Source organism: Mytilus trossulus, unplaced genomic scaffold (genome assembly GCF_036588685.1).
Source record: "Mytilus trossulus isolate FHL-02 unplaced genomic scaffold, PNRI_Mtr1.1.1.hap1 h1tg000234l__unscaffolded, whole genome shotgun sequence".
Classification (NCBI taxonomy): domain Eukaryota; kingdom Metazoa; phylum Mollusca; class Bivalvia; order Mytilida; family Mytilidae; genus Mytilus; species Mytilus trossulus.
In genome coordinates, this window is record NW_026963315.1 from 2,461,306 (window position 1) to 2,533,394 (window position 72,089).

At 31.0% G+C, this 72,089-nt stretch overlaps 1 protein-coding gene across 3 annotated transcripts; it reads right to left on the reverse strand.

The window, feature by feature from the left end:
- Nucleotides 1-2,079: 2,079 nt before the first annotated feature.
- Nucleotides 2,080-51,294, reverse strand: LOC134701286 (uncharacterized). 3 transcript variants are annotated; one of them, XM_063562418.1, is made up of 6 exons: nt 51,253-51,289; nt 34,047-34,134; nt 19,986-20,059; nt 17,702-17,980; nt 16,083-16,190; nt 2,080-2,546 (listed from the first exon to the last, which is right to left on the reverse strand). In XM_063562418.1, exons 2-6 carry the CDS (start codon nt 34,071-34,073, stop codon nt 2,381-2,383), a joined length of 654 nt encoding a protein of 217 aa, XP_063418488.1. In that variant the 5' UTR covers nt 34,074-34,134; nt 51,253-51,289; the 3' UTR covers nt 2,080-2,380. The 3 variants fall into 3 exon arrangements, with proteins under 3 accessions (XP_063418488.1, XP_063418487.1, XP_063418486.1); XM_063562417.1 differs by lacking the exon at nt 2,080-2,546 and adding an exon at nt 6,055-6,393 and having other exon boundaries at nt 51,253-51,294; XM_063562416.1 differs by lacking the exon at nt 2,080-2,546 and adding an exon at nt 13,743-14,364 and having other exon boundaries at nt 51,253-51,274.
- Between the last annotated feature and the right edge of the window lie 20,795 nt (nt 51,295-72,089).

The following is a 72,089-nucleotide window of genomic DNA, read 5'->3' on the forward strand; positions in this document are numbered from 1 at the left end:
TGTTTGACTTTAAAACTATTTTTATATGAGCGTCACTGATGAGACTTATGTAGACGAAACGCGTGTCTGGCGTACTAAATTATAATTCTAGTACCTTTGATAACTATTAACCTCTTTAGTACATTGGCATGGCGGATAATGCATGCATGACAATTGACTTTTCATCCTGTTGTCGTTCTTAAAAAAAAATCTTCATTTGGAGAGTTCATGCAATTTCTGCTATGCGATTTGTTTGTTTCTTAATTTGTATCTTTTGAATCGATTTTCGATTTCATGGTAAAGTGCTGATGCTTTAATATACTCTTGTGTTTTATTCTGCCTTTCCCGAGTTAGAAAGATAGTTATTTGTCTTAAGTATTTCATGGTTTGTAGTTTAAAGAAATTGATATCAATCATTGTAATGGTATATATTTTGTTTTCCCTTTGCTATCTATACTTTCTCTATAGATAAACTTCGGCATGCTTTGCTTTGTATTTGGTATAAAAATTTGTGAACTTTTTTTTTTTTTTTTTTTTTTAAATATAGATGCGTTGGTGTGTTTTCGATCTATAAAGAATATAACAGTTATCTGATTTAAGCCCATGATATAGTCTGTTAAATTAAACTTATCATTGATACATGTCATAAATTCTAGAACAATAATTGTTGTTTGATATTTTCAGGGCTGGATCAAATGCTGTTGGGCGGTCGGGGACAAATTAGTTCATTTACTGTTCTTTTGTAATCTTTCACTTATTTATTGGAATATCCCAAAAGCGTTCCTCATTGAATTATTTTCTACAAACAAATTCGTCAAGACTTATTTTAACTTATACTGCTACAATAACTGATAACTTTAAAGCCACTATTATTGAAGAAAAGTTCAATGTCAAGGTCATTCATTCAATCTGCTCTTGTTCAGGTAAAAGGTAAAACATGCGATTCAACTTGTACTTTATTTGTCAATTTTAACTACTTTTTATTCGAACGTCTCTGAAGAGTCATCTGCATATAAACGCCGTCACGAGTTGGTTGACCGTTATGGAATGACCGTTTCACAAATGATATCGGATATGTTCCTTACGTCGAAACTACAATCCTCTTCCCTTTCATGAATGTGACCTACCGAATAAGACTATTTACCGGATTTGTTATCACATAAGCAACACGACGGGTGCCACATGTGGAGCAGGATCTGCTTACCCTTCCGGAGCACCTGAGATCACCCATAGCTTTTGGTGGGGTTCGTGTTGTTTATTCTTTTGTTTTCTATGTTGTGTCATGTGTACTATTGTTTTTCTGTTTGTCTTTTTCATTTTTAGCCATGGCGTTATCAGTTTGTTTAAAATTTATGAGTGTGATTGTTACTTTGGTATCTTTTGTCCCTCTTTCCTCTCTCTTGCATATGAAACGCACATCTAGCGCAAATACAAAATTCAAATCCTTGTATTTATGATGAGTTTATTTGCATGCATGTTACTGTTTTGCCTTATCCGTGATTCGCATATTTTTTTTCAATCTTAGATTGTTTATGCTCTTCGACATTATATATAATTTGATCTTCGAAAATATTTGATTCTAGCGCAACTGGTGAGCTTTCTAAAACAAACTCGTACCTTGGGTTCCGAATAATATGTCTGGTATATTTGTTGAATTATTATTGCCTAATTATAATAATATTTGTTGTTGAAATCAATATGGTTCTTAACAAATTATGTTTTGTTTATTTCACGCATTCAAACAAATCATACGGTACAAAGAAAATAACACATAAATCATATAAATTATAGATATTTAAACAGTATATTTGAAAAAAATCCAATTCAAAATTTGCTTTAGAGCAATAAATAGTTAAAAGGCTAATACTAAAATGTACTCTCAACAAACGGGGACTGACGATGTACATGTAGTATTTGATTTTCATAGTCTATTTTTACGTTTTTATTTATGTCAGAGAAAATATACTAAAATTGATGATTTCCTAGCTAAGAAACACATGATTTTATCTATGAACCAAATAGTTGGTTTCTGGTACATGAGTTATTAAAACAACATATACACAGAGACAAACTTGTCATCTTAAAATCGTGCAAAGAAGAAGACAAAGGTAGGTAAAGGACTCAAATCAAAATTTTTGAACTCAATATCATAAAGATCGAATTAAACTATGATGAGGTTGTACCATCACTACAGATATTCACATGAACAAACAAATTGGTACAGGCTTATAACATAGAGCATCATCCATTTTTTTTATAACGTGATCAAATGAAGGAAAGGAAACTAGCCAACATTTACAGACTATGCCTTCTTTTAAAAAACAAATATGTCTGTAAAGTCAGTTTTATCACATTTTCAATTTTCAACATCTTGCTTCCGAATCTAAAACACAAACATTTATCATCCTCTATTTTCACATTTACAACAACCATCAAAATAGAAAAGTTCAATTTCAAGGTCATCAATTTCGTCCGCTAAAGATGGTGGAATTGGCTGTTTGATAACGACAGCGGATTGTAGTGCTTGCTCGTGCATACAACGACATCCGGTACAACCACTAGCTTGACTGAAATGATAAAAAAAAGGAAAGTGATATATTTGTCTACACATGCTGATTTTGGTTTATGGTGGATATCATTGCTAGATAGTCAATCCACGGCTAACATAACGGTAATGACGTTATAAAAAAATGTTGTTCAGGTAAAGAGTTGATACACACCATGTATGTGTATATCTCTAAGAACGAAAACAATGTGTTTGTTGTCTGTAACGTGAGTGCGGTGTTCGTATAGGAAGCCCTTAGAAGTTTTAAAATGAAAAGGTTTACTGAGATCCTTATTTGAAAAGTCACGCAAGTACGTAATATTTTTTTTTTAATTAGAATTTTTATATCAAAGTATATTTTAAAGTTTTGGTTTTTCCAAAACCATACACATGTGAGATTTTACAACTGGTATATAAGTAAATTTTTAAGTTTTACAACAAATTAAAACAATTACATAGTTTTCATGAAAGGATGCTGTTGAACGGCAATTTGTACTTATAAAAAAGAAGATGTTGCATGGTTTCCAATGAAATAACTCCTCACAAGAGATCAAATGATACCAATTAACAACTGATCCTACAAAACACGTGTTAATGTCAGTCTCTCTGGAAGGGAAAGCGGATAAGTCTCCACATGTTGCACTAGCCTATTTGCTCAAATAAATACAGCTTTGGTAAGCAGAGATGGGATTGATCTGACGACAATTGTAAGGTCATATTTAAAACATTTGTTTTATATCTAGATACGTTTAAACACCCTTAGCTATTTACACATCTTTTATATTTCATTAAGGTTTGTATACGATCAAATCCTTGACTCCCAAAAGACCGTTATAATGGACATTCTTAGCTACTGCTGTTTTTAAACCTTGAAACTTAACATAACATTTACACATTGTTTTATATCAGGTAAAACGTTGTTTGACCAAATACAAAAAAGAAGGACGTTTGCACCTCCTTGTTTTTATTTTTTTTGCCAATATTCAGATTCATCTTGTTTTATTCATGTTAAATCTTTGCTCCGTAAACTCTACATTTCTCACTTCAATTTGATAAGATAAAGCATGTATAGTTTAAAATCCTATCTTTGAAAATATCATAAAACCCCTGATATTTTTCATCGTTTTTGAAAGAAAAAAAGGTATCAATGTTGAATACATACAAAAATCTAGAGATAACTTTTTCCCGCCAAATCTTCAATGGCTTATATCTTTCATTTTTTTTGCAATTTTAGTCTTATTAATAGACTATCAAATAATAACAGTCTTTTGAAGAGCTTGTTATTTTCAAATGTTGTAATGAATATCAGTAAGATGTTTAAAGGGCATTGTTTTTTTTTAAATATAATACACTTAAATCAGAAAAAACATTGCAGTTTAATATGCTTTAATATAACGAAAAGTAGAGGCAATCGAATATTATAAGTTGAAGAGAAAGAGACAAGATGATTGGGATAAATTCGAAAAGGCAAAAACAAAGTTCATATCTCCGCAAGAAAAAAAACTGATTATGGTACAGCATGTCAATTAAAGTTCAATGACAATATTCAGGTAATTTTTTACATTTTTTTTATAGACAGTTTTAAAACATCCTTGGCTATTTTAAAATCTTAATGTCAATATTCCAGGTTAAAGATACGAGAAAATCCTTGACTTTCAAAAAGATCGAAATAATGGACGTTCATTGCAACTGATGTTCACAAATCTCAAATACTAAAAGACAAAAACGTATTTCATCGAATTCAGCAGGAAAAATATGATAATCGTGCAACAAAAACTCTATCAAATACAGTGGGGAGAACTAGGTATTTTACTAATAACATACATCGTGTAACTTACCTTGCAATGTATTAGAATATGCACAACACAATACTAGTATACAAAGTATACTCCTTATAATAACATTTAACACGAGTACTAAGGCAAAATATTTGAAAGACAACATATTTGTCTGCGATCAAATGAAATCATAAATTGTATTATAATAAAAGATAAAAGATACCCCACTTTCTGATCAAGTAATGTAAAAAGTTAACACATCAAACGGAACAATTTTGTTGAGGAATCGAAATTGTTTCCTAGAAACCCTATACTTGTTTCGAGGTATTCTGCATACAGGAGGCTTTTGTTCCTCAAACATATCACTAGTAAATTTTATAAGTGCGCTGATGCTCGCTCTTTTTCTTCCGGAAAGCTAAACAAGAACATAAATAATTGCCTTTAGTCGTTTTGGTAAAATTACAATACGCTGATTTATTGCTTTGCCTTCGCTGTATTTTCAAATCGTTAGTTTTGTTCATGCGACCCATAGCACTGATCATTATCCATTTTGATATGTTTTACATAACATTAGTTGGGATTATCGCCTTGGTCATCCTTCTAACATTGTGAAACTTGGTATTTTACTTGATGATCAGCTAGCTTTAAAACCATGTTTAATCTACCATTATACTAAACAAAACCTGATACCAAGCCAGGAATATGATAGTTGTTTCCCATTCGTTTGATGTGGATGAGCTTTTTATTTTGTCAATTGTAAAGGAACTCTCCATTTTGAATTTTAGCTGAATTTTTGTATTTTTGTTATTTACTTTTTGCTAAAAAAAAACACCAACTTTACGTATCAATCATTTAATCATGTCTCAATTGCGGGCATACACTTGTATCAATACGAATGCTTCAATAAAATCAATCAACAATCGATGATAAATAATTGCATTCGTTGCTGCCTGCCATATTTTATTACACTAACTCTTGATCTCGATCTCGATTCATTGACTGATAAATTGACATCAAACCAAATAATAAGTATTTATCTTTTATTTATTTGGTGTAGTAAGCATTCATTTATAACATGTGAATGTTTGAAATACATTTTTGTAATTTTCATTATTAAATTTAGAAGAATCCTTTTAATTCAAAATACAAATCAATTCATATATAACCACATATTTATAACCGAACACCTGTGTATGCGATATTGTCATTTTGTCACATTTGTTATAAGATTATATATTTTATATAAGTTTATTAAAAAAAGAATAATAGGGTTAAAAAAACATGATCAATAAATCATATACATTATGAATAGTTCAACATTAGATTTGAAAAAAAAGACGGCTGTAGCTTTCTCTTTCCAATTTGATATTTCCATCAAAACAATAAATAATATGATGCTCAAACCTAATACTAAAATGTACACGCTGCAAGCTGGGACTGCCGTGGTAGTATTTGATTTTCGTTGCTAATTACTACGTTTTACATATAAAATTTGCAGAAATGCATTAATCTGAACTTATTAAAACGCAAATGTTATCTATGAAGCCAATAGTTAGTTGCTTGAGTTGTTTCAAAATAACATGAGCGTACATCTTCAAATCATGTGACGGAGAAACCTCTAAATGTTAGACAAAAGTGAGAAGAACTTGGATCCTTAGTTTGAACCTCAATTGTTCCTTAACATAAAATAGACTATGGGAAGGTTTTATCATCATTAAATATAATCGCATGAATTAATAAATTGTCACCGGCCAATTACAAAGATTGTTTTTTAATTTTCTCTGACAACGTGATCAAATGCGTTTGAAAAAGCTAACCAATATTTGCAGGCCTTGTTTAGATAAATTGTTTTGCCTGTCCAATTAAATTTATCGCAATTTGTCTTTAAAAATATCTTGCTTCTTATTGTAAAACACAAAAAATTATCATCCATTATTAACACATTTGCAACAACCACTGAAATAGAACAGTTCAATTTCCAGGTCATCAATTTCATCTGCTAAAGATGGTGGTATTGGCTTTTTGATAACGACTGCGGATGCTAGTGCTTGCTCGTGCATACAGCGACATCCAGTACAACCTACAGCTTGACTGAAATGATAAAAGAAGCACGTGAAAAGTAAAATCACAAAAATGCTAAACTCCGAGAAAAAATCAAAAGCTGATGGTCCCTTATCATATGGAAAATCAAAACCACAAAGGAATCAAACGAATTGACAACAACTGTTATATTCGGGATAAGCTACAGGCATTATTCTATGTAGGTTAAAAACTATCAAAACAAACAAATATGCAACAGGGAAGCACAAAAAGGCATTTAGACGACGCACATTAGCAAGAATGAAAGACCAGAAATTCAAAATTTAATATGGCTGATAGCACAATCATGGGATACATAAGTACAGAGCCACATCATATGTAACAAAGAAACACAAACAAGGCAAATAGACAAAGTATATTCACAAAAATTGATGGAAATGAATACAAAAACTATAACCGAAAAAAAAACCGGAATGACAGGTATGTAAGTCCATAGCCTCATCAAGTATAAATCACAAAAAACAGACTAAACAGTATAATTAAAACTTAATAGGACGACATATGCTTATTTTAGTTTATGGTAGGTTTTTTGAATAGATAGTCAACCCACGGCTGACAGAAAGGAAATGACGTTAAAGTACAATTTTGTTCAGGTAAAAAAGCGTCTTTTTATATCAATGTCTTTTTTTAATACCTCGATTTTGTTTTTTGTCCATGGATTTATTAGTTTTGAACAGCGGTATACTACTGTTGTCTTTATTTAATAAGAACGAAAATTGCTTGTAGCGTATGTGTGATATTCCTATATGAACCCCTTATAGGTTTATGTGGAACCCCATGGGGTTTATAAATTGAAAAGTTGCACAATAACGTGATATGTTGACTTATAAGAATGTTTGTTTCAAAGTCTATTCTAAAGTTTTCCTCTGTCAAAAACTATAAATTTACAGTATTTCTGAAATTTATAATGTTTTACAAAAATGACAATAACTGCATAGTTTCATGCAGAGATGGTGCATCGAAAAAATATTAATGAAATATGTTGAGATAAACATCGCTTTGAATAACTTAGTTTGTACGTTCATATGATATTTTATCCACTGAAAAAGCGTAGAAGAGATACCTTTGCAGCGTTTGCTGTGATCTCATGGTTTTTAAAACTACCAGTTGGATTTTTAAATATCTAAATGTAAACATAAGTTTAAAGATCAAAATTATGCCACCTAGAATATAATACCTATAGGTTTGATTTACATTATGAATTATCGCCATTTAGTTTTATAAAACATAATATCCAAATACAAAATCTGCATGCGTATGCCGACATTCTTATAACAAAAAAGAGCAATACAGAATAACCGTTAATTTTTAATATTTATACTATACATAATGGATGTTATGAGAAAACAGTGTACATTGAAAGATTATTGTGTGCTTATGCACACTGACATGATCAGATACATTAGCCCTTGAACGAGGTTCGGAAGATACCATATGATATACAAACTCATACGTCGAATACAAAATTGAAACGCAATATAACACAATTTTACCAACGCCAAACATGAGTCTACAAATACAACTTAGAAAACTTAATATTTATCACAAATGATCTCACATGAACCGCGCTGATCTCAGCTTCTCTGGTAGATATAGCCGATGTGTCTCGACATGTGACATCAGTCTATTTGCGCAAGGAAATATAACTTCTGTGAACAGAACATGTGATTGTGCTGACAACACTTGTTAGGACATTTTTCATTTTTAACACAAATATAATTTTTTTTCAATATTTCTTACAATCATCCTAGGCTATTCACACATCTTTGATATTTATACATCTGTAATGTTAATATTTTCGGATTATATATTCTTGAAAATCCTTGACTTTTGAAAAGAGTATGATTCTAGACGTTCCTAGAAATGTTTTAAATCTCCAATAGGCAATAAGATAAGATCATGAAGATTATAACATTTGTTTTTATCAGATAAATACGTTGTATTATATAACCGGATGCGTTAAGGATGATTAGGCATTTTTACACAATTATATTTTTTTTTCTCAATAAATAGATATTTTTAAAACATCCTTGGCTATTGACGCATCTTTGATATTTATATATCACTAATGCCAAAATTATTCCGGGTTTATATATGAGAAAATCTTTGACGCTCAGAAAAGAGCGTAATTACAGACTTTCATAGCAACTGATGCTTAAAAATCTTAAATAATCAATAAGATAAGATTATTACATTGTTTATTTCAGATAGAAAGATTGTATGAACACGTGCATAAATGCTGTTTAGATGTATTTCTTATAAAAAAAAAGGAGGTAGAGAACGTTTTTAGAGAGACATTCAATCTCATCCATCGAAAACAAACTAACAACGCCTTGGTAACAAAGGAATAAAAGACAAACAGACAAATAGTAATACACAATATTGAAAACTAAATTCTTATAAGCACCACAAACCCTACCAAAAACTAGGAATGATCACATGTGCTCCGGCAGTGTAAGCAGATCCTGCCCCACATGTGGCACCCGTCGTGTTGCTTATGTTGTAACAAACCCGGTTAATCGTCTAATTCGGTAGGACATATTCTTGAAAGGGGATCGGGATTGCAGTTACGACATACAGAACATATCCGATATCATCTGTAAACCAGATATTCAGTAACGATGAACAAAGTCAGGATGGCGTTCGTAAAATTTACGAAGGGATGATTTCAACGTCACCATTTGGAAATCTTGGTTCAATAGTTCATTTGATAGCAACAATCTTTTATAACATTCGGACATTACAGTTTAATATTTGTATATAAAAAATGTAGACGCAATCGAATATTATAAGTTAAATTGAAAGAGACTACATCATCAGAATAAATAAAACAAGAGAAACATGCAGTTCATAAATCTCTGCAGGAATAAAACTGATCATCTTCCAATATATAAAAACAAACTTCGGTGAAAAGACACCCTTGTGCTGACGGCAATTGTAAGGTCATTTTAAGCGCAACTTGAATTTTTGTATGTATAAATTACTTTTCAAACATCCTTGGCTATTTACACATTATTGATATGTATAAAACTTTAATGTTGACATTCTGGGTTAAGTATACGAGAAAATCATTGAATTTCAAAAAAAGAGCGTAATTATAGATGTTCATACAACTTATGCTTACAAAGCCTTAATGTATAAAAGGAGATAATTGCATTTTTTTATGTTGAGATAAAAACGTTGTATGACAACATGTATTCATTAATATAAGATGTCTAAAATGCGTTTCTAAGAAATATAATAGTCTACCATGATTTTTTGTATGAATAAAGCAAGGACACATCGACAAATTATTCAAAAACACAAACACAGTTTATGAAACTCTGCAGGAAAATAAAGGATCATTGTGCAACACAAATCATCAAATACCGTGGGGAAAGTGAGATATTTCACTTTTGATATTCATCGTGAAACGTATGTTGAAATATGGAAAATTTGAGTATTTTAGATTAAAACAAAATATTTCATAAAGGTTTCATGTAAGTATATATCAGATCAGTACACTCATATTTTCTACTTCCCATTCTTTTTGGTATATCGGTCCAGGTATCATCCCGCGACCGAAGATTATATGGGTAGAGGGATGATATCCTTCCAGTTATGGAAAATGAAATGATTATATTTATATTTTTATCATATACTTTAGACATATTGTTTGCATTTTAGGCCAAATACAAATGAAAATTTTATTTTGAGACAACCTATGATTATTTTTTATATACTGTAAATCTTTCAAACGATATAGAGACCTCGGTGGCCGAGTTGTCTAAATAGTTACTACAGTACTCTAATTCGCTAGACAGTCAACAATGGGATCGAACCCTGCTAGTGCGGATGCACTAGGCTCCAACTTGAAATAACTAGGATTGTCAATTTTCCTTTTGAAGGTCGTTGGGTTTTTTTCGGGTACTCCGACTTCCTCTACCAATGGAAACTGGCCGCCACGTAATGCCATAAAGTCGGGGCTAAAACACGTTCAAAAATCAAAATAAAATCAAAAACAAAACGAAATTTCGAATTAAAAACTTTTTTTTTTCGTTTGCAAAGGACAACGTTAAATTCCGCAAACTTGTATTCTGTACTGAAGTCGGAAACAAAACTTACGAACACTTTGTCAATATTCCAATGTCCTAAATAAAGCGATACACGGCTGTATGATATATCTAGACAAACAGTCAATTTAATTTGACTTCTTTAATTGTACAGTTGCAAATTAAAAATCCGATCAACGTCTGCCATGCCTTTGGTTAGTAAATAGCAGATGTAAACAGACGGCGCTGGAAAGGCCGGAAGTATCTCGTGATTTAAATTCTCAAGTCAGGATGATGTCTGTAAAATATTAAAGAGACGAACACCTTGTTTGTAGCCCATTTCACTGCATATATCTTTTTTCAATTCAAACAATGGAGATGATAATCTCATGTTAAATAAATCGAGTGAAGTCCTCATCAAAAAAATAAAATTGTGTTAAAAACTCGAAAAACAAGTTGGGGTGTAGTACAGTTTTTTTTAAAATATTCAACAGTATTCCCTATTTGGCGTCTGCGAAACACGAATTCTTAAATAAAACGGTGAGACAGCTGCATCCTCGTTTAATATATGAATGCCAATTCCTCTTATTATAATTACAAATTGTTATGTCAGTCAAAATATAATTAGTTTTTTTTATAAAACGCAGATGGATTTTTGTTCAAAACAAACATCTGGTGGTGGTTTTTTTTGTTGTATTTTTTTCTCAACGTATATTTGTATTACATTTGGCATTCCTTTTCGTCTTTATTTACGTAAATCCTACTAAATATTGATCAATATATTCTGTCTGATCGAGTCTTATTTAGACGGCTATTAAAAACTTAATATTTGTTTCTACACTATGGATGTTCTTTTTTACTTCATTTGAACATCAATGATGAGTCTTATGCTGAAGTTACATCATTCCTGAACCGTAAAATGAAAACCTTCTCTCTTTTTATATAACTAGGGGTTAAAGATTTGCGCTAATTTGTAGGTCAAGCAAACATTGCCGGATACTAGCCATAGTCTACAACTTTCTTAATAGATTTGTATATCTTTCAAAATATTGGTACTCAACAATGAAAAACTATGATGAGAGAAAAAAGTAAAATAACACAAATATCGAGTTCTGATGAATAGTCGGCTGGTGCTTATAGTAATTAAGTAAGCATACAACTTTCAATGTCTATTAAAATTATATTTATTTTAAAAGTATTTGTTATTTTAAATTTAATGTCAAGATTATTCACTCTTAATTGACCGTTTTTACAATCTAAACTAAACAATACATTTTTTAAGTTGCATGCATAAGAATGACAACTTTATAAATATGATAAATTAATGTTTAAATATATTCAAAACGATATATATTCAACAAAAACATATGAATATATACAAAATTTGATGACAGGTTATAGTATATGTTTTTATAAGAATAATATTGTTTTTACTTCCAAAACTTTTCTTCTTCATCTTATTACTGGTGACGTTTGTTTTTGTGTGACACTTGACACTAATATAAAGCTGACTTAGTGACTGGTCCCTCCTCGATTGTTTTTTTTTGCGATTATGTTTAAAAAAATCAATCGTTCAAGTTGATGAAATTTTATTAAAACTATGTTGGTAATATGTTCAAGGGAAAATTGTAGTTTTAAAGAATTGAATATATTTATTCAACTTTATATCTTCAAAAGCGAAACGATATTCTTTATCAGACTGTAAAATTTTCAAATGTCGTTTGATAGTAACGAACATTTTACAAACATTGTGTGGAATTGTGTGAAAGTGACACTAGGGAAGATCATAGTACATTATGTACTTTAAAAATAAAAGAATTGCATAACCATTATGTTATTAGTTGCATTATTCGGACATGTTGCAATACCTCGTTCATACACAGACAAGCATACATTTGCAACAGAATGTGATTATAAGAAGGATAAAAGTGTCTGATGAAAACAAAAAAAACGAAAATACATAACAGATAATACATAACAGATAATACATAACAAATAATACAAACATTGACAACACATTCATTCACGAATAACAGAGGTCTGCACTGATATCTGATAAAAATGACCTGCTCCCATCGGCTTTTTTATGCTTACTTTCAATTTAGCATGATGCTTGTCATCAACTGATATTCGTTTACATTTCTTCTGCACTGATCACAAGTTGAATTTTTATTTTTATTCCCTATAACTTTTCTTTGAGGGAATGAAAGAGAACTTGGTGGTAGTGGAAACTATAATGGTTACACATGCTACGAATATAGTTCTAAAATATCAAATGCAAAAATTATGTTTTGCAAAGAGACAACAAATTGTTGCAGAATATAACTTTGCATTTAATTACGTTTGATATTTCAGAATAACTTGTGTGCATCACCTCATTTGGTCGGAGGTTACTTTTACTTGTCTTAAAAGTATTCAAATTGCAATTTTTATTTTTTTTATAGATACAAATGAAAACGTTTTTGTCAGTGATACACGTATATTCAAAATATAAATGTAGCTAATTGATTTGCAGGAAAATATATATCAGAAAAAATATTTGATTGAGAGGGTATTCTTACAAAACAAACATACCAAATATGTTGACTTAAGGAGTTAAAACCTTTTTTCAATCATTTTCAAAATTTATAAACAATTTTTTCAAGAAAGGTCATATTTGCCTTAAAAAAAAATTCTTCTCAATACTTTTTATCAACTTTTCACTAGCATACAATACTCTTTTTTTCGTGAACAAGGCACATGCCGCAGTTGTGTTTCAATACAATGCGTGTGTGTTTCAAAACAATGCGTGTGTGTTTCAATATAATGCGTGTAAATATGAATATATCTATATACTGTGGATGTGTACATATAAGCAATATACCGTTTGGTCATAACATAAAGGTTTGATTCCATATTTGTATGTTACATCTTGGTTTTAATTTTAACAAATCATAATTAAAGAATAAAATTTCATTTCTATGGGTTGCAATGGACGTTGATGTCCCTGTTCTATTTGAAATTCTATTTGGATATATATGGATTCCTGAGTTAATTGTGCGTTTAAAAAACACAGAAATTCTGAGAAACATCTTTTTGCAATTGTATTTAAAATAATGTCTACTTTGTAATTCAATTCTATAAAACTATGAGACAATGCTGAGAATTGTCGCATTGAAGAAGTGTTTAAGAAAACGTACGTTCAACGTTTCAATTCATTCAAATATAAAATATATTGAGATATATGTGAATGAAATTTATGACCAAAGGTATATATGTGTTGATATTGTATATGCAGTGCAAACTATCTATGCTATATATAAGTGAATATAAGAGATTTAAGTTTTATTTATATACTTAGATTTCCATAAATAATTTGTTCATGAAATTTAGATTATGTTAAATAAAACGCAAGTCCACATGACTTTTCAAAATGATTGTTTTAAGCATTGTGGTATTTTTTACCACGAAGGATTTTCAATGAAAAAGTAAAACGCACTCACAAACTTATCAAATTGATTTACCAAATAAAGTTATTAAGAATGAAGTAGTTTCTCTTTTGGGCAGAAATCAAATCCACGACTTCATATTTATACAATGTAGCTTTGAAAATTAATAAATTGTGCTACTTCATTGATAGGTGATATCCATAATTATTTCTTCTATGAAATTTTTGTTGGATGAATACTGTTCAAAATGTTAAATTATTTACACATTGTTTTAAGAACAAGTTGAGTGAAGTCGAACAACCAAAAAACGTTAAAATGGCATCACATCAAATATCCCTTAACCGTAGTTGACGCATTTGCAACAACCATTAAAATAAAATAAGTCAATTTCCAAATCGTCCATTTGATCTGCTAAAGAAGGTGGAATGTGCTGTTTAATAACCACTGCTGAAGCTAAAGCCTGTTCATGCATACATCTGCAACCGGTACACCCAACAGCTTGACTGAAATACAGTAACATAAGATTATTAATAAATAATAAATGAATATTTCCAATATGGAACACCCATCTTGTAAATTGATAGAAAAAAACGATGTTATTTCATTTTTGTAATTTTCAAAAATTCATACATTTAGATTATTCAATTGGAAGAAAAGTTCAAAGTTCAAAGCTTTAAATTGTTTTGTGATTTGAACTTGTTTTTATTTGATTTCTTTTTACATATATGTTTATTCTGATAAATTAGTAAACGAAGTATTACAAGCTGCAGTTATCATGGTTATTGTAAGTTGTCAAATTCTAATTGTTTTTCTTGAAGTCTAAAATATTGATTGACTTAAGAACTTATTTTAACCAAAATTTGTATTACAAAATATAAGAGTATCACAGTTTGTTCTACATAATGAAATATTCTTTGTGTCATTTTTTCGTGATAAGATATATATTTGATCTATTCATATAAGGCATTCGGTGGTCGATTGGTCATAGTTGTTCAAATACTGTTCCACTAGCCGGTCAACATTGATGTTAAAGTTCGAGCCTCGCACGATGCAGGGGCTACGACTCAAACCTAAATTGACTTTGATTTCCAGTTGCCTACCGAAAATTGGTAGGTTTTCTCAAGGCACCTTAAATTCCCTTACCAATTCACACTGACCGCCACCAAATAAATAGCCATTTGTGCTTATAGTGGCGTTAAACATCACATTTCAATCATCAATTGTCAGTTTTTACACAAATATTGACGATTAATGTGAAGAACAATACAAAGCATCTAGCACTATAAACCATACCAAGCAAAGCGTGAAATAAAAATAATTCAGTCACTAGCGGTTGATTTAACAATATGTTCTTGTTTATTTTTATTACACGTGTTATTATTATCATTTTAAATTTCATTTTAGATATATAAAAACAAAATTAAAAAAAACCCTCTGATTTCAATGGACATTGTATTGAAAATAAATAATCACAAACATAAGTCTCGAAAATGACATGTTTTAGACATCATGATTGATCAATTAGAAAATATTACCGACTTTTGGTTAGTTAGATGTACGTAATTTTAATGCTATTTTTCTAAAACATTTTTTTTTTTAAAATAATGATCATTATCTTTATCATGTTTATGATTATTATTATAATTATAATCATATATAAATTGTCCCAATTTTCAAAATGTCTTCAGAATGAGGAGGGACCGTACAAGTAATCAATGATAGACTACCAAAACAAATTCCAATACTTAACGATTTAGAGAATTTCAAATTCTTCCAATGTCATCGGTGTTAATCCTGAATATGACATTTCAAATTTGAGTTATCTCCCTTCAATCCATAGCTATGACACTATTTTCCCTCTTTTAATGAATATTACGTTTCAGATTTTTAAAGCAACCCAATTTCTGCATTTTATCAGTATATTTTTTCTCGTCATTAATACATGTGATATTTTAGAGTTGAGTTATTTACCTTTAACCCATAGCTTTGACATTATTTGTCTTGTAGTTAACAATGTTTAGATAAATATTTCATATTAGATTGATAAAACAACCCAATTCTTGCATTTTAACAGTCCTTTCGTTCTCATTGTTTATATGCATGAATATAAAATATAAAATCTAGTTATTCCCCCTTTTATTCATAGCTGAGAAATTACTTCCCTGTGGTTGTCGTAATTTTAATAAATAATTCATAGCACTATTATACCCGTTGTACCTACCTGCAATTTTCTACTTTGAAAACCTGTCTCATTCCAGGTAGATGGAGTAAATTTCTATTATCACCGTTCACACTGGGTTTTAGATCTGGTGTTTCGAAGAAAACATTTCTGAAATATTAATTTTACAATATTGAAACGCGCAAATTAACAAACGGATTAAGACAATAACAATCAAAACCAAGGAGTAAACAAAGACTCATAAAATCAAAGGAAATGTACATCAACAGTTATAAATAATAATTTAGAAACAACACGAACTCCACTAAAAACAGGGATTGAAATCAGGTGCTCCGAAAGGGTAAGCATTTCATGCACCGTATACGGCACCCATCGTGTGTTTTCTTTTGTACAGTTCGTTAATGATGGAAGGTTATTTTGACTGAGGAAGAATATCAGATTTTGTCATAATGGCCAATCATCTCATGATGGCGACCATAAAATTCTTGAGTGATGACCTTAATTTGATTGATTAATAGCCCTGTCTTAAATGTCACATTGCATTGTATAAATTATTAAGATATGAAACGATATTTCAAAGAGTTAATGAAGAAAGAGGCGAACGATACCAAGAAACACAGGGATATCGAAGTTCGTAAAGCACTGTATAGAAAAGTTAAGACTGGCCAACATGAACCCAATACAAAAAGCGCAGGTATAAATCGTCATACATAATGCAGTTATAAAGTTTAATAAATTTCCTTTGCAAATTATTTTATGTACCAAACATGTTAAAAACAGTCACGATTGAAAAACATACAGTAAATATAGGTGGATCATGCGATACTTACATCATATACAAAACAGATAATGAGTTTTAAGTGTTGATAAAACAAAAGGACATCGGACGACCTTAAACTATAAGCTACTGTCATCGAGGGTATTCATAACACATGTGAATCAATTCAATAGAGAAAATGACTAAACCATGAATGTGACAGTTTTTTCATTTCGTTTCGTCAGGGTTTACGAACATCTGCCTTTTCAATTTTTTTTTTTATTTTTTTTGTGAATACTTTTAACCTCAGACAATTGCCAAAAGCAACAAAGAGGCAACAGATATGACAGATAGCAGAGACAACCTGAACGCGTGTATTTGCAAAACATAAACAAATAATTAATATCAGTTAGACATATTAGAAAAGACCAATTCCTTATATTTGAGGGAAGCAAAGGTACTATATAAGAGAGCTCATAGATACATGTACTTTTTATTACTTCAAATCACTTTAACCAAAAATTAACCATGGTACAGGATTTCAAACACAAATAAAACTATGTTTAATACTCATTGGTCTAAATTTAAAACAAACAAAGGCTCGCAATACAGTCTTTGTACTATTAATTTGTATACACCATCCTGAGTCCATTGCTATCTGTAAGATAGTTGTGTCATTGTCAACCAAACACAATCAACCTTTTATAAAAAAATTGAAGTAAACATTTATTAATAATATGAAAAAAAATAGTTGAAATTTGACTATGTGCATCAATTATGGTAAAATATAGCATTCCTGACATAATTTTCTAAAAACAGTAAAAGCAAAGGACAGAAAAACAGGTAACTTACATGTAATTAGTCGGATAGTTATTAGAATTCTTTCTTGATAGGCATTACTTACGTTACACAACATGCGTGCATAAAATCATCGTTATTTCCTGAACCTGTTCTGGCTTGTCGTTTAAATCTCATGTTATGAAATGGTCCATATCTACGCCGACAGTCTACATTACAATGGTAATTATAAGGTGCCATACTTTGTGTTGACACTGGTATTTTATTTTTTGACCCATATAAGATCAGTCTTTCATATTCTAATTGTTCTGATGGTGTTCGAAAATATCCTGGAAAATATTTTTGTAAATTGTCTGGTGTAATTGTTGTAAATTTACGGCTTGTTCTGAAATAGAAAACATAACATAGAAATAGAGAGAACATCAGTATCAAAACAAATGAAATTGCATGAATTTTATACCTAGTCATATGATTCACATGATACATCCATTTATAATAACATATATGGAACTACTTTTATTAAAAATAATAAATTAATCTCTGACGATACAATTAAACGTGCGTGACGCCACAGTGCAAAACATATTGCTGTATGGCGTCAAATTCTTCTGTTAAATTTCACAGATACTGAATAAACAATACGGTATATATAATACCATGCTGAAGCCATTCACATTTTGTATGAATTTAATTAAAAGTGTCTCAGCGATTTTAACGTTACAGATGGTATAGACTAATGAGCAATTTGGTCATCTCATTGGCATTTTTCTCCTTATCAAAATGTTATATAAAGTAAATGAAAACATTAAAAGAACTGTGCCATTGCAACCGTTAAACATATAAGTCCATTTTAGTTGAAAAGTACTCTGCGTATACATGTATGTATCATTATATAAAAATCCTTTATAGCAATATTTGTCATTCGTCACAAGGAAATACCACAGCTCGATTATGCCCTATAAACCTGGTGAACTTTTCTGCAGGAAAACACGAAAAATAGAATTTATTTATGAATTACAGGGTGAAAAATGTACATTTATTAAACACGCATTTCATTATAATTGGATACTTAAAGTTCACATTTCTGTGTCATTACTTTAAACCCTTGATGCGCGGAAAGAGTGCAGTTTTCAATAGTACAATCTAAAATTAGCCATACATTTATAAGTATTAATATTTTGTTCATCAAAATATGTGGGTGTCGCATTAGACAAAATGTTTCAAATAGAACAATTCAGATTTTAAATCATTTTGCATTGTCTTGAGCTTGAGGTTTTAATGTTTGCATTTGCTTTACGTCTGATGTTTAGTTCCTAACACACCTGGTAAAAAACATTGTGTTGATGCGTAACATTCTTTAATATATAGATGTTTACTCTATTCCGAGTTTTAAGGTAACGTTGTAACATTACCTTACCGTTAATTGACGTTGTTGCAACCTAGAGTGTGAACAAATCATTTATGGAGATTTCAAAGTACGAGAGATACATTTGACATCAAATTTGACAGCATACTAACAATTGCTAGTTCTGTCATAGTCGTCTGATTCAAAGGTCAATCGTTTCGAATACATTGAAATATCTCAAGCACTCAATAAATATTTAAACAAATAATTCAATGTGTACACACAGCTATAAGAAACTTACAAAAACCCAAAATATACAACAATTTTTTATCTTGTTGGCGTGTTTCCTTAGATAGCAAAGGTTGTGGATCTGGTCTCCTAAATGTTTGGCGTAATACTTTATAATCATTGCATCTTTTCTCCTAAGTTTAAGGTGTAACAGTTTTTAATCATTAAAATTGAGAATGGAAATGGGGAATGTGTCAAAGAGACAACAACCCGAACATGGAAAAGACAACAGCAGAAGGTCACCAACAGGTCTTCAATGCAGCGAGAAATTCCCGCACCCTGAGGCGTCCTTCAGCTGGACCCTGAACAAATATATACTAGTTCAGTGATAATGAACGCCGTACTTAACTCCAAATTGTACACAAGAAACTAAAATATTTTTTTTTTTTTTTATCTTTAATGATTTTTAAACAAACATCACTGAAATCAGTATATTAATGTTTTTTTAAAGGCTATGGCCTTAGAAATGTTGGCAGCAAAGATCCAAAATAAAATGTCGTATTTAATCTGACTACGGCGTCGTTTGACGTAATGGAAATAATTTTTGTTCGCGACATTGTACTACTCGCAATAGTTGAGAGAAAAAAACTAGTCTACATGTTAGAACTTTGCTTTTAAATGTTACTTTCCAATAAGAGTTGTTCATTTTTCCAAAACACTGTGGGATTCAAACTCATTTTACCATTCAATATACGTATTAAGCTTTTTGTATACCTGCCAAAACAATTATTTCATACAATATATAAAAAGAACTTACAATAATTTTTTCCACATTTGATTAAAATGAGTTACAGCTTGAGTCGATAATACTAATACTAATGTGATTGTCACCTGAAATAAACAAAAACACAGCTTTAATACAAATACTACAGAAAAGTTTTTTTTTTCATCTATACATATATATATAAAAAAAATCAACATTTTCTTTCCGTTAGATTTCTTACAAGAATATTATATCAAAATCTCTAGAAAGAGTACAAAGCACAAAGACATTTTTTAAGTGTCAACAATATGTTTTATTATACTTTATATTAAATCAAAATGTCTTATTCGTATCAAATACATATAAATGTAAAAACAGTCAATATCACTTAAAACCTAAAGCCATTAGGGAATCAGAAATTAGATCGGTGTTTCGACAAGGTCGGCAGTTGACCATCCTCAAATTATTGCTCCTTTTAAGTAACAGATTGAATTTCGTTGAAACAAATAAATGTAGCCCTTAACAATTGGTACATTGATTTGTAATTTCAGAACCATTAGATGATAAAAAAAGACAATAATAAACTAAAATACAAACAATTACCAATACATTTTACTTTCCCGTTCATCTAAATCATTATTAAAACCTTGAATCATAGATATTAGTGCAGACAGGTTTCTAATAATGAAAAATTTATTAGCAATTCGGCTGTCAAACACATCCAAAACGTACATAATATCTGCTTTAGAATGACATATTATAATATCATGTATTATTTAGGTTAAACTAGGTCAATTACTTGTAGAACAAATTTGGATTACTGCAATGATTAAATATCCGTTTTGCATAAAGGCTACAAATATGGAACATAGTATGCAAAAATTGTGTTCTCCAACTGGGTCGTGTTTTTCAATTGGCCACCGGGAAGTCCCGAGTCGAACAAACGGGTGCTTGCATTACAAAATACCAATATCATTCATGAATTATTAGCATGCATCAAAAGTCTTTTAAAATATTCCAGTCAGCAAAAAACTTCTATACGATGTGGAAATAGTTATCAAAGGTACCAGGATTATAATTTAATACCCAAGACGTGCGTTTCGTCTACATAAGACTCATCAGTGACGCCCACATCAAAATAGTTATACAGCCAAAAAGTATAAAGTTGAGAGCATTGAGGAGCCAAAATTCAAAAAAGTCCTCCTTGGATATGAAAATCCTTAGTTTTTCGAAATATTCCAACTTTTGTAACAAGAAATTCATAAAACCATCTTTTTCTTTTTAAAGCTTAAATCATAGTTTTCGCTAATATTTGGAAAGACATTTGGGGAATATGGGGGAGACCTTACAACAACAAAGAGTTCTAAATTGTGAAGTTGAAATCATCCCTACATAAATTGTACGGACCGTTATTAGATATTCGGTCCACATATCTTCCTTATTTCGTAACTACAAACCCGTTTCCTTCAAAATAACGTGACCTACCGAATAAGACTTATTACCGGGTTGTATTAACATGATCAACTCGACGGGTGCCATATGTGGAGCAAAATATGCTCACCCTTCCAGAGCAGCTTAGATCATTCCCGGTTTTTGTTTTGTTTTGTTGTTTAGCCTTCATATTTCAATGTTGTGCTATGTGTTTTATTTTTTGTCTGTTTTTCTTTTTCCTTTTTTCCCATGGTGTTGTCAGATTATTTTTGATCGATTTGTGAGTTTGAATATCCCTCTGGTATCATTCGCCCTTGTTTGAATGTCTTTTGATTTTAAGATGGATAGAAAAAGAGATGATTTAAAAACAAATTTAAATTTGAAATGCTAACACATACGTGTTCTTAGTTGAAAATGTATGGGACAAAAACTTAATGAAAAACTATCTGAAACTAAAACTTCAAATTAATATGGGACGTACAAATGACTATATGAATAGACCATACCTTTCTATGGTAGCGTAGTATCAAGGCAATTAAATTTCAGATTGTGTGCATTATGTCAGTATTGGCAATACTTGTCACAACATTGTTCGTTTGAATTAAGTCATTAAAAACCACCAAAGAGCATTTTATAGAGAATTACTGAATGCAATCAATGATATGGCAATTAAAAGATGAAAAATAATTCGAACGGTTAGTAGACCACCCTTCAAGCATTGAACCGTTATTGTAATAAAATATTAGTAAAATTTTAAAACTGCATCAGACGTCCAATCGAAAGTTTTCTATCAAATAACATTACTAATAGCATTAGTTAACGGAATAAACGCTTTATACATTTCGAGCTTTGAAATTCTTTTACTGAATAACATTTACCATGAATCTTTTAACTTAAATAGTTGATAGAAAGGGGTGTACCAATACGTATATAAGTTTGTAGCTTTATTCGAAAAACGATCTTGACAGGATAGCCAAATTCATCTTAAGGTGGTATGGGTGTCTTCCTTCATTTTGGATTGTACGCAAAACAGAGAACCAAAGGTCAAGATTTTCTGTCAAATTAGCAAAATGTGATGCAGGAATGTATTTATTTAATAAGAATTTTCATTTAAAAGAACACATTTATAAGAATATAACTTATAAATATTAACATTTTTGCAAATGTTAATTATTATTGTTTGTTTTAAAAAAAAATCAAATTGGCATTTGAATGGGAGGTAATTCTAAAACAGTACATTTTCTGAAGGATTCTACATGGAATTTTCCTATTTCGTATTTAAGCCGGAAAAAACGTACGATGACCCTATCTTTTCTTTTGATATTCTTATAGCATTGTCTGAAAGCTATCTTTTCCTTAAGTATTTAACAATTCTATCATTTTGTTTCGTTTCTAATCACAAAATGGTGTTTTTTCCTGTATAATCCATCCAAAATGTGTCATTTTGTCACATCCTGTAGCTTAAGAAAATGCGCGGTGACCTATCATTTTTATTATATTTTTCAACATATACCAACAGATAATTCGTTTTGGCAAAGTATGAACAAAAGTATGAACAAATTCTATCATTTTTATTTCAGACCCCCATACCGCCTTGAGTTCACTTTGCATGAGGGACTTGAAATCTTAGTTTGTTTATATCATTTTATTCTTTCATTTGACATTGTTATCTTTGTACGTTATACATCATGGCAGTACAACCTTAAAGGTAACCATCATGTGCTATTAATTGATATGAAAAAATAATAGGCATTCTGTATAAATGTGCCTGTCCTAAGTCAGGAGCCTGCAATTCAGTAGTTGTCTTTTGTTATGTGTTACATATTTGTTTTTCGTTATTTTTTTATACAGACATTATGCCGTTAGTTTTCTCGTTTGAATTGTTTTACATTGTCATTTCGGGGCCTTTTATATCTGCGGTATGGGCTTTGATCATTGCTCATTGTTGAAGGCCGTACGGTGACCTATTGTTGTTAATTTCTGTGTCACTTTGGTCTCTTGTGGAGAGTTGTCTCATTGGCAATCATACCACATCATCTATTTTTTTATATAAATCCGAAGTGATTTTTTTGGTCTACATTCATTCGGAATGCTAAAACCGATAAATTTGCCGTAGCAAACATTTTTTTATCGAACCTCTTTTTGTAATTTATGATAAGTACAATTCTATTTTGATATATGTGCCAAATAAACGCTATAATTGAACTCGAACGCCTCTTTAATTATTGAACATGACAAGTAAACAATACAAATATAGAATGGTGTATCAAACCGTTTCTCTGCATGAATATAAATGTTCAGTTTCTAATTTTAGCACATACAAATGCTATATATCACAAGTATATAAATACAAAGTAATTAAACAAATGTCAATTTAAACATGTTCGTCCAGGTACAGATTACGTTGTTGGAATGTATACACTTGTAATCGCATGAACTCGAAACGAAATAAGCCAAGTGCTTCGAAGAAATTATAATCGCCTACTACACATGCGTTCTTATGATTGTTTGATGTTATAATTATCAATCATAATTTAGTAATGCTAGCATTGGTTTTTTTTTTTAATTTACGGTTCAAATTACGACTCCTCATTTTAGTGGTTTTTCTTGGTATATTTTCATCAATATCGCATATACGGCAATATGTCAAAGCCCAAAATGTATAAATTTTTTAAATGTTCAGGAAGTGTTATGACTAAAAGGAACATAAAACGTACAGCTTAATTCATCAAAGGGTAACTGCGCTTGCTAGGATGTAAAACCCCGTCACATTATTTATGAATGTGCCTGTCCCAAGTAAGGAGCCTGTTATTCAGTGGTTGTCGTTTGTTAATGTGTGACATATTTGTTTTTTGTTCATTCTTTTATATAAATAAGACCGTTAGTTTTCTCGTTTGAATTGTTTTACATTGTCATATCGGGGCCTTTTATAGCTGACTATGCGGTATGGGCTTTGGTCATTGTTGAAGGCCGTACGGTTACCTTTAGTTGTTAATGTCTGTGTCATTTTGGTCTGAGTGGACAGTTGTCTCATTGGCAATCATACAACATCTTCTTTTTTATATTGAGATAGTTAGAACCTTTGTTTGTTTTTGTTTTTGTTCTTTTTTAATTTCTTCAACAGGAAAAAGTTACTTAAAAACCAAATAAAGAAAAGAGTCTCGTCCCTAACAAGAACCACAACTATGAAAGACTCTTCTCATTTTGTAGTAAAAGAAGTAAACATAAAAAAATTTGGAATATGCCTGTTGTTATCCTTTCGTTTGATGTGTTTGAACTTTTGATTTTGCAATTTGATTTTGGACTGTCCTTTTTTGAATTTTCCTCGGAGTTCAGTATTTTTGTGTTTTTTATTTTTACAAACCATGAGAACAGTAATAAGGCAGTAATCTTTTATATCGTTATCATAATTAAGGAATTGTATGCGGCTGTCATTCAAATGATATAACCATGTTTAATCCTCCATTTTTTTACATAAGAAAATGCATGTACCAAGTCAGAAATATGACAGGTGTTAACCATTCTTTTGATGCGATTGAACTTGTTATTTTGTCATTTTATTTCTAACTTTCCGTTTTGAATTTTCCTCGCAGTTCGATGTATTTTTTATTTTTATTTTATTATTTCATTAAAGAGAATGCATCACCACCAAAAACGGACTAAATTTGGGGCTTATTAAGTAGTCTATTTATTTGACCCTATCATTTTTTAAAGCAGGGATATTTGTGTGCAATAAACTTTAGTAATAGACATTTGACTTTCAAACTACGTTTTCTTTTTTAATAATAAGTAAATGAAAAATAAAATCTATCATTCAACAAGGTTAAGAATGTTTGTTCCTCTACTTTTTGAATTTTTGCCAGATTTTAAGAATCCTTTGGTTTTGTCCATGTATTAACATTTTTAAAAAATGCCCACTAACCCCTACTTTTCTTTTCATATTTTTATTACAAATTATTTAAAAAGCCATATTTCAAAATCTAATGAAATCCTTGTTATTTTTCCATAGTTTTTTAAACCAAAAAGGTGTCAATGTTAAGTGAAAGACAAATCTAGAGAGAATTATTTGCCGCCATATTTGCATCGGCTTATATCTCGAAAACAAGCACACGGACCCTCCATTTTTTCTTCTATTTTAGTTTCTTTATTTATATACTTTCAATTTATAACAGTCTTTAAAAAAAAAGCTTGTTTTTTTAAACAGAGTAGCGAACATCCTTAAAGAAAGAAGAATCATTGCTGAACAAAACGGTCAATATTAAATTACCAGACATATATTAAAACTTATTATATATAAGACTTGATGCCATATAAATTGAAATAAGAAAACTAATTAAATAAGCTATTTTGGTATCGTCCTTATTTAGATGTGTGATGTGATAACTATTTGTTTTTTTCCAGGGCGGGTTCAGATATTGTCAAATATATTGATATATTGATCAATTCAGTAAAGCTAGGTGTGGAAAGCATTACCATTCAAAGCCTTGATTAATTAATTACAAATGTCTGAGATTTTTAATGATTGCTGTTTGCATATGGAAGTAAAAGTCATGAAAGGTATTAAGACATACAAATGTATGTAATGGTTCTTTTGTTAACTAAAACATATGTGGGTCAAGTATATGAGAATAAATCGAAAAGACTACAATTTTTACAAACATGTCTTAAAAAAATGTCTTTCATGATTTTGATAAAACATGTATTTCGAATTGAGCTATTTTACAGTAGTATTATATCAGAACTGAAAAGTTAGGGATTTGTCTAATTTTTTTTTATTTGCATTAATATACTTATTGATAAAAGTTGTAAATATACAGTTGTTGTTCCATCGCTGCATTTTGTCATTACCATTACGTTATTTTTTTTATGAAAATAAGGATATGTGATATGATTGCCAATGATACAACCATCCTGTTGAAGATCGCATAGTGACCCTTACATTTGATTGATTTGTCGCTGTGTTGCAGTTTACTTGGCGTTCTTCCGACTAAAATTGGATCAAAATTTTCTATATGTACCTTCTTTTCTGTCAAATTTTAGTTTCTGGTGCATTGCATAAGTTGTAATGGTCTGTTTATCATTTTAAAGCAAAACAATGTTACACTGAGTTTAAGATTGGCAACATTTCAGTTTGTTCAGTTTCTTTTTGATCATAATGACAATGTTCACAAAAGACATCACCTAAATGTAAATATCATCTCAACCATAATCTACTAATCCTGTTCGCTATAAAAAGATTGGCAGAGTGAAAAGAATTTGTAAATTGTGTTGTTTGAATCTAATTGAAGATGAAATTCATCTTCTGATGGCAAATCAAACAATCGAAGAACAACTATGCAATTATCCCACATATTCAGGTAAAACAAATAGATTCATTTGGCTTCTTTTGTGTGAACATGCAATAAAATTACTATTTCACAATAACTGGGGCTTTGATTTGTTTTGAATAAAAATCCAGGTTACTATACGTAAATGTAATAGGCCCTTCATTTTGGCATGTAATTGATATGATACACTATTCGTAGACGTTTTACTCTCATTTATTACAAGAAATATATTAAATTTTCTATTTAAGCTGACATTATCTTATAAACCACTAAAATTAAGTTGGCTTAGGAGTTCGCTCGTTTTGAATTTTTTTTAATTTTGTCAGATATTCGGAATGCTGTGCTTTTATACATTTAGTGCTAATAAATATTTTTGTCAGTTAACCCCTACTTTTCTTTTCATAAATGTATTGCAAACAGTTTGGAAAGCTATATGTGAAAATCTTATAAAATCCCTGTTATTTTGTCAAAGTGCAATTTGGATAAATCTAGAGAAAGTCGATGGCATATATCTTGAAAAAAAGTAAAATCACAAAAATACTGAACTCAGAGGAAAATCAATTCGGAAAGTCCATAATCACATGGCAAAATCAAATAACAAAACGCATCCAAAACGAATAGACAAGAACTGTCATATTCCTGACTTTGTACAGGCATTTTCAAATGTAGAAAATGGTGGATTAAACCTGGTTCTATAGCGCTAACCCTCTATCTTTAAGAACAGTTTCATCAAATTCCGTTATATTTACATGTACATGGACTTTTGCATTTTATTTTCTATTTTTAGTTCCTTATTTCATATAATTTCGGTTTATAGCAGTATTTTAAAAGCTTGTTTATTTTAAAACAGAAACATCATTAATTCAAAACCATATACAAAACGTAGGTCAAACTCGAGTGACCTGAGGTATAGAATGATAAATTTATAATCAAGGGGAAAATCGAACAGGTGAAAAAACAAATTACTTTTATGGGTTATTCATGTCATATATATTTTTACGTTTGTCGAAACTTCTGTTATCTTGTCAGGTGTTGATTCGATGTAGGTATGTTCTACGTGAGGATCTACATGAGCCCTTTCACAGAACTTGTATCGATAAATCATTTACTGATGTCTCTGTACAAACATAATATATCTGAATTTCCGTTTACATTTAAAGGAATGTGTTTCTACACTTGAAAATACTGCTAATTTTTCCTGTGTCCTTTTACCCTAATTATAGACATTTTTACTTATTACCTATTTCTCTTTTTCTAGGTCACATATTGTTGGCAATATAATGGAATTTTATGCAACTGTCGTACAAGTGAGAGATTCAGCTAGCCATAAAACAGGCTTCTGATTTTACACTGTGATAAGGGACTTTTCGCTTAGAATTTTCCTATTTTCTAGTTTGGTCTGTTTGTTAATTTACAGTTTAAGTACTTTGACTTTCCTTATTATTAAAATCTTACATGGGACTTTTCTTATTGTTGAAGGCCGTACTATGACCTAGCTATACGTGAGTTATTAATTTGACCAATGGATAGTAGTTATATTTGGCAATCACGTCAATTATATTTAATTTTATACTTAGGTGGTAGTACTGATACAATACATTTAACTATATATCAATTATAAAAGTACAATAATTTTACAATAGACATATATAAGTCATGTGAATAGAAAATATTTAGAAGTAGATTTTTAAAAAAATGTTATTATTTTGTTTTTGACAAAGATAAGTCTGTGTACTTGTTTGTGATTAAGAAAGAAACAATTTTGTTGCGGGAATTTTAATATAAAGTGTAATTGAAATATATCAATGATAATATGTAACATTAACAAAGAAAATCAAAATATTTCACAAAATTGAATGTCTATAAAATGGATATGAAAAAAGAGAAATGTATTGCTATTATATGTAAATGGATAGAAAAAAGAGCAGTTCTCTTTTATAAATGTATTTTTTTAATTCCAGAATAAATTGTAAAACTGAGTGTTATATTGTGGATAATCAGACGAGTATGTTTGTTAGAGTGAAAAGGGTTTGAATTTATGTAGTATTTTGCTCAATCACTTTGTAAATATATTATACATGATAAATGTATGAAATAAATGATTACTTAAAATAAATTGGCAAAACATATATATTTAGGAATATCAGCAGAACGACAAGAATACGTAACTTATATGACATTTATGAAGTTCTGTTGTAAGTCAAATAAATGATTAATTAAACGAAATTTGTCAATAGAGATAGAAATATTTCAATATTTTCAAATACTAGAAAGGTTAATGTAAATTGGTCCTATAAAAAGGAAATTAGATTCGAAAATCTTAAATACTATTACAAAAAATCAAATCATCATTCTTCAAAGGAAGGCAAAAAAAATATGTACTCTAGTGTAGTATTTAATAGTCCAAATGATAAGTACGCATACAACGAAATAATAACAGATGAATTAGGTTCATTTAACTTCCTTTTAAAGATAAATATAAATTAAAGCGACAGAAGTTTATCCATGTTCAAATCTTATAGATCGACAAAGGAGGCAATTTAATGTAACAACCAAAACATAAGGGAATCACAAAAGGAGAGATACTAGTTGCATCGTCTACTTCTTCGCATGCACCACCAGTCATGTAAATCAGCAGTTTGTGAAAATGTCACCATAGGGAATTAGACACAATAAGTTTAATTCAAAATGTCTTATTAAATATAAACAAACATGCAAACATAAAATACATCTCCTTTTGTTTCAAATTTTTTACCAGAACATAAAACAAACATTTTTATGTGGCTAGATACATAAAAGCTCCATACCGATATTCAAAATAAGCATAGAGTGGGGTGCTCATTTTCGCCATATCTTTCCATGTTTTCTTCAGTTTATATTTAGGTCTTTATGTTTTTGAAGTATACTGATATTTCTATATGAAGATAACTTCAAATGCAAAATATTCCTAGCTTGAAAACGTGTTTGTTTTGAGTAAAATCATCTGAAAAGTTGGATTAAAGGGTGTTTGAAATTTCCTAATTTTTTGTCAACGGGGGACACATATTCGCCGTATTTACATGTCTTTTTAAAACCAAATAACTGCATCTTTAAACAATATTTATTAAATAAATTTCATTATAGACGAATAGCAGACATTTGAAAGGTGTAAAATAAACTGAAATTTAGGGCAATCAGTCAAAGAATTACTAAGGAATGCTTCTTTGAAATCGTTTTTGTCATTCAGAAAATTGGCTGAAAATCGTTCTCCAATTTTCTGTCCTTTTTCGTAAGTGCGGAAATTTAGTCTCATTTTCAAAAATAATCATATTTGTTATAAAAATATAATTTAACGGCATATTTCTTCCATTTCAACCATCCTTTGACGATTTTACACCTCAAAATCACAAAATAGCGAAAATGTGTCCACGGCGAATATGAGCGCCCCACTCAGTTTAAAAAAAATACATAAAAAAACGAACTCCGGGGGAAATTCAACACGGAACTAGCTAACTAACCCTCTCACTTGTATGACAGTCGCATCAGATTCCATAGTATTGACCACGTTGTTTGATCAAAACAAACCGACATAATAGGTAAAAATGTCAATAATTGGGATAAAACGGTCAACGTGTTATATTCCTAACCACTATCAAAACATAAAAAAGATACACTAATGGGCATATAGACAAAGAAAATTATCAAAAATGATAGACTAGAATACAAAAAATAACCACAGCACAAAGGAATACACATATGAAGAGAGAAAAGACACAGGTCTCATTTGTACTTCAAACACATCGGAAGGGGATGCATGGCAATAGTAAACATGTCTTGGAATTTTTATATGAAGTGTAAGGGACAAATGCTTGATAATCTGTATCATTTAAAAAAATTCAAAACCAATGCCAGTAAGCATGAATCTATAAACCAAAGAACCATGGGAATAACCAAGCATTTACATTTGTAAACATATTTCAATGGATAATTTATACTGAAGCATGTTATCCTTTTTTATAAACTTTTCTACCTCGTTGTTCTCTACGAAACAAAGCAGTTGTTAAATATAAGTTATACACAGGTGTTAATAATCATAAAATACTTTTGTAGAATAGATAATCGTACTGTTCTTTAAATTTTGTTTTAAATATCAATAAATTGTTTAAATCATGACGTTTACGGTAAAAGTCATCGATCATTTAACAGTAAAATGTAAATAATTAAAAATTTAATTAAGCCATATTTTTTTTTAAATTTAAATTAATATAAGTATAAAGTTTATGTGTTTTAAAATGTTGAAATCATGTTGTCAATTGTTTCTTAAAGAATCTGTTGATCAATCGAAGAGTTATCCTCCGACTGATTTGACCGTACATGAGTGTTGCTATACCTGATATAGATATAACATTATAAGAATATGTGATAGTCGCGCCAATGATCAGTATTTGTTGCATAAAGAAAAAAACATCGTACAAACCGCCAAGTCATATTATTTACCAAAAAACTGCCACTATTCATTTTAATATATGAACAACAATAAGCCATGTAATATTTGTCAGATGTTCATATCTTTAATGATGAATTACGTGTGTGGGATCAGTAAGAAATAAACAAACAAAAAGTGTTTTTATTCATTACTATAACGTTTAACACTTTCGTTTTGTACTTACATAAATATGACATCTCAAATCGCGATCAACGACTTTTGTGGTATAAATATGTATATGTTATATATGATAAATGTAACCGCATAGTTATTACATGCACGTTTTATTGCCAGACTAAAATAAAGTCTATGTAATATCCTAAAAGGTATTATGTTTCATTTGTTTGCCCTTTTTATGTGTTGCTAATTGATTACAAAAAGTTGATTTTATTGGTTTTATGTTCTTACATTGTTATTGTGCATCTGTCTTTACTCTCCGTTTGTAATTTCTAATGTTTTAGATAAATGTATGATGGTTTAATTTATTATTCGTGTATTTTCATAAATAGTACATGATATTATCTCTAAAAATAACCAAATATAATATTTCATAACTGTTTTCAAGTTTATATTCGACATCATTTGTTTTCCTTTATTTGAAGGTAAAATAGAAATGACATAACGTCCATGCGGAACTTTTAAAAGTTTTTGTTTGCGTCTTATTAAACCAAACAAATGCCATAATTTTTTATGATATACCTTAACATTTTAAAACCACCCATATCATAAATTAGATGATTCAAATTAATAAAATAATAAACATTGTTCTATATTTGTGTTGATATGAGCTATTTCTCAAAAAACGCTACTTAAAATTAGCTATCAATAAAGTCATCATAGATACCAGGACTAAATTTAGTATAAACGCCAGACGCGTATTATATGGTTTTGCACTAGTGCAAAGATAACTTCAATTTATCGGCGAAATAAATATTTTTTGAACACTTGTCCTTCCTCTTTTTTTCAAATTTTGATATACATAAAAAAAAAAGTTGCATTAATAATGGAGAACAGTAGCACTCTAAGAATATATATCAAACTGGTACAATCGAGTGGCTTAAACATGTACTAAGGCGAAAACGCATCAATGTTCATTCTATTTTGATTAGGAGGTAAAATGAGACATCAAGCTTCCAAAAAAACACATTCCGGCTTATGTATTGTGTACTAAACATAACTTGATTTTGATTGAAATCGATATGATTTTTTGTAATGAGAGAGAATGTTTTGAAGGCAAAATATCGATTTAGGTGTTTTAAACGCCGTTAGAAAAAAATGTTTCCCTTAATTAAGCCATCGCGTTGTCAGTTTGTTTTAGATTTATGAGTTTGACTGTCCCTTTGGTATCTTTCGTCCCTCTTTTATTTGACCTAATCCAAATCATACTGTTTTGCAATAAATCTTGCAAATAACTTAGTTTAATAGATGATGCAAATCTGTCACACGCTTTGTACATGTTGTATGCACTTTTAATGAAGCTATATTGAATGTGCTCAATATCCGCTTCAGCCTGACATGTTCAAAGGTATTCAATCATACCAAATCATTTCATTTTTATGAATACTTTCTATGAATATGAATCATATGTACTGCACAAATTCAAACTTATACATTTTTATTCAGGGGATAGCTGAAGAACGCCTCCAGGTGTAGGAGTTTTTCGCTGCATTGAAGACCCATTAGTGGTCTTCGGCAGTTGTCGGCACTTTGATCGTATAGTTGTCTCTTTGGCACGTTCCCTATTTCCATTCTCATTTTTTAGCACAAATTCAAACAATACAGCTAAATGAACTAAATAATCACTGAGATATATAGCTGTAAAAATAATTTAAATATTTTGAATACCATTATAGTCGTTTAATCTGTAATTTTACAGTTATATGTATTTCCCGATTGTAACATTTTGACGGAGTATGAATTCGCATGACGGGTGATGCACTTATTCCAAGAGACCCTTACTTTATCGGTACTTTTCGTCCCGCTCCATTGCATTCATTTCCCCTAATTGTTTGTTAATTTCCATAAATCGTCGACTCGTTATCGTATCGATTGTAGAGATTTGAATATCGATTACATTCCGACGCCTTTATTCACCTTCATCCTTCGATGTTCCTAAGACAATTACTAGTCGAAAATTTCTTTCAAACGTCATTCATAACTCATATTGAAATGACGGGAACGTCATGATCACCACGCTAGTAAACATTCTTTGAAAACATATAAGAGTAAATTCCTTCGAGATCCATTTATCTATTTATGTCGTCTGTGTTTCCGTGTTGTTGTCAAAGTGCATTGAACAATTGCATATTAATTAACAACCTCAAAACAAACTTGACCTTTCATTTAACCTTCACAGATGTAAAAATATACAGAAAGTTCGATATCTTTAATGGTTTACATAAAGATACTTAAATGTAGCATAAGGTGCATTTACAGAAAAAAAAGTATAACAAAAGTACAAAACTGCAAGGAATTTCAAAAAGCGGAAGTCCATACAAGTAACACTATCAAACGTTAGACTTTATCAACCTATGGAACAACTTAAAGATAACTGTCAAGTCCCTCACTTGGTATAGGACTTGTCACAGGCAATACTGAGTTAAACATAGTTATATAATTAGCTTAACCTTTCATGTCTGTTAAAGATCATAATCTGTCAATTGTTAACGTTATGTTTGTTGAACTGTTGTTTGTCTGCTTACCTTTTGTTTTTAGTCATGGCTGTGTCAGTTTATTTCCGACGTATGAGTTCGAATGTCAGTTAGAAGCACATCACGACTTTTATTTGAATGTCTGTTGTTTTTTTTTTTCTCTATAAGCAAAGATTTGTTGACATTGGAGACATTTCACTTTCACGAAACTTGAGTAATGACAAATGAATGAAATACTTACGATTCGGATTATATGACATCCCGCCATCTTGTCTGATCCACAATTTTCTATATACTTTTGGTAGATCTAAGATATACTTTCAATAAACCTATAAGAAGAAATAGCAAAACAATGAATCAACGACAACAAGTCGATCTGTCAAAACTGCGTGATGATTACCACATAAATTTTGTGCGATACATATCAATTTATTGTTTTATTATAAAATAATGTGGTAAATGCATAAGAAAAAATAAATTAATCGTTAGCTATAAAACAATAGTGGCTTTTTAGTGAAAGGGTGCATACTTCTAGAATTTAAATAATTAAATCATTTAGGTAAGAAAAAAATATTGTTTATTATTATAAATCATTTGTTTGGTTTTCTGGGATGATCGGGCAAATTGAAAAGAAGTGTTTTGTGGTTTGATAAAACATGTAATAAATGAATCTCATAGATGAAAGCAGAGATGTTTTGCAATAATATTTTTTTCACCTTTTTTTTAAAGGGCAATAACTTTTATTTACATAATTCGGGTAAATCAAATGCTGGCTGTTAGATAAATAAGAAATTTGTTTTGAACATTTATGAAATAAATAAATCTTAGAAAAGGGGAAGAATGAAGCCAGATTCAAACGATCAGTTGAATGATACTAAGTCTAAAGAAAATCTTAAATAAATAATGCACAGCTAAAATATAACAAATAAATATGTACTACCAACGAAGAAATCAGATAAACAGTCTTTCAATAAATCTTGAAATTCGATAACGATAAGACTTCACAATAGTTAAGATTTCGACCACATCTTTAAATCTTTTTAAATCGAAAAAAAAGTCAAAGCATCCAAAAGGTTTATTCAAAAAGGTAGGTCAAAAGCAAAATGACAATACCATGAAAAACAATGATGAAAACGGCAACATTTCACGAAAAATAATTAGTTCTTTTAATCTACAATTATCAGCTTTATTACCATCAACATCATTATCTAACTGTTATATCATGTGGTTATGATCCATATCAATTCAAATGTGGTCCTCAATGCTCTTCAACTTCGTACTTCATTTGGCCTTTTTACCTTTTTTTGGATTCGAGCGTCACTGATGAGTCTTATGTACACGAATCGCGCGTCTAGCGTATATACTAAATTTAGTCCTGGTGCAAATGATGAGTTTATTTGAATTGAACAAATGAAAGTATATTCTTCTTTTTCTGGTAAGACATTTCAACCCACATAAAAAAAAATATGCGAAAATTAGATTGTAATTCTAAAAGTGTTCCTTTTATAGTGTTCATAATTCACCAAAAAACTAACAGTTATAAAGAATTAATAACGGTGATAAAATCCATGACATACCAGTGATTTATGAATTATGGAATAAGGATTGACTATAAGATGGTTTCTTAACAATATACAATACATTTATATATTTTAAAAGTCATAGTAATAAATTTCAACTCGTAACATTTGGAATACAAGCAATATCCATAAATACCAGTTGTAAATACAAGGCCCTAATTTAGGAAACCGACTTCGCACTATAATTAATCATAACTACAGTGAATTGCTCATAACTAACGATTAACCTTCTTCAGAAGTTTGTGAAACTAAGGCCAGGTAAGACTAGTTCATATGCCGTTAACACTACGTTTGTTAGTGACGATTTATGTTTCATAATGTGAAGACAACTTATTACTTAGCTGTAGCGGCTCAAACATACGAAATATAAGTGTTCCAGATGCGTTCAGATTTGTTTAATTTGTCTTATGAAACTTAATATCCCTTCCTCTATAATACTCTAACCAAATACGACTTTCTCCAGAAAGTCTCCCACGCAACGGATGACACTTGTCAAGCAACTAGAAAGCAATAGATTCGATATAAAGTTTAGAAACTAAGTGGTTTTAATATAAATATTTTGAATAAGAAATCTTTTTTATCAATACATGTAAAACATATGTAAGTGTTCAAAATACTAGCAGATTTTCTTACCTTAATAATTCACAAATTTCCGATGTTTATCATAAAGTTAAGGAAATATTTGATCTAATAACTAAAAATTTTGAATGAACGTGTCACTTAGTTTAATTTAACAAAACAATACACGTAATACAGATCAAGTACTGAAACGAAGGAAAACAATGGTAAAAAAAAAAGGTTAAAGACTTTTATATACTAGGTAACACAACAGATGACATCACAAAGAAGATGCGCCAATTACGTAGACATTTGCTTTGAAACTGAGATATTTATACTTCCGCGAGGGAGTGCAGGCAACCAAAATTACATAATCTGACTGAAAACATTAGCTTGAAATTGTAAAGGTGTCAACCGGAAGTAAAAAAATAAATACGTCTGTCAAAATTATCTAATATTAATATTTTACTGTCGGTAATTCAGTCATGTTTTATAACAATCCATGCTCTCAATTAGACATTTCTTCTTCAAAATATGACGCAACATACGCACAATTCATCTAGACATACACAAGGAAACCTAATTAACTTGAGATAAGCAAAACCACACTAAAGAAATTTGAGGTAACTAGTATTGTCTAGAATCCTGTTGTTTATATACAATTTCCAGCCACCACAACCAAAATAGAAACATTACAATGTACATACGGAAATAAAAAAAAGTTTAATGGTTTACCAAAACCACGTTAACTATTTTAGATACTTTTAAAAAATATTTCAGTCAACAACAAATCACTAAATAAGGAACTAACATGGGTCTTAGAAATTCCCTAAAGGCACCTCCGGATAAGGACAAATCTAAGACCAAATTGACCTTCAAATACTCAAAACTCTAGATATCCATTATTGGGTAACATTTTCAATTCAACCTGTATTCGGGGTTTCGTTCCCTTGTGCCTGATTTTTACAACATTTTATCATATAAGTATGAAACAGTGGCAACATATAGAACGTATGCATTTTCACTTTCAATTTGTGTTTAATCAATGTCTTTCAATATGGATTGTAATAATTAGCGGTATATTAAGATCGCTTAGGTTATTTAGTAGGGTCTCTACTATTCCAAAATAGTTTTTAATTTATGTTAGAACAACTATTAATTTGCGTCCCTGTTGAAACGTGCAACTATCTACTAGAACTTTTGTTTACATTTAGCATAATGCCTTTAGGATTTATGTGATGCTGGTGTGTTTTTGTTTTATTCGAGTAGGACTTTAAATTTGTTTCATTTGAATTAAATATTCCAAAAACTTGCAGATGGTAATTCTTCTTTGACGCAAATTGTTTGCAGGTATTATACTACGTCGTTGGCCTATACAAAGAATGCAAAAAGTTAAAAGATGCAACTCACGATAGATTTCGTTTGATTTTATCATAAAGATAGTGAATGAGTAATGTTTTAAACTCAAATTTGAATACACAAGTTGTTTATGTTAGATCTATTAAAGCCAAGGGGTTATTCATAGATGTAATGATAGACTATAGATGGACAAGATCTATAAATAAACACCAAAATTATACTACAGAAAGTGCTGGTTTTCTAACATAGCAGTATATTCCTACTCTTGCGAATTATATAAGAATTATTGTAGATTCGTCTTACACAGGGTAAATGAACGGTTGTATAACTACCATCAAGAAAACTGTCTTATAAAGTTCTAATGGTGCCATTATACGTCACCGACGTCTGCCATAAAAGGCCCATATAATTAAAGATTGTTCAATGGGGAAACAATTTTAACAAGAAAACATAAAGCTTAATGGTTGAAACAAATGCATTTAGGTAAATAAAGGCAATAGAAGTAATGCTGCTGTTCAAAAGTAACAAATCGATTTAAATGAATCAAATCTCGGTAATAAACCAAAATCTATTGTTTACAATTGTTTAACCAAACCAATCGCCAATTAAAACAAAGAATATTGCTATAATTTCGAAATTTAAACATCGTTCCGTAATTGGTATGTTTTACGATTATTCAGCTTTTGATATTTACCCGTGCGCAACCATAGGAGGGATAAATACACATAGTTGAGACAACAAAAAAATAAGTGCCTTGTCTGCGTTCAATTTTTATAGTCTATTTTGATTGACTTGCCACAGACAGCATCCTGTAAAACACTTTACGTTCATACAAACCACCTGTGGATTCAGTCAGGAGTTTCCTTATTGCTATAAAAACGTCATTAAAGAATGTAAAAACAATGTGGAAATCTTACGTTCACATCGTGCTATTATATGATGGGAAAAAAACTAAATTGGCCATTTTTTTAAATCAATGAAAAGCACAAGAAAGTTATTGTTTAATATTTTGTAGTTTTTGATGAACTTAAAAATTTCGAGTCGACAAGAAGCTAACAAAATCATGACAAAACGAAGACAAAACAATACACATTTGAATTACAATATTCATAAAGTCTTATTTTCGTCAGCTTCAAAATACAACATAGAAAACTAAAAACTGATTTACACTAACTCAGACAAAACACCGAGAGATCTCAGTTGCAATTAAGGCATGCATATCCTGCTACAATTGTGGCACTACCCGTGTTAAATGTGGATATCGAGATATTTAGTCTCAGCTATGTAACACAATATGAAAAAAAAGACGACATAATGCAAACTACAATTTAAACATTTTCCTGGTCATCTGAGCAAATACTTTTAGAAAATGATACAGAAAAAAAAGATATTTGATTCAAACCAAGTTCTAACCTAATGTGTTCTTTCACTTTAAACCATTTTTGAATTATGTTTTGAAACAGTCGTATCAATATCCTTTTGATAATTCGTATTGGAACCATTGACCACAACTTGTTTCATTAAAGATAAACGAGAAAATTCGAAGCAGAAGATCCATACTCAAATGTCAAGAGCAAAAGCCCGGCAAACACTTCAAACGAATGGATAACAACTATCATATTCCTGGCTTTGTATAGGTATTTTCTTATGTAGTAAACTATACAAAAAGGTCTGTTTATTATATTTGTAATTTGTGATTGTTTTGGCTGTTTTAATATGTTACCTTAACATTCACTATAGCTCGTCGTTATTTATCTAACGTACGTATTTTTTCAATAATTTTACATACAAAATGTATCACGATCAACATTTTCAGATTGTAATCAAACATATCAAAATACCACACAATAGATGGTCAGTAAAAGTAAAAGTATTCACGAACTCTGATTTGATGAACTTAACCTAATTAAAGTATATCTACATGTGAACAAAGAAACATAGACAGTTGTATACCACTCTGTCCTTGTCGTATATACCATTCAGACCAAGTTATTGTCGGTTAATGTATTTTATATGAAAAGTGTGTAATAAAATCTTTCATTGATCATGGTAAATCGTAACAATGAGTTAAACAGGGGGTAATAACTTTGGCAGTCATGGCGGATGTGTTTTATTAGTTCGCACTCTTTCAACTCTTTTCGTCGGAGGGGGGAAACGTCGTCTGCGCATAGAAATTAATAGTAAGCCAGATATTTTATTTTTTTGATTTTTTTGTGTACTAAATGATGTTCATAATAAAGGATATCTGCTTGTCATGATTTGAAATTTTTGTCAGATTTTCGGAATTCCCCTGGTTTTATCCATTTGAATGCCTAAAAACATTTTCCCCATGAACCTCCATTTTTCTTTTGATTAATCTTTTTCTTGTATAATTATAAGTCATTTGTAAAAGTCTTATAAAATTTGATTTTAATTTTTAATAGTATTTGAGAACTTTAACTGGTCAATGATAAAGCTATGAAAAATCAAGAGAGAACATTTTCCGGCCAAAATTTCAATTGCTTTTATCACGAAAACAAGCACATTGACCCCTAAATTTTTGTTTGCTTTTTTTATTGCTCAATTTTTCCCCTATCAATACATACTAGTTTTATGAAAAGTTATGCATTTCGAATCAGAGCAGCGAACATCCTTAAGTATTTGCTGCATTTCATTCCAGGTTCAAATGAGCTGCGTCGGATTAAAATCGACAGTATGCCAATGAATATCAATACATCCGTCAACCATTTTTGAGTTGGAAGAAATTATGTCATCACATTACACTTTTTTATACTGCATCTTACTTAAAAAAAAATTATTTCTTCAACTTTACCATTTCTAATAATTTTTCGTGAATTTAACTGTTACAAATGGAGTTCAGTGAAACATTTCCTAATATGGTCTGTAAGTGTATAATAGAAGATGTCCAAAATAAAATTAAACAAATTTCTAGAAGATATCTCGCAAATTAACTAATAATTTAATTGCAAATAGGACTTAGATTATGCGCAACTATGTCATATCTTATCTTCTTCATGCATCAAATACAGCATGTATATGTTCTTATATTATATTTTCTATAAAAGATCGGTATATAATTTTCAAAGCTGACAAATAACAACTTGCTGTCACAATTATGTTATCTTTTCCTTGTTTGTGACATAACCGGATGTGCCTTATCAGCTGATTTTCATTTGTCATGAATAGCACGACGGTAGCTACTAGTACATGCCCTATTTTTTGGTGGGGTTCAGGTTGCTTAATCTTTTTTGATATTGGTTTACTAGTAGTGTTATTGTACGGCGTTTTCGTGTTTATTTTTTTGTCTTTTCTTTTTATCCTCGACTTATTGGTTTTTATTGATCATTTGCTATATTCTCTCATGTCTAAAAGTAACTTTTATCAAATGAAAAAAAAAACAGAAAAGAAAGAAAGAAATTAGTGGTAGAGTGCTGAAAAGGTATAACAAGTATTGAAAGACTTCTTGGAACAATTGACAAAACAATTAAAAACACAATTGAAATTTGATCAAGATATGGATATATTTAATTAACAGGAAAACACAAAGAATAAAGATAAGACAGATTTGAAACGACAGACACTAGGAGCGACAAAAACAATTTGATATTCTTAGTCTGTTTTATTTTAATGTCAGTTTATTCGCCAAAAGGGTTTTCCCCAGATTCATATGAAATGTTATGAATTATGCACTATCAATCATAACAAGATGATAAAATATTTATAAAATCCCTTAATTTTACAATAAGATATTATGAAAATATCGCTTCAGTTCTTTTTTCAATGGGGTCTAGGATCTCATATATTCAGGAAGGCATGACATTATGGATACCATAAAGACAATAGGATATGTAATGCATCACTGTTGTATCTTATAGATTGACCCTAATTGACAACATAAAAGATTAATATATGAAAAACATACTGATTTTAGTTTCTATAGTATTACTTATTTGGTATCGAGTAGGATCGCATTATCAATAAAAATAATAACTAGCATACTTAGTTCTATCAGTTAATAGCTTTTTATATATTGCAAATACTTCTATATGCCAGGGAATTCTTTCATTTATGAATTTTTACGATCAAAAAGTGTCCCCCTACCGCATACACAAGTCATATTTATATAATTTCAAAAAGGAATCAACTGCAATTATCAGTTAAGGTTGTACGAAACAATCTATGAGTTTGAATGTCCCTCTGGCACTTATTTTACATTTACGGCCTGCTTAACCCTAAGGTTTTTTTTTTTGTTTCACATGCCATAAAATTTTTACCTTGAAAATGTTATTTGTCTAATTATTTTAAAAGAAGCAAAGGAAGGCGAAAGATACCAAAGGGGCTTTCAAACATAAGTGGGAAATAAACTGATAACGCCATGGCAAAATCAGAAAAGTCAACAAAACGAACGACTATAAACAAAACACAAACATAAAAATTAAAGAATAAGAAACACGAACCCCCTGAAAAAATAAAACATGATGATAGCAAATGACCAGGAAGGGTGAGCAGATGTCCACATGCAAAGGTTTCAAATATCCAATCCAAAATCTTACTATTATACCTATTTTTCAAACAAATAGCAGTAACGCAGTTCATGTCATCCTATATGTCAACATAGTCAAAACATGCTCACATTAAGCTGATTTGATAAATTGAAGTATCAATTTGTAAATCTTCAAGGAATGTGTTTTGAATTTCAAATGCAAAAAAAAGAGTATCAATTAAACAACGAGTGTATACATTGATTCATTGAAATACACTTATGTTTGAATGACCCCTATATGACAAACTGTTATAATAAATCACTTTAAATCATATATTGATTGAAGTTTTGTACAGCGAAAACGATAAATAAAATTTATTATTTTATTAAACTGTTAATTAAAACTAAATGTGACTGGTACTCAAAGCTGATTTCCAATTTATGTGTGGTACAGTTGTACCTCATGAATTATATCTTGCAATTAATAACCTACACTTCTTTTGTTTTAAATTATAAAAAGGCATTGTACTATCTATCAGGTAGATATTTGAATAGAAATACATTTCAAACTCTTTTGAAGCTACGAGATACATTGAACAATTAGATTATGGTGGTTTTTTGTTAAATCATTAATAAAAGTGAAAGAGCGAAATAATAATTAGCTATTGGCATCACTGAAAGTGAAACAAGGTTAATCATTTGATTGGCTTGTTTGTTCCACAAAAGAAATCATTCTTATAATGCTAAAATTTTAACCTAAAAACATGGAATCAAACAAACATAGAAAAATTCATTTACACGAGGTCAATATATCTATTTATATTTATGTTTATCAATATGTTTATATCGTGTTAGTGTTATTTAGTGTTAGTGTTATGTGACCGTCGGTTGTTTTCGGGGTCATCCCAGTTGTAAATAAGATGGCGTCTAGACCAAAATACATATGGAACGATGTTAAATATAATCGAGTCAATGTCCTGTTAATTGTTTATTTTAGACTTTTTATAATTTGGATAAATGTTTTACATTGTTTTAAATCTAATATGAACATTTGAGTCAAATCAGTGATCATAAATGTGACATCTAGTGCCCCTGTAATGACCAGATAAACAAATTATTGAATTTAACGGAACAGCAGTACTAACTGGCATTTATTATCGTTTGTAATGTAAATGTAGATCGTACAAGAATTTTGACTAATGCCAGATGGTAAAGAGGTAATACTGAAACTTCTTTTATTTTGAACAAAAAGGTTTGAGTCTTTAACTAACAATATATTCGCCATTTCAGAATTTGTTACATTTTGTCTAATATTTTATAATTCAAACACCAATAACGTTGATAAACAATTGAGTTTCAACAAATGACGTTACATAATGTTTTGGTTGTTTTCATTTTGGGGTAAATTACCATAATTCTTAAATGGCGAATTTCAATATGAGTGTATTATAATGCTTTAAATTTTAACCAAAAAAAATTATGTTTAGATGAATTACTATTGATGATTGAAACATATACATTGACTAACTTTTTTAAACTGTAAAATTAATCATATGGATTGTCTATTCACTATACGCGATCGTGTAGTGGATAACCCTGTTGCATTACTATTATAATTTTGTACAATTTATTAATGTTTATGTAAAGTAATATAACTCATGTTATTTATTGTTTTATTGCCTGTATGGACATTAAATGCCTGACCACATACCTAACCGTCATTTAGGAGGGTCGCCATTTGAATTATTTAAATGTTAATATACTTAACATTTTCCACTATGTATTACGTTCTATTTGTGTTTTACTAAGTAATGGTCATGCATATTATTTTTTATAATCATTATAGTGAAATAGTATTTCACATTTCAATCATGCAACTTATGAAAAATAGTATTCTCCACAAACAAAACCAGCTACTCATTTATTTTTTTTACTCTTTCACTATACTGTGAAACATGTCAAAACAGAACCTCTTTGGGACTTACGATTTTGATTGGTTCTGGAAGATGTTCACTATAATCAGGTTTTAAATGCAAAACGTTTGATATCACTGTACTTTATGTTTGTTAAACACAGATAAAAGGTTCGTGTAAGATTGTGTTTAGACAGGTTTCACTGTACAGTAATTGTAAGTCTAAGAAGTAAAAGTTTAAACACTTTATATTTCATGTAAAATATTTTGACTGTGAAATTTGGCAATCAGTAATACCTTTCCGTGATTAAATTTTCATGTAATCTTAATATGTTAGAACGGACGCCATTTTAAAATTGAAATATTATCCACATGTTTTGTAGATCATGAAGATATAAAGAAAGTATAGAACGAATAGATAATATTTCAAAGCTGTGCTTGGAATCATTAGAAATGTATGTTAAATTGTTAATTACATGTATACTGTACACAGATGATACTGCGCTATTGTCTGTAAGTGCAGAAGAATTACAAAAAAAACTTGTATGTTTTGAGGAATATTGTAAAAAAAAATGGAAGCTTAGGATTAACTCAAGCAAAATCAAAGCAGATTGAGTGATTTTTAGTAAAAAGAAAGTAAAAAGAAATCAGAATTTTATGACATATAGAGAAAAAAATTGAAATAGTTGTTTCCTACTGCCACCTTGGTGTACTTTTCAATTACTACGGTAGCTTTTGTACTGCACGAAAATAACTTCTTGAACAGGCACAGAAATCTGTGTATGCTCTATGCCAAAAATAAAAAAGAAATATGTATTCCCGTCGATTTGCAGTTAAAACTTGTTGACGCATGGGTTAGTCTTGTTTTATTATATGCTACAGAGGTATGGAGATTTAAAAAGAAAGCATTGAGAAAATACACCTTCAATTTTGCAAAAACATTTTGAAATTAAAAAGCAGTACACCAAATTAAATTATATGGTGTATGGGGAACTCGGAAGATTCCCTTTGGAAACCATTGTTAAACGTTAAATGGTGTTGTTTTGGAACAACTTATTATTGGAAAATAACAAGTTATCTTCCATTATATATAAATTGATACTCAAATTACATTTTCAAAACCCCGCAAAATTTAAATGGATTACGTACATTAAATCCATATTTGACGAAAATGGAATTAGTTTTATTTGGCAAAATCAACTTTCATTGGATAAACTGGGTTTAAAGAACATTATTTCACAAAAACTGAATGACCAATTCATCCAACAGTGGTTTTCACATATGAAGAACTCTTCAAGAGGTGCATTTTATTCATTTTATAAAGAAGAATTTCGTTTATAAACCTATTTGATAAAGTTGAAGCTGTGTGACGCGACTTATATGGCAAAACTCTGATGTTCAAATTTAAAATTTTCTGTAGAAACGGGAAGATGGTCCGTACTTCCAAAAAATGCACGAATTTGTCATCTCTGTGGAAATGGAATAGGAGATGAATTTCATTATCTATTTAAATGTCGAAAACAGGAAATAAAACTGCTTAGAAATAAATATATACCACAATATTATATTGAAAATCCAACGGAGTACAAATTGAAACAGCTTTTAACATTTTTTCATGTAGAACTTTATAAAAAATTCTTACACGATACGATTTATATTAGTCATTTTTTAGTTGAATGTTATGGTAATTTGTAAATTGACATTTTTCTATATTTTACCATGTATGTAGCATTATTGCATTGTATGGTTAGTGTAAATGTATTGAGTATAAACATGTGTATACGTGTATATATGATGTCCTCTTGTACACCTATGTGTCTGTGTTTATTAATAAAGTATTGTCTATGGTCTATCAAAGATCAATCAAGAAAAGGTTTAATATAAACAATTAATTTGCAAAGTTGAAAGGCTTCCTGTCTAATTTATGACAAAAACCAACATAACCGAACATATATAATGTATGTAACGTGTACTTAATCCGTTGACATATTTTTTTTCATTATTCGCCCATCTTCGTTTTGTTATAACAGGATGATCATATCAAAACAACGTTTTCAGTAGAATCAGAAAAACAATGTCAAAATAATACATAAAAGAAGATATATAAAAAGGTAGCAGACAGACACAGTACTTTTATTCAACATATACAGAAAAAAAACATTCTCAAACATGACCTTTTCTTCACACGTTTTGATGATTATACATTATCACCTTAGTATACATGTACTTAATATGTTCTTTTATAAGTGGACTTAAATTCACAGTTACGCAAGTTTTTAGGCTTCTTGCACTTTTAATGTGTAAGGTGATTTTTCTTTCACATAATCACGTCTTAGCCTTTAGAAAAAACAAAATATTTTTTTTGTTGGCATAACACTTGTTTTTATTAATACTAAACGTGTATATATGAGTGAAAACCTATTTGTCTTATTCACAAGCACTGTTATTATGGTATTAAATAGTAATGTTAACATGGTTATTTTTCGACATTTGTACAAGTTTGATGTACTTACGCTTCATTTACATTGTCCATGTAACTTGATTGAGATATATCCGGGGTCATGACTTGATGAGGCCAATAAAGGGGTAATAATTAACATTTTTATGCAATTTTTGGTGCATGGTTATTTTGTTATTTTTATTAACTTAGACATCACCATAAAACGGTTTGTTTGTTTAATTTTTATTTTCGGATTTCTAGGGGATTTTACTGGACAATGTGTGTTTCCTTCTTTCATTTATTTCTAATGACTAACTATCCTGTGGTTAACCCCTTCTTCTGACACATGTACCCATGCTATGCATTTAGTGGGTGTATGTTATGTAATTTCCCAGAATAAATGATTATCCTTATATTCCCCGCATTTTCTTTTGATTATACAGAGATCACATGATCTTGTTATTATAAAGAAAAAGACGCCATTGCACTGCTAAATTTCATCGAATTTTTAAAGTTTAGTTTAGTTTTTGTGCAAATAATTGCAAATAGTTTTGTGAATATGGAATGGTTATCGGTGCTATTTTAATGAATCAACATATTTCAATCTTCATGAAGGATTTTCATTGTGTAACACCAATTATGAGAGGAATTTAAACTTCTAATACAATTACAATTTCCTTTATTTGCATAATTTTAAAATAAGTCAATAATTCTATGAATATTTATGAGTGCTAATTAAATCGTGTTATATTTTATGTTTTGTTAAATAAAAGAATTATTATATTCGTTCATAAAAGAATTGTTTTAAATTGTATTTCATTTTAAATAAGCGCAAGGTTATGTTTCTATATCCCTTTTTTTAAATGATTTTTTTATTGATTTTTAACTTTCAAGGTTTAGTTCTACTGTAGTTTGGCTTTAAAAGCTTCTAGAAGAGAGCTAATACGACGACTAGTTTCCCTTAAAGTCATTAAACACATGTTAAGCGCAATCACAATAAAAAAAATATCTTTAAAAACAGTAGATCGAGTTCTCCTTGCTTTATATTTTGTTATAATTACTTGAAATAAGCTGCAATCCTCTATTTAGAATGAAACATGATAAGATATGAATATTAATTTTGCTTTGTATGAGACCGGAGCATTGAGACGGAATTTGAACAATGCTAGTCACAATGTACCAAGTAACAGTTTGCAGTATGAGATGTCGCCCTACATGACAAGAGTCAACTAGTTTACTCCGCGAACTCAGCGTAGAAACAAAAAATACCACATAAAAAGTTATTATGAATACTATTGTTCTAATGTTTCTAAACAGTCCTTCATACAGACAAAAATATCAAAAACAATAGAAAAAGTAACATCACAAAAATAATAAACTCCGAGGAAACTCAAAATGGAAAGCCCCTTATCAAATGGCAAATTCAAAAGCTCAATAACATCAAACGAATGGATAACAACTGTCATATTCCTGACTTGGTACAGGTATTTTCTTTTGTAGAAAATGGTATATATGACCTGGTTTTATTGCTAGCTAAACCTCTCACTTGTATGACAGTTGCATCACATTCCAAGATATCGTTTAAATATTGCCGTTTGTTTAAAAAAAAAAACATATACATTATATCTAGCATGTCCTAATTACAGAGCAAGGTATATTTAATTATAGATTCAAACGTGTGACATACCGAATTGATACTTTTGTGGTAACATTTATCAGTAAATAAAGTTATTTATATATGCTAAAAATAACATACTCACAGTTCAAATTATTTATATAATTATTGCATTGTCTGCATGCATCGAAGACTTTTCGCTTTCGTACTACATGTATGTTTATTCAATTCCACTTTGTTATATACTGAGAATACTTATTCAATCAACGAACAATTGATCCGACCACTTTAAGTATTGTTAATATAATTATTTCACTACACGTATCTACATCTAAGACTTTCGTTTTCGTTCTATGATAATTCAATTCCACTTCGTTATATATACTGCGATATTAATTCAGTCAACGCACAAAGGGTCCGTGCACTTTACAAATCGATAAATTAGGAACCAAAAAAAAAAGTTTGATCCTGTTATACAACCATATTAATGCATAAATCAATCGTGCATTGTCTGTAGTTGAGTTCAGTTTAACATCATACACGTTATTGTGTCATTGTAGTATCTCATAAATATTTCAATGCACATTTTGATGTGCATTTATTGTAGAACTTGGAAAGATACTTATGTCAGAGATAAGAATTCTGCTTTCGATGTATTGTTTCGTTTTTTTGCATTTTATTTTATGTTTGATATTGTGCCTTTAAGTATGATGGTATTGGCGTAAATACTTTCTTTTGTAATATAATTTTTACATTTTTATTTACGAAATTTATCATTTTAAATAATACAAACTATGTAGACATCGAGTATACATCGATATTAAGACAGGATTATTGTAATAAATATGGCAATATTTACGTCACCGATTATTGTTACGTCGTTATAATCATGTGATACTGTTTTATTACAAATGTTGATGATGATTTACACAATAGATCACGACGCAATCCCCGCCATAACAGCACATAAAAACAAACAAGTGCATTCCTGACCTATATATATTTGATGAAATTGTTAAATCGTCTCATTAAATGACTGGAAATGTGGTTACAATAGTCATGAAAAGTCTAATAAAAATTAAACAATTCACATTCCCAAACTGACAGGCGAATGCCTTACAAAGTGGATTAATAAACTGACTTGAATAAAATCCACTTTGATGAATTGAAAAGTAAGTAAAAAAAATGCTTGAATTGTCGTTTTAAAATGTAGGTTGCACTTACGTATGCAACGTACGTTGTATGCAATATTGATAAACCTTTCAAGATGAGGTACAGTTAACGAAACTCTGTTTAGGTATCATAAAAAGTAAAATGACAAAACACCGAACTCCGAGGAAAATTCAAAACGGAATGTTCTTCAACAAATGGCAAAATAAAATTTTAACACATCAAACGAATTAATAACAACTTTCAGACTACTGACTTGGTACAGGCTTTTATGATGTAGAAAACGGTTGATTTGACATGGTTTTATACCCAATTTAAACCCCTCACTAAATAGATTTTTTATGTTTATATTTGCCTCAAGACAGACAATTTTAAAAAATCGAGAGTTAAGGAGTTAGGTGGCTAGAGAGAGGGGTTGTATATATTTTATCAGATATGCAACAGTCTGCGTTAAATGTTGTAATAAACATTCAAAATAATAAAATGCTGAGAAAAAAATCCTCGGTCTAAACAAGACAAAGCGTTGGATAAGACTAAAAATGGTTCGCCCCCGTCCGTACTCATGAAGTAGCGCCTTGTCCAGCTTCTTAACTTAAGATGAACAGAGCATTGATAATTAACCGTTTTGCGCTTATCATGCATTATGTGGAATATTTACATAAGGTACTCTAAGACGTTGTGATTGGTGATAAAAACGTCATAAACAATGGAAATTTACCCACAATGACGTGACGTTATTTTCATTTTGGGGTTTGCATAATCAATAATTACTCATAGTCTTTTAGATTCTCATACGTCCAATTTAACATTTCAGAACATAATGCATTATGGGTAATATTCCTTTTAAGGCTAATTAGTGAATTTACATTTATCTTACTTGAATCAAGTGATTAAAAATTTCCGTAAAACGTGTCCTATTGTATTGAATAACTGTTTTTTTTAAAGAAACAAATATCATAAATGCAACTTGTATTTGCGGATCTTAAATGTTAAGTTAAACATACGATTACAATTGCCGTACATGAAATTCATGTAAATATATTACATCTTTTGTTTATAAAGGTATTTTAGGAAGAGTGTTACAAGTTAATTAGGACATAAATACATCTACGTGCTCAATTATAGAAGTGTTTGTGGCAATTAAATACTAACTGGTAAACATATTGCCATATATATATATATATGATCTGAATATTCATACAATTATTATTTCAATAAATTATTCAATTTCAAATACATCATTAGGTCGGAGACCACAATTGTCGTCCCTTGATTTTCTTATATAGTTCCTAGTGTTAACAGTGGGTTACTTGCCATTACTTTTTATACCCCTTCTTAATTTATTTCTCCATGTTTAATGCTTCAAATTGCAAGAAGGGGTGTGAAATTACACTGTTAAAATATTTGGGTCCCGAAATTTTAAGGAAAGTAGTAAGTTGGTCCAGCTGAAAAAGGTTAAAAATTAGCACTTCGGAAGCTGTCAAAAGATTATAAGACGCCCTAAACATAACATTGTCCATATTTTGAGTTAGAGCGGATGAAGTTTTCTATAATCTTGATATGATTAGTCCCAAAAGTAGTACAACACACTGTAAACATTTTATTGAGAAAGCGCAGGTGGGATTTTATTAATTTTCATTTATGTTCTAAAAGAAATGCACTACGAAATAATTGTGGTCTCGGACCATTACAAGAGTTGCGAAAATGTAAGGGAACGACCATTTAACCTCAAATTTAAAGGGGTATGTTTTTTTCTAAAAAAAAAAAAAGTATATAACATTGATGAAAAATAAGAAACTAAATGAAATTGTTCGCAATTTGCGCAAAAAAAGTTCTGACTCAAACAAAAAAATATAACTCCCCTCACCCTTGACGTTAAATAGTTACTCTCTAAGTATTGATGCATTCCCGAGCATGTTGCTTGGATGCATTTCTTTCTATGCTGTGTTTGAATAACTAAATTTATAACTTTGACAAATAATTATAGAAAGACGCGTTGATTGTCAAACGATATGACGTACATGTATATCTACTTTATTTTGCTTTTCTTCAACTTTTTTTGTACTATCAATCAACTTTCAATTTTTCAAAAATATCACTTTACTTTTTACAAATTGTTTACGAGATACAATAACTGTTTTTCAAGAGGTTATAATTTACTTTCTAAAATAACAATTAATTTCGTTCATGTTGACAAGATGATAAGAAAACATTAATAACAAATTGTCATGTTTGCCTATAAACTATATTTACTTCATAAATAAATATTTACTTTTAGAAAAAAAAACTCGGGAAATGTCAAGTTTGTAAAAATAAGAGAAAGGACTTACTATTCCTAAAAAAATATCCAACGTTCATTCACGACACCATGGTTCGACTGAAGAATAACGTATAGATTTCTAATCATAAATTACCTATCATTTACCATCAGACCGTGACGATTTTTGATCATTACATGGGAAAATATATATATACCAACAAAACAATATATAAACGTGAATCGAGGTGTTACTTTGTTTTAGTGGGGCTTTCCCTTTCCCCTGTATATCTTGAACCTATACATGTAGATGTTCAACGTGATAAATTACGCTGCGTACTGGAGTACTCGGGGTTTTCCATGCACAGAAAATATTAGTGTTAATGATATGTACATGTATGTCCTTTTTCTCTAATAAAGGAGCCTCTTCATGTACATGTTTTTTTGATTATGTGAATACTTGGCCTTTTTTATAGTGAGTATTTGATTACTACGCAGACCACATATGATAGTCTACTAAACCTAGCACTGTCTTTTGGATTTTTTGATTATCTTGCTTAAAAAAATAATTAATGATTTTATATTTGATCATTTTGGCAAAAACTTTATGATTATGTGGTTACTTTGACACACCTATGAAGGGCCTCAACAAGTGAAAATTCTCAGCAAAAAGTGATATACATAAAATGCGTTATGGCGAGACTTTCTTTTACAACCAACTATATGAATGTAAATGATTATTCCGTCTATACATGGGGTTAACAAGAGTTTTCTACATCACGTATTCGCCAAAAACATACAGTTTACATGTACCTCAACTTTTGATAAAATTGAGAATGAAAATGGGAAATGTGTCAAAGAGACAACAACCCGACCAATGATCAGAAAAAGCTTTATACCACCAATGGGTCTTCAACATGTTCAACACAGCGAGAAAATCAAGCATATTCCGTTTATAGTAGGCGTGCTCCAGCTGGCCCCTAATAAAAAAAGTGTACTTGTTCAGAGAAAATGCGTGAAAGGCACACTAAAGTCGTACATATATATTATGCACAACGTCACGCTATCCACCTCATTTCTGGGCACCTACTCCCCTTGGAAGCCTTTTCGTTCCCAAAACAACGAACAATTGTATTCACACCACCCCAACATATATGTTTTTAAGGATGTTTTTATGGATGTTAAAATACGAGCTCTAGACATGCCCCCACTAGTTCGTATGCCAGACAAAGAGAAGATGGCCTTCGTTATCGACAAGAGGTATTTGATGATAAATAAAAATAACATGACTGGGATGGAGAATTGTCTCATTAGCACTGATACCACATTCTTCTTTTATCCTGATTTAGAGGATTTTTTGGCCTTCGCCTAACCCGATATGAATTTTATTGACCCGAATTTATCTCGTATTAGGACAATTGCACACTGTGTAACTAATAATATCTTTTCACCTGTTATTAACCTGTTATCTACATGTAAAAAAATCGGCGCAAATGAAAACAACAATCTGCGCAAATGGAAGGAAAAATCCGCGCAAATGAAATGCAGATCGGCGCAAATGCAAAACGCCGCTTAATTTCGAAACATACTAATGAGCCAATTATTGAAAAATAAAATGCAAAACAAACGAAGGCCAGGGGCTCCTGATTTTGGACAGGCACAAAAATGCTACGGGGTTAAATATCTGAGTAAATGATTTGGAATATATCTTTTATTCTGAAAAGAAAACATATTAAGCATTTCAACAATAATGGTTCTTCACACACACACACGCACATCTCACACATACACACATAAATTGAAAATAATTCAAAGGATTGTGTTCTTTCAAAATTGTTTACAACATCCAAAATTAATTGAGCGTATTCACACATCATCATCATTTCATATTTTATAACGCATTTGTTACATACATTTTAAAAGTTTATTGTGTTTATTTATGTGTACTGCATCTTTGTATGATTTCAACTACTAAAAGTTCAATGATTCTTAAGAATTATCATGTACGTCATACACAGTTTTAACAGTTGATGAAGTGCGTGTTTACAATTTTATTAGTAAGGGATTACGACAGTCACTGGGGTAAATGTGATCTCCGTAACTACAGTTAAGTATACATGTATCAAAAAATGGCGGACGATGTTTCTGATCAATATTGCATTTTTCAAATCAGTAATAATAATGTATTATTCTTCTGTTTTTCGTGTCTTATTTAAAGTATTTATAAGTTTTAAACTGAAATACAAAGCTTCTTATCATAGCTCAACCGCTCAATGGAGAAAACGTCATTTAAAAAATGACAGTAGAATGATCCCACTTAACCAACTGAGCGTCTAAATGTTACTTCCTTAGTCGGTTTACACGTTTGCAATGTGCAAGCAATACAAAAAAGTGTTATTGCATTCTATACTGTCATTCTAGACTTATTGGACTTTTAAAAAGATTTAATGTTAAATAGTTATATTTTGATGCGGCTCATACGGGACGACATCAAAAGTTCAATGAAGGATACAAAACTTAATTCACATAGTTTTTTCACTGACCCCCACACCCCACTCTTAACTTAATTTGAGAAAAATTGATTGACCAATAGGGATATATGTAAAATAGATTTTAGATTAACAAAACTTGCAGCAATGTTGACCCCCCCCCCCCCCCCCAAACTATTTGATTTAAGTTTTTTTTTTATCCTACATCGATCTTTTGATGTCGTCCCTAATGACTCCTTATCTAAAAAGATAAAATAATCTCGCATGTGAAAAGACATATTTTAGAGAAAATAAGTCGACAAAACTACTCCCATGAACTACATGTACAGTGGAGATCACTTCTTACCTCTCATTAAATCTGTCAGGAGAACTGTTCTAGAACAGTACGTAGAACTGTCAGCCTGACACCTTTTAGTCAGTTATAGGTTAGAACTGTTCTTGCTAGAACTGATTTGGTCAGTTCTACCTAGAACTGATTTGGACAATTCTACCTAGAACTGATCCTGACAGTTCTACTTAGAACAGTTCTAGGGTAGAACTGTTCTAGGTAGAACTGTTCTAGGTAGAACTGTTCTAGGACAGGTTAGAACAGTTCTATGACAGTTCTCCTGGCAGTTCTAATGAGAGGTTAGAAGTGATCTCCACTGTATACCCATCGTGTAATATTACTTAACTGGTCCCACCTTTATGGAATTGTACACAATCAAAATGCAGAGGGTCGACGTTCCATTGCCGGTTAGGTCAAACAAACGACATAACAACTGCAACGTATCCACTTTTTAATAAGGCGGCATTTAAGAGTAGATTTAAACACTGATAGGCTCTGAGTCAATATAATGATAATGATAATGATGTGTTTGGGTAGGATGAAATGTATTCCTGGGATCTTGTAACTTGACTGTGTTCTTGAAATTTAAATCTACAGCTCACTATGTCGGTCAAGATCAAATACAGATATATTCATATTTATATCACATTAACATTTTATTGACCTCTTGTACTGGTAGGGTGACAAGTCGTTCTGTGGACAGTTTCTTGTACTAACACGCTCAAGAAAAGGCTGAACATGTCAGTCAAGAACAATATTAATATCACTATAGTATGATGTCGTCCTGAAATGCATCTAAAATTTAAATTTAAAAGAAGTTAAAGTGGTTCATGACACTATGTACAGGGAGATAACTCCTTAAAGAACAGCTGAACTGTTTAACCAAGTTCTATTTTCAAGGCAATATCAAGCTTTTCAATTATCGAAATTAGTGTTAACTTTGTCAAACTACAGTACTATATATATATATAAGCAAGTTTTTTCCCGGGAAGTTTGTGGTTCAAATTTTTTTGCTTTTTTTTTTTAATATTTTTGTCAAAGGGTCAAAACGAATATTTTGTAAAACAAATATTAAAATGAAAAGAGCCAAATTCATTTTTAGTCAAAGTGTTCGGTACCGTGCACCTTAAACTCAATCGATCCATCCAGCCTAACAGGTGACAAGAGTGCAATAATTCGTATTATCATATACTTAGGCTAAATATCTAATAAATTTTACCGTATGATAATAGCATTTAATTGACGTAGATGTCATATTTTTCGAATTGGTGCTTAGCGGGCTGATTTGAAAGTTTATCACATGCTTCGATTGTTATCACATGCCTTTCCGTAACGTTATCACATGGCATTCCGGTGATACTCGGCCAATTTCGGAAATTACACTTCAATGCTACGTTTTCAGTGAAAAACATTACAAAGTGTTGTATAAAACTATTATAATGGAAAGTATATCGTGTAAAATAATAAAAGTAATAAAAAATAAAAAAAATAAAAATAATTAAATAAATGTATTTTTTTAATTTTTTCTAAAACATAATTTAGAAAGTTTCTTTAAAAAAAATTCTTATCCAAACAATGTTCATAATAATATATATTGTTGAATTATTCTTTTTGTTGACTCGTATATATTAAACTGTTGTTTTGTTTTTCTCTCTGTTGAGGCATATGATAGAAAAATTTCTTATTGAATGTATGAAATTTTGGGTCCGACGTCCGTGAACGTTTTTACTTTTTAAACTTCGGGAAACACGTGAAAGGATCAATACCTTAGTCTGTTATTTTTCTTAACTGTTGAAGCATATGATAAAAAAGATCATAACATGTCATTTTTCATATCGTATGTATTATCAGCCCTCGGTCGATATCAGCCCTCGAGCCATGCGGCTCTTCGGCTGATATTAAACCTAGGGCTGATAATACATGCGATATGAAAAATGCCATGTAATAATCTGATATTATTGTATAGCAATATATTATTTCCCACAGAAAGAAACCAAAAGTTAGCGTGCAATAATATCAGATTATTACATGTCATTTTTCATATCGCATGTATTATCAGCCCTAGGTTCGATATCAGCTCAAGAGCCGCATGGCTCGAGGGCTGATATTGACCGAGGGCTGATAATACATGCGATATGAAAAATGACATGTTATGATCTTTTTATCATATGCTTCAACAATGGAGAAAATAACTGATTCGTATATTGATCCTTTTACATGTACGTGGTTCTCAAAGAGAAGTCCAAAGAGTGAAAAGTGCACGGACGTCAGACTCTAAATTTAGTACATTAGATATGAAATTTTTCTATCATTTTCCTCAGCAGAGAAGAAACACTTTTTAGTATGGACGAATCGACAAAAAAAATCAGCAATATACATAATGAAGACTGTTTGGAAAATTCATCTTTTTATGAAGTAACTATCTAAATTATGTTTGAAACTTTTAAACAATGCATTTATTTAATAATTTGTTAATTTTTTTGTTGTTTTTTTATTTAACATACTATATAGTAAAAAATCATTTCTGTAGATCACCGAAAGGGGAAGTGGTCTAGAACACAGTATTATTTTATTTAGGGGGTTCACTATACACGCAAATTTTTATTAGTCTTCACTTCAAGGTTAATCGAGCAAATTTTATTTAAGAAGGCTTTTTACAGTTTTTTTAACTTTACTACGGGCTCATAAGGATCTTAAATCTGATTTTATTGCTGTGTCCACAATAGACACAGCAATATTATTCTACGTATTTCACCTGTATCGGTTTGGACAATTCCATGGACTATTCCATACACACACCATTATGCTTAAGGGGTTTTCATATGTCATATCAAGATGATATAGGCTATTTACCGTTGTTTGCCACAAAAAAAATCTGGTAAAGTCACTTTTCTGAAAAACCAATATAAATATAGTTAACATATTTATATATTTAATCTAACTGTGTTCATTGACCCGAATTTTTTAATGACAACACACACCTAAAATTCGTTTTGGTCTATTCCATGACATTTGCGCGGGAAATATTCATCAGAGACTTTAATAATTTTAATGGACGTTCATTTGGAAAATTTTACTATCTACTTTCTGTGAACAATTGTCATATGTTTTTGTTTTTCATACATTTAAAGGATCAACGTTATTTAAATTCTGTATATCTTCATTTGACATCAGGTTTGTACGCATTTAGTCTGTTCTCTAGTCTATAATCAAAACTGAAGGCCGCGAAGGGACACGTGTCATGATGACACGTGCTGCATAATCCCACACATTGCACATCATGTAATAAAATTCTACTGTTTGCGATAAAAATATTCACTGTTTAGGGGTGTTGAAATTAGGTTTTACATAGTCGATGCGTATCCGATCCGTGATTTGTATATATTTCAAAGGTGCTCTCGGTAAGGCCAAAAAAATATATGTTTGATTATGGAAAAATGTATGGGTACCTGACCGATCCTATTTTGAGCACCAACCCTAAGCCATTTTATTGCCGTCGTAAGAAATAATCCAATCATTATAAATAGGGGAACTCTCGCCCCATGGACAACTCGGACCACACAATTCAAAATCATGGCACAAAAAATAAAATGGACAAAATAATAAAAAGAAAATACCGACCTACCTACCTACCCTACATATTTTGATGATGTAACCTTAAACAGACATGTTAGTTTTCTCGTTTGAATTGTTTTACATTGTCTTATCAGGGCCTTTTATAGCTGACTGCGGTATGGGCTTTGCTCATTGTAACATGTACAACAATCAAACATCAACCCACACTAAACTGAATGTAATTGAAAGACATCTAGAGGTTGATATCAGAGGTGGATTTAGGGGGGGTGTTTTGAGAAAAAATTTGGTTGCTTATATAGGGAATCACTGAATCGTGACTGGAGCGAGCCCCCTCTTAGGTCAGTCAGTGGGCTCCCACTTTTATTATTTTACAAAATATACTTTCCAGTATCCAAATAGTTGTTTTGTACAATACTTTAATTGTAATGTTTTTCACTGAAAACGTAGCATTGAGGTGTTTTTTCCGGAATTTGCAGAGTATCACCGGAATGCCATGTGATAACGTTACGGAAAGGCATGTGATAACAATCGAAGCATGTGATAAACTTTTCATATCAGCCCGCTAAGCACCAATTCGAAAAATATGAAGTTTACGTTAATTTAATGTTATCATCATACAGTAAAAATCATATGTTATTTAGTCTTAAGTATATGATAAATTCCAATATTGCACTAGTGCAATTAATCTTCAAAATTCATGACGTCATCAACGACAAAATCTTAGTTTAAACCAATTTTTACTTTCAAATATTATATTGCTATATAATAAAAGGGTTATTGCATGAATATTATATGTTATTCAGGTCTCAGACAGGGTATATACTGTGACATTCCCGGCTTAGAGTTTATATCCCCTGAGCCGAAGGCGAAGGGGATATAAGCCCTAAGCCGGGAATGTCACAGTATATACCCTTTCTGAGACCTGAATAACACATATATTACGGATTGCCCCTGACTAAATGTTATTTTCCAGTGCAGGTATTTGTTGACAACACATATATATTGAAAAACCCATCCTGTTATGTTCAGCATACGTGAAGGATTTTCTAATTTGCTGTGAACATAATTTTATCGTGTATGTAATAATTTATAATAACACTTTTTACATCAAATTTATGTATCAAAAGTGTAAATTGCGTGTTTTTGTATCAAAAATGTATTATTGACTGAAGCACGTCAGTATTTTCCCTCTGTGAGCCTCTGACAGTCTGATAGCTTTTGACTACGTCACATAGTAACCGGTTTTATGATGACGTTTTTGAGGTTCCAATTGGGGATAAAAACGTCGTATATACCCCGGCAGTTTCCTGAATATACACTGACATCTCTGTGTTGTTATCCAATCACAAACCTCGACACATTTGTAATCCGTAATATTGTAGAATATTGTCCCTCGTAGAACATATATTGCACTCGCAAGCTCGTGCAATATAAAATTCTACTCGGGACAATATTCCCCAATATTCGTGCAATAACCCTATAATGCCATTTTCTAAAGGGTACAAGTTGCGTTCCTTATTTTATTTCTCGCAGACTAGACAAAGTATTAAAAAACGGGAAGCAGTTAAAATATATATGGTCATGCGGCAAAAATTTGAAAAAGATCGTCTATTTTTTTTTCACTGGTTGAAAAGTTTAAACGTCCTATTTTGAATGTCTCCGACGAGCAAAAATTGTAGATATTTTCTATACTTTGTAAAATGTGTATCTGATTCTCTGAACTTTTTGAACCTATTAGGAAAAGCTTTTGATTAAAAGTAATACTGATCCCGTATCATCCAATCAAAAGCCGTACAAGATTCTCTTCAGTGCTGAAACAAATTTAGAGCGCTCTAGTGACCTATAGAGATCAACGGTCAGATCAGAAGATCAACAAACGAATTATACTGTTAACGCATATAAGTTCTTTTTTAAACTGTTTAACAAGTCCCGTAACAGTAATAGTTCAGAGTTTACAAAGTTTAACGTATATAAGTCAATTAAAAACCTATAGCCCATATTTTAGACAACTAATTTTCAATTTCCGACACATTATTAAATTATTTATATTGTTGTATACACATTAAGCGCATTTCGACACATATTATATCTACAACTTGTATGTTTATGTTTTCTTCTGAACATTTATTGCGTTTTTGGTTTGTTTTAATAGTTCATGAGGTACTTACATTATTGTTTGAGGTAACTAAGGCAATATGGGCATACTGCAATGAAATGTATGACAGATTTTCAAATATAATCAGTCATAAAAATCAAATTCGTGATCAGAATATTGAAACAAGGTTACCGCATTAAGGTTTATGACTTAACATAAAGTTTTTGTCAGTCACTGATCAATGTTGATTTTTTTTTTAGAATTACTTACGCATTTATGTTAAAATGACGGCTTTTGCAATAATTAAATATAAAAGTGTTAAAAGAACAGGTAAAACTGACTAAAATCATAAAATAAGTACATTTTTTTGTCTATATAGATTAATTTTTTGTTTCTAAAAAAAGTTAAATAGAAAATAAACGAAAGTACATGTTTTTTTAAATAATGTCTTCCAAATCTTGAATGATTTACTATGCAGCTACTACTACAAATAATTTTACTAATTTCCAAAAAAAGTAAATTATGATATCAAATGTTCCAGAAAGTGAATTGGATAAATTCGCCGTCATCTAACTTACGAAAATCACAAATTTGGTACCGTTTTTTTTATATATTTATATTTAAAAATAAACATGAACATAAACAAGATGTAGTATGATTGACACAGAGACAACTCTCCACAAGAGACTAAATGACACAGAAATTAACAATTGTATGACCTTCTACAATGAGCGAACCCATACTTCGTAGTCAGCTATAGAAGGCCCCGAAATGACAATATAAAACAATTCAAACAAGAACGCTAACGGCATAATTAATGAACAAAAAACGAAGTCAGCAAATAAAAAAATGTTTATTATCATACAAAATAAACAAGAGTACATGTTTTTCGACTTTAAAACTATGGATGGATAACTTTTTTCTACACATTTTTGAAACAATTGCCTAGTAAAAACATCTAATTCATCGTCGTCATTATCGTTATCATCGGCGTCATTATCGATATCGTTGTCATCGGTGTCATTATCGTTAGCACCGTCGTCATTATCGTTATCACCGTCGTCGTCGTCGTCGTTTTCGTCAACATCATCTTCGTCGTCATGGTCATCGTTGTCCTTCTCCTTTTTCATCATAATCACCCTCATTCTCCTCATCATCAACTTTACCACTGAACTAGACAAAATTCGCATACAAAAGTAATGTACTATACTTTTTTTTATATAAATCAAGTACATTGTACTTAATTTGCCTCAAAAACCAGTCTAAACACAGCAATTAAACGCCAAATCATGCCTCAAAATGACCACATTTTATTGTTCGGTCAGCGCCAAACCATGATTAAAAATGACCACATATATTTTTGATTATGTTGTTCGGTCAGGATAACTTTCTGGAAAACAAAATAAACAAAATCTTTTGTTTTGTATGGTGACATAGTAGATTTATAGTTGTGGTATGTGAACACGACGGACTGATGGATGGGCTAATTGATGCCACGTCAGCATTTTCTATTACTTTTCAAAATTGATATCAATTATAATTCTTATCTTTGTAATGTCTTTAGAAATCTGGATGATTTACCAATGGATTTCAGTTTTTGACGTAGATATATGATTGCGAAGATTTTTTTTACTTGATTTCACAGATTTATGACAGGAATAGATGATTGCAAAGGCGTACCACTCAAATTGACGATTTGACGACAGCGCTTGTTCATTGTTCATAATTCGTTATTGAATATCCAAGATTGAAAAAAATGAATAATGGACAAACCTCATTGTGGAAACAATACAGATAAATTAAATGTTGCCTTTAATTGAAAAAGATTGCTTCAGAGTTTTATAAACTAACCAGATTTTATGATTGGTATGCCATTGACACAGATTAAAATTGATTTATCATCGACATAGATCGATTAGTTAACTAATTTATCATCGGCATGACATCGATTAGTTTTTTAATTGATTTACTTACCATTGACAAAGTTCATATCGACAGCTAGGGTTCAGGGGTGTACCACCGATACAGATTACTTCTGGGAATTACCACTGGTATAGATTATTTCATTGGTATGACATTGACGAATATATATATATTCTTTATTGCCTCCAGGAGGAGAGTGAAAATAATGAACATGATAAACACAATAATTAAACAATTGAACAAAATAAACAATTAAATTAAATCAGAAAATGTCATGATCAGTTGAAGTGAGTAAATTGTCAGTAGCGGATATTACAGTTATATTAATATTGTAGTAAAGTCCCAAATTTATGGATATATCGAACGCATATAGCTTGGAATGTCTCTAGTTGGTCGGTTTCAAGTAGAAAATTGTCCGAATTGCAAGAAAGTAAATAATAAAATAGTTCTTCATCCGACATGTTTGATAGGAAGATACTAAAAGTAATTGGATCGATGTTTATAATTTCACACCAAAAGTTCTCACGTGTTTCGTCAAGATAGTCACACGAAGAAATAGTATGAACTATTGGATCTAAAAACATTTTACCACATCTGTCACATAGAATGTATTGCCTATTGTCATTGTCTTTTACTATACAGCAGACAGAAATTAAGTAGTGTGCTTGTTTTCTTAGGTTAGGACGCTTCAATGCTATAGTCCATGCAGGGTGAGGTGTATAATCTTTTTTGATCATTGTAAAAGCAACAAAATCGTCATCAATGTTAATACGTCTTGTCCAATTAACAATTTCGAAAGCGGCCACTTCAGTTTTGACAATGCGCTTCCATATTAGAGGTGTTGGAAAAAGTCCGGTTTCACAGAAATCGTTAAAATATGATGATAACTCGTACATCCTCAAGATGTTTATTATATCAACAGTAAATCCCAAATTTGAATGGCTTCCGTCGTTGTATTTAAAGACGTTAACTCTACGAATTAATATACGGAAAGATATACTTTCGCACGGAAGATTACATATCCGTCCTAGGAAATAAAGTTTCTTTTCGTCCACATAACTTTCAATGCTAAACCAACCGATCATCGGAAGGCACATATCACTTCGTGTGCGCCGTGGTAAACCTTGAATGTTTTTGCAAATGTAGTGCTGAGTTCTTTCCAACATTAACCATTCAGTAGAAGTAAGTTTGCCCCATAGTTCACATCCGTACAACGACTTCGGATAACACACTTGTTTTACGAATTTTGAACAAACAATAGGGTTTAAAATAGCTGGATGAACACCTAGACGGATTAAAGATATGACGGTTGCACGCAGTGTTCTGCAAACGTCTATTGTACGATCCATCGTCTTAAGGCACGTATAAAGATTAATTCCACAATGTTTCGCCATCTTAACTGTCGATATTGGTTCATTATATAGAAGCACATCGGTTCCAGTTGTAGGTTTACCAAAATGTAAGAGCTGACTTTTTCCTGCTGAGAACGAAAAGCTCCAACGGATGCTGTACTCTTCGCAAATTTTGACCATAACTTGTGAAGATTGGCGATCAGTTGCAATTATTGAAATATCGTCAGCTTGAACAGGCGTGCTGGCGTTGAGGTCATGTATAAAAGCACCTTGTTGGCTGGACTCTAATTTGTCAATGAGGTCGTTGATGAAAATTAAGTACAGTTTTGCTGAAAGTACACTTCCTTGCCTAACACCACGATGCAACTTGAACCAATTTGACAACTTTCCACCAGAGAATACCGCACTCGTGAGATCAGAATACATATTATCAAGAAGACACCATAATTTTGCGGGAATGCCATATTCGTACAATTTGATGCGCAAGCCGTAGTGTGGGACAGTGTCAAACGCCTTAGTACTGTCTAATAGAACGATTTTGACGGGTCCGCCTTTTTCAATGTGATGAAATTTAACTTCTTGTAAATTGTATGATGCATTCATGCTACTCAGTTGTTTTTGAGAAGCAACTTGCTGATGATTCGGAAAATCGTGTCTCAATTTTGTAAGTTCGTTCTCAAGCAGTTTTTCAAATATTTTAGCGATACTTGGCACTAGAGATATCCCACGATATGAGTTAGTATCAGTGCGAGGTTTTTTTCCACCCTTAAAAAGGAGGAAAATAATGCTTTTTCGCCACTCACCAGGTATATATCCGCATTGTATTATCATGTTGAACAAATGATGTAGATGTTTCAAGAGTAATTTTCCTCCGTATTTGATGTGTTCATATGCGATACGATCATGGCCACACGCCTTGTTGTTTTTCAAATGCGAACAAATGTTAATGACATCAGAGTAACTAAATTGTAAATCATCATTCTCGTTGAGAGTTCTATTTGTTTCACGAATGGTTGATACGCGGTCTGATATGTAGGTTTCACGGTCTGGTTCACTGTACACAGATTGCGAAAAAACGTTTTGAAAATGGTCATGCCATATATTCATTAGATTGTTATTATCAGTAAATAAAGTACCATCTTTCTTTAGAGCTGTACAGGTGTGTGGCTTCTGTTTCCGCTTATTAAGAATGATCCATACTGACTTTAGGTCAACGTCAATGTCATTTTCAATTTTCTGCGCAATAGCACTTTCATATTCGTCAATTGCGGACCTTTGAGCATCACGAAAAGCCTTTTTGGCCTGCTTGTAATGATTGAACGCATCGCATTTTAAATCATGGCAGTTGCAGTTGTTTAACCATTCGATTCTTTTCAAACGCATCATGTCGCGCAAATGAGTAAGACTTTTATTCCAATATGGCTTTTGATAAGGTTTGAATATAGAGTACGGCAATGTCTCTTGTTCGGCTTGCTTAATTGCAGACACTATCTTATCATAGTAATCCTCAATAATCAGTTTATTAATTTCGTGTCTTGGAAATTCGAACGTCCACAAGTGTTGTGATAATGCGAACGAATAGTCATTTATGTAACCAAACTTGCGTGCACGATCCCAAGAAACGGAACGAGTTGATTGTTCACCTTCAGTATGAGTGAGAACTGAGTTTTCTATTGTTATTGAACATAATATTGGTCGATGGTCAGATACTGAAAAAGGTTGACTGTCTATAACTTTTGCATTTGACACTTTTCCAATTTCTGATAGTGGCATAAGAATATGATCGATACCAGTAGACGGACCATTATCGTATGACTGAAACGTTGTAACTGGTCCATGGCAAAACATTTGCGTATTTACTGAAAACAATTCGTACTCTTGTATTAAGGAATACATAAGCCTACTTCTTTCGTCGGGGTTAAATTTATAACGCGGGCCTTGAATCTTTGTATTGAAGTCGCCCATTAGTATGATAGATCCCATATCTTTATATACAGAACAAATTTCATGCAAAAGTTCAACATTATACTGGTACAATTGATGAGGTTGAGTTGTAGCTGGTAAATAAATTGATAGAATAATGAAAGTTTGTACGTTAGGTAAGTTAACTTGGATGCCTATGATTCTGTCACTATCAATGTCTATTTCAGTAACAAATGAAACAATGTCTTTTGACACTAAGAAGGCTACCCCACACCGACTGTTGCATGACATTGATTCAGGATTATGCATGTCCACACCTTTTGCTATGGAGACAAATTTATTATCTATAGTGTTAAGTACATGAAGCTGGTATGTACGTAACCAATGCTCGGAAATAGCACAAATGTTAACTTTGTATTCAGCTAATAAATCGGAGAGACATGATATACTAGAAAAAAGTCCCCTACAGTTCCAGCACATCAGATTTAGATTGTTACATGCCATTGCGTCTGTAAGATTCTATCGAATGCTCACTCACAAATTGTTGCCAAGAAAGCCATGGTTTAGTAAAAATTCCACTTGGCCAGAAATATGGATCACAAATATACGGTTCGTCATCTGATATGACGTTTAGCTGTGCGGAGGCTGTCCTTTTATTTGGTCTGTCAAAATAGCGAATGAAAGTCACTTTTACGTTTCGATCTTCTAAATACTTCCGCATAAGTTTCTCAGATCCGTTACGCTTATCGATACCACCGACATAAAACCGACTGACTTTTTTCTTATGGACAACTCCTTTGAATGTTGAGCATACTGAACTGGGAAAGTGAACCGGAATTTTATGTTGACTATTATTAGTGTTTGCAAGTGGTTGATCCTTATTGAGTACATTTTCAACAGAGTCTGGTGTAATGTTTGAAGACGCAATGACCAATGCAAATGACTTTTTATGTAAGAAGCCTTTTTCAACGTTTTTCTTAGGGTGATTGACATGAATAGGTTTAACACTTGAGTCTCTCAAAAGTGAAGAATCAGTTTCATTGTTTTCATTTGACATATCAACATGAATCTCTGTGTTTGTCGTCAAATCAGTAGTTACAGGCTTTGAAGTAGCAAGTGCATAAGACATTTGGTTGGAACCTGTTAGTTGCTTGACGTTTTTTCTCCAACGCGTTCATACGTTTTCGGAGTTCTGTTACAGATTGGTTGTTGGACAGCGTATTGTTATTAAAACTAAGAACGGAAGTATTTATCTCTTTAAGTTCATTAGACATAATAGATATTTTAGACTTGAGGTTACATAACCCGGATGCACGACTGTCGCTAATCTTTGTAATTCTGATTATTTCAGAATCAAGTCTGGATTTTGTTTCATTGGATAATGTAGTAGTTTTATCTAGTTTGTTTTTTATGTTGTTGATCTTATTTTCATTTTGACCAACAACTGACTTAAGATTGTTCATTGACTCGATGGTGCCACGCATAGTGCTTTCGTTGTTTTTTTTTGATATTGGGATAATTCTGTTAGATTATCAATATTTGTTTTCTGTGTCTTTTCAAAATTGGCAACAGCGTCATTCGACATACTGTTTTTTGAGCGAATTATATTCAGCTGACTTTGAATGTTTATGTGACGTTCCTTTTGCTTATTCAACTCGGTATGTAGCTTTTTGTTCTCAGTGTACAATCCGTCTATTCGGTTAGTAAGGTTTGAGACAGTTTTAGAGTTAGATGTTTTTATTTCGAGGACAGTACTTTCTAATTGAATAAGTTTTTCACGGAGGATGGAGTCGAAGTTTGGTGCTGAAGTAGTAACATCAACGTCGATATTTGACAAATTGGTCGACACGGATCTAGAGCTAAAAGTTTCTTTAAGATCATCGCAAAATTCACCCCTTGATGCTAGCCGTAGTGCGTAACAGTCGCGCCCGAGTTTATTTACTAGTGGTTCACCAGTTTTTCCTCTCGGATTAACTCTCCGTTTCAAGACTGGACATTGAATAGGGAAGTCTTCTCTACATTTTGCAACTTTGAAATAGTATAATCTAAGTTGTTCAAGCGTATCAGTGTCATTTTGGCATATTTCAAGTAAAGAAGCAATAAACGAATCTTTGGGTAGACCCCAGAGTCAATACGATCAGTAATGATTTGAGATGGATCTGAGAAGGAGACTAAGTTTGTATCACTTGCGTCGTTAAGGAAGTATTTCACTAACTGGTCTGTTGCGATTCATTTATCAGACCAGATTGCGAATCATGACAAATAAAGTTATTCGAACTATCGTGTGATGGTTGTAACGCACAGTTTTGTAATTCAGTATATATTAAATCAACAGGCGAATGACAACAAGTACTCATATCCATTGTCTAACGGTACATGTATATAGGTATATAGGTATACACTTGTAGGTGATAAATACAGTTCACTGTTTTATCAATCAATCGATATAAAATGAAGAAATGAAATACATCTTTTCGAGAGCAAATGTTTTCATTTTGTTGTTGAATGTATGATGTATGTGTGTAAAAGAACAATCTCACCAAATATGACGAACTTTGGAATTCTAGAAATCCAATAACTTTGAAGAAAACAGCAGATCAAAAATTTCCCAATCTGACATGAAAGGGGACACAATCCATCCTATCCTAATTTTCATATCAGCCCGCTAAGCACCAATTCGAAAAATATGAAGTTTACGTTAATTTAATGTTATCATCATACAGTAAAAATCATATGTTATTTAGTCTTAAGTATATGATAAATTTCAATGTTGCACAAGTGCAATTAATCTTCAAAATTCATGACGTCATCAACGACAAAATCTTAGTTTAAACCAATTTTTACTTTCAAATATTATATTGCTATATAATAAAAGGGTTATTGCATGAATATTATATGTTATTCAGGTCTCAGACAGGGTATATACTGTGACATTCCCGGCTTAGAGTTTATATCCCCTGAGCCGAAGGCGAAGGGGATATAAGCCCTAAGCCGGGAATGTCACAGTATATACCCTTTCTGAGACCTGAATAACACATATATTACGGATTGCCCCTGACTAAATGTTATTTTCCAGTGCAGGTATTTGTTGACAACACATATATATTGAAAAACCCATCCTGTTATGTTCAGCATACGTGAAGGATTTTCTAATTTGCTGTGAACATAATTTTATCGTGTATGTAATAATTTATAATAACACTTTTTACATCAAATTTATGTATCAAAAGTGTAAATTGCGTGTTTTTGTATCAAAAATGTATTATTGACTGAAGCACGTCAGTATTTTCCCTCTGTGAGCCTCTGACAGTCTGATAGCTTTTGACTACGTCACATAGTAACCGGTTTTATGATGACGTTTTTGAGGTTCCAATTGGGGATAAAAACGTCGTATATACCCCGGCAGTTTCCTGAATATACACTGACATCTCTGTGTTGTTATCCAATCACAAACCTCGACACATTTGTAATCCGTAATATTGTAGAATATTGTCCCTCGTAGAACATATATTGCACTCGCAAGCTCGTGCAATATAAAATTCTACTCGGGACAATATTCCCCAATATTCGTGCAATAACCCTATAATGCCATTTTCTAAAGGGTACAAGTTGCGTTCCTTATTTTATTTCTCGCAGACTAGACAAAGTATTAAAAAACGGGAAGCAGTTAAAATATATATGGTCATGCGGCAAAAATTTGAAAAAGATCGTCTATTTTTTTTTCACTGGTTGAAAAGTTTAAACGTCCTATTTTGAATGTCTCCGACGAGCAAAAATTGTAGATATTTTCTATACTTTGTAAAATGTGTATCTGATTCTCTGAACTTTTTGAACCTATTAGGAAAAGCTTTTGATTAAAAGTAATACTGATCCCGTATCATCCAATCAAAAGCCGTACAAGATTCTCTTCAGTGCTGAAACAAATTTAGAGCGCTCTAGTGACCTATAGAGATCAACGGTCAGATCAGAAGATCAACAAACGAATTATACTGTTAACGCATATAAGTTCTTTTTTAAACTGTTTAACAAGTCCCGTAACAGTAATAGTTCAGAGTTTACAAAGTTTAACGTATATAAGTCAATTAAAAACCTATAGCCCATATTTTAGACAACTAATTTTCAATTTCCGACACATTATTAAATTATTTATATTGTTGTATACACATTAAGCGCATTTCGACACATATTATATCTACAACTTGTATGTTTATGTTTTCTTCTGAACATTTATTGCGTTTTTGGTTTGTTTTAATAGTTCATGAGGTACTTACATTATTGTTTGAGGTAACTAAGGCAATATGGGCATACTGCAATGAAATGTATGACAGATTTTCAAATATAATCAGTCATAAAAATCAAATTCGTGATCAGAATATTGAAACAAGGTTACCGCATTAAGGTTTATGACTTAACATAAAGTTTTTGTCAGTCACTGATCAATGTTGATTTTTTTTTTAGAATTACTTACGCATTTATGTTAAAATGACGGCTTTTGCAATAATTAAATATAAAAGTGTTAAAAGAACAGGTAAAACTGACTAAAATCATAAAATAAGTACATTTTTTTGTCTATATAGATTAATTTTTTGTTTCTAAAAAAAGTTAAATAGAAAATAAACGAAAGTACATGTTTTTTTAAATAATGTCTTCCAAATCTTGAATGATTTACTATGCAGCTACTACTACAAATAATTTTACTAATTTCCAAAAAAAGTAAATTATGATATCAAATGTTCCAGAAAGTGAATTGGATAAATTCGCCGTCATCTAACTTACGAAAATCACAAATTTGGTACCGTTTTTTTTATATATTTATATTTAAAAATAAACATGAACATAAACAAGATGTAGTATGATTGACACAGAGACAACTCTCCACAAGAGACTAAATGACACAGAAATTAACAATTGTATGACCTTCTACAATGAGCGAACCCATACTTCGTAGTCAGCTATAGAAGGCCCCGAAATGACAATATAAAACAATTCAAACAAGAACGCTAACGGCATAATTAATGAACAAAAAACGAAGTCAGCAAATAAAAAAATGTTTATTATCATACAAAATAAACAAGAGTACATGTTTTTCGACTTTAAAACTATGGATGGATAACTTTTTTCTACACATTTTTGAAACAATTGCCTAGTAAAAACATCTAATTCATCGTCGTCATTATCGTTATCATCGGCGTCATTATCGATATCGTTGTCATCGGTGTCATTATCGTTAGCACCGTCGTCATTATCGTTATCACCGTCGTCGTCGTCGTCGTTTTCGTCAACATCATCTTCGTCGTCATGGTCATCGTTGTCCTTCTCCTTTTTCATCATAATCACCCTCATTCTCCTCATCATCAACTTTACCACTGAACTAGACAAAATTCGCATACAAAAGTAATGTACTATACTTTTTTTTATATAAATCAAGTACATTGTACTTAATTTGCCTCAAAAACCAGTCTAAACACAGCAATTAAACGCCAAATCATGCCTCAAAATGACCACATTTTATTGTTCGGTCAGCGCCAAACCATGATTAAAAATGACCACATATATTTTTGATTATGTTGTTCGGTCAGGATAACTTTCTGGAAAACAAAATAAACAAAATCTTTTGTTTTGTATGGTGACATAGTAGATTTATAGTTGTGGTATGTGAACACGACGGACTGATGGATGGGCTAATTGATGCCACGTCAGCATTTTCTATTACTTTTCAAAATTGATATCAATTATAATTCTTATCTTTGTAATGTCTTTAGAAATCTGGATGATTTACCAATGGATTTCAGTTTTTGACGTAGATATATGATTGCGAAGATTTTTTTTACTTGATTTCACAGATTTATGACAGGAATAGATGATTGCAAAGGCGTACCACTCAAATTGACGATTTGACGACAGCGCTTGTTCATTGTTCATAATTCGTTATTGAATATCCAAGATTGAAAAAAATGAATAATGGACAAACCTCATTGTGGAAACAATACAGATAAATTAAATGTTGCCTTTAATTGAAAAAGATTGCTTCAGAGTTTTATAAACTAACCAGATTTTATGATTGGTATGCCATTGACACAGATTAAAATTGATTTATCATCGACATAGATCGATTAGTTAACTAATTTATCATCGGCATGACATCGATTAGTTTTTTAATTGATTTACTTACCATTGACAAAGTTCATATCGACAGCTAGGGTTCAGGGGTGTACCACCGATACAGATTACTTCTGGGAATTACCACTGGTATAGATTATTTCATTGGTATGACATTGACGAATATATATATATTCTTTATTGCCTCCAGGAGGAGAGTGAAAATAATGAACATGATAAACACAATAATTAAACAATTGAACAAAATAAACAATTAAATTAAATCAGAAAATGTCATGATCAGTTGAAGTGAGTAAATTGTCAGTAGCGGATATTACAGTTATATTAATATTGTAGTAAAGTCCCAAATTTATGGATATATCGAACGCATATAGCTTGGAATGTCTCTAGTTGGTCGGTTTCAAGTAGAAAATTGTCCGAATTGCAAGAAAGTAAATAATAAAATAGTTCTTCATCCGACATGTTTGATAGGAAGATACTAAAAGTAATTGGATCGATGTTTATAATTTCACACCAAAAGTTCTCACGTGTTTCGTCAAGATAGTCACACGAAGAAATAGTATGAACTATTGGATCTAAAAACATTTTACCACATCTGTCACATAGAATGTATTGCCTATTGTCATTGTCTTTTACTATACAGCAGACAGAAATTAAGTAGTGTGCTTGTTTTCTTAGGTTAGGACGCTTCAATGCTATAGTCCATGCAGGGTGAGGTGTATAATCTTTTTTGATCATTGTAAAAGCAACAAAATCGTCATCAATGTTAATACGTCTTGTCCAATTAACAATTTCGAAAGCGGCCACTTCAGTTTTGACAATGCGCTTCCATATTAGAGGTGTTGGAAAAAGTCCGGTTTCACAGAAATCGTTAAAATATGATGATAACTCGTACATCCTCAAGATGTTTATTATATCAACAGTAAATCCCAAATTTGAATGGCTTCCGTCGTTGTATTTAAAGACGTTAACTCTACGAATTAATATACGGAAAGATATACTTTCGCACGGAAGATTACATATCCGTCCTAGGAAATAAAGTTTCTTTTCGTCCACATAACTTTCAATGCTAAACCAACCGATCATCGGAAGGCACATATCACT

Coding starts and splice junctions, on each gene's coding strand:
- LOC134701286 (XM_063562418.1), bottom strand. CDS start 34,073: ATGGCGGGATGTCATATAATCCGAATC. Junction 20,060..34,046: donor GATGTCATATAATCCGAATC/GTAAGTATTTCA, acceptor TGTTTATTTCAG/GTGACAATCACATTAGTATT. Junction 2,547..16,082: donor TTCAAAGTAGAAAATTGCAG/GTAGGTACAACG, acceptor TTATCATTTCAG/TCAAGCTAGTGGTTGTACCG.